This window comes from Primulina tabacum, unplaced genomic scaffold (genome assembly GCF_025594145.1).
Source record: "Primulina tabacum isolate GXHZ01 unplaced genomic scaffold, ASM2559414v2 Contig332, whole genome shotgun sequence".
In the NCBI taxonomy this organism is placed as follows: Eukaryota; Viridiplantae; Streptophyta; class Magnoliopsida; order Lamiales; family Gesneriaceae; genus Primulina; species Primulina tabacum.
In genome coordinates this window covers 135018-191262 of record NW_027459730.1, presented here as the reverse complement: position 1 = coordinate 191262, position 56245 = coordinate 135018, and the positions used below count along the sequence as shown (strand labels likewise).

At 34.9% G+C, this 56245-nt stretch overlaps 4 protein-coding genes and 2 pseudogenes across 22 annotated transcripts; 3 read left to right on the top strand and 3 right to left on the bottom strand.

Moving 5' to 3' along the window:
* Positions 1-6: 6 nt before the first annotated feature.
* LOC142534103 (photosynthetic NDH subunit of subcomplex B 5, chloroplastic-like) lies at positions 7-1980 on the bottom strand (annotated as a pseudogene).
* Positions 1981-13420: 11440 nt separating this feature from the next.
* LOC142534094 (pentatricopeptide repeat-containing protein At3g23020-like) lies at positions 13421-16402 on the top strand (annotated as a pseudogene).
* Positions 16403-17022: 620 nt separating this feature from the next.
* On the bottom strand, positions 17023-37437 carry LOC142534099 (uncharacterized protein At5g64816-like). Of its 4 annotated transcripts, XM_075641014.1 has the most exons (3): positions 18810-18954; positions 18140-18293; positions 17023-17749 (listed from the first exon to the last, which is right to left on the bottom strand). In XM_075641014.1, exons 2-3 carry the CDS (start codon positions 18143-18145, stop codon positions 17291-17293), a joined length of 465 nt encoding a protein of 154 aa, XP_075497129.1. In that variant the 5' UTR covers positions 18146-18293; positions 18810-18954; the 3' UTR covers positions 17023-17290. The 4 variants fall into 4 exon arrangements, with proteins under 4 accessions (XP_075497129.1, XP_075497130.1, XP_075497131.1 ...); XM_075641015.1 differs by lacking the exons at positions 18140-18293; positions 18810-18954 and adding an exon at positions 37378-37437; XM_075641016.1 differs by lacking the exon at positions 18140-18293 and having other exon boundaries at positions 18810-18898.
* Positions 20655-47274, top strand: LOC142534098 (uncharacterized protein At5g64816-like). Of its 11 annotated transcripts, XM_075641008.1 has the most exons (4): positions 20659-20869; positions 33474-33527; positions 44742-44764; positions 46670-47274. In XM_075641008.1, the coding sequence occupies exon 4, from the start codon at positions 46722-46724 to the stop codon at positions 47100-47102; it is 381 nt and encodes a 126-aa protein (XP_075497123.1). In that variant the 5' UTR covers positions 20659-20869; positions 33474-33527; positions 44742-44764; positions 46670-46721; the 3' UTR covers positions 47103-47274. The 11 variants fall into 11 exon arrangements, with proteins under 11 accessions (XP_075497117.1, XP_075497123.1, XP_075497121.1 ...); XM_075641002.1 differs by lacking the exons at positions 33474-33527; positions 44742-44764 and adding an exon at positions 21023-21099 and having other exon boundaries at positions 20655-20869; XM_075641006.1 differs by lacking the exon at positions 44742-44764 and having other exon boundaries at positions 33474-33560.
* LOC142534105 (uncharacterized) lies at positions 26511-29439 on the top strand. Its single transcript, XM_075641024.1, has 2 exons — positions 26511-26747; positions 29084-29439. Exons 1-2 carry the CDS (start codon positions 26619-26621, stop codon positions 29183-29185), a joined length of 231 nt encoding a protein of 76 aa, XP_075497139.1. The 5' UTR covers positions 26511-26618; the 3' UTR covers positions 29186-29439.
* On the bottom strand, positions 31035-37400 carry LOC142534100 (uncharacterized protein At5g64816). Of its 6 annotated transcripts, none has more exons than XM_075641018.1 (2): positions 37378-37400; positions 31035-31681 (listed from the first exon to the last, which is right to left on the bottom strand). In XM_075641018.1, the coding sequence occupies exon 2, from the start codon at positions 31585-31587 to the stop codon at positions 31207-31209; it is 381 nt and encodes a 126-aa protein (XP_075497133.1). In that variant the 5' UTR covers positions 31588-31681; positions 37378-37400; the 3' UTR covers positions 31035-31206. The 6 variants fall into 6 exon arrangements, with proteins under 6 accessions (XP_075497133.1, XP_075497134.1, XP_075497135.1 ...); XM_075641019.1 differs by lacking the exon at positions 37378-37400 and adding an exon at positions 35861-35962; XM_075641020.1 differs by lacking the exon at positions 37378-37400 and adding an exon at positions 35919-35939.
* Positions 47275-56245: the final 8971 nt, after the last annotated feature.

Below are 56245 nucleotides of genomic sequence, written 5' to 3'. Positions count from 1 at the left end.
GAAAAATAAAGACTTGAAATTCCTGAAACGTGTCGATGCGACTGGGAATGTTGCATAAAATATGATGAAAGGTAAATACATGAGGTAGGAATGGTAGAGATAAGAGGTGTTGTGATGTACCTTTGCTGTCTAAATGGATGGATTTTAACTTCAGTTATTTATCAATCCCCATCATCCTGATCTCTTTGTGATATCATTTTTCTTCAAAGTGAAATCCAACACTTCCCAATATTCTCATTGAAATCCCACATGTTCATCGTGTTGTAATCAGATATCAACTTGTCACGGGCTCCTCTTTCCATGTTATATATTTGAGGCTCAAAATTGTGCGGCTCGCTCGGCCTTGTTCATTTCAATGACGCAAATACTACCGTAAAAATGGCTGCTCCGATGAACAAGTACTCTCCCTACAAGTTTTGCAGACACGATGTACTTAGATAGGTCCAACTAAAAAGAGTATTTAAGATGGAAATATATATATATATAGCGGATACCGGAACATCGAAGTACATTCCAGCTGCAACCGATGGAAGGAATAGCCATGAAATGAGACCTAATGTAAATACAATACAATGAATGATCAGTTGATTCCACGTCCACGGAGTAATGAGGATAACAGTGAAAATCGTTAGACGGCATTTATTTTTGCACCTTGGAATCCAGTCGGAGGTCCGATTGATGCATATTCTGCTGAAAGGGTTTCCCAAAATGGTCCTGTACTTGCAAGTTTGAAAATGTAAGAAATTGGACATAATTATTTTTCGAGCCACTCTAGCTTATTCGATGAATCGAGCTTGAGCTTGAACATTGCCAATTATTAATCAAAACGTCGTTCTTTTTATAACAAGAACTACATGAGAAACCCCAAAGATTTTGAATATTTTTACCAGGATACCTGACAATCAATCCCTACATGGGTATCTTACACATCTCTCTGTATTTTTTGACTCCTTCACTCATCCAAAATGACATGAATACACCCCTATATCCTATTAAAATCAAAGGTTTCTTTCTTCTTCCATGTAATAATCAACATATTGGAAAAGAAAAGAGGTTTGGAAAGTAGCCACTGCGAGATATAAGATCATCTGTATAATTTATGACAAGAAACTTGACTTCTACTCGAATTATAGAGAGGAGCATTTGAGTGGCCAGTGAATAAAAGAGCTAAAAAAATCTTAAATATGTACACGCATCATCATTATTTCAAATGCAACAGTGCAAGATTTCCAAAACAATTCACGAGAAATTGTAAAATTGATCTCTAAGTTGATCTTTGTCATACGTGATTTTTGTTCTATCAGCAGTCAAATTTCAGTCTTCCTCTCCTTTCTTTCTTTTCTTCTTTTTCGAATTTTTGTTTGTAATTTCAATCATTTTTTCTTGCGAGCAACCAAAAATCCATTTTCCAATACAATTTATCCAAATTTAAATTCTCAAACAAAAAGCTTAGGCATGCATAAGTAAAATAAAACAGAAAAAGGAAGAAAATTACCGTTTACTCCACCTTCGAAGTAGGTGTGGTGTTGATCATACTCCCCATAAACAAAATCTTCCTGCAATCGCCAACCATGAAAACAAGACCAAAAATCTGTAAACTGCCCAATTAAACACAAGCCCAGAAAAATTCACCAACTTTTTATTTAAATCCACAACTAAAATACCGAGTCAATCCCATTAGTCTCCCAAGGGTCCTTCGGATCTTCATTAAGATCTGGCTCAACTTCAGACAGCCCCGCAAACAATCTTGTCGAGCTATTTTTGCCATCATTAACTCCGATTCCGTGAGATTTTGAAGATGGGGTACTCGGAATGAAGTCCAATTTTTTAATTTCATTTGATTCTGATCTCTTTTGGGACAAAATCTTGGGGATTGAACTACTCGAAAGAGCTGAGAGTGTCACTGAAACCGCCATTTTCAGCTGTTCTATGAATTCGTCTCAATTTTCTATTGTTTTTAAATTTGTGTGTATTTCCGGATGACGAGGTTACTTGATATCATCTACATGAATGTCTAATCAGAACCGACACGTGTGATAACACTTTTTTATTGGGTTGTTACTGTGGAATATCTGTTCAGCCGGTGAGTTTAGATGTGGGAGGGATTGTGATTTGTGAATGAGAGATGGAGAACTTTCATTTGTTATCCAATAAATTGTATTTATATAGTTGCTTTTTTATTTTGCTTGAATATTTTAAGTGTTTTATGATTTTTATTTTATGATATTATTGATTATCGCCGTCACATAACTTCTCGTATTGTAGTTATCTGCTCCGTACTTGGCTACCTAACGTTTACCGTGGACACAATATTGACTTAAATTTTATAATCCAAGTTAAAAATAGATATGTTATTATTATCTCAGTTTATTATAATATTATTCATGATCCCATTTACGTAAATATTTGTTTTAATTATCATCTTATTTTTAAGCAATTTGAGCAGAAAATGGAAAAAAAAAAAAAAAAAAAAACTTTAGCTAACTGCACATGTATCAATAGTGTACAGAGTAGGTCTCTTGTGAGACGGTCTTATGAATCTTTATCTATGAGATGAGTCAATACTACCGATATTCACAAAAAAAGTAATATTGTTAGCATAAAAAGTAATTTTTTTATAAATTACCCAAATAAGATATTTGTCTCATAAAATACGACCCGTGAATCCGTATCACAATAGTCAATAAAACACTTTCTATCATTTTACTTCTTAAAATTTTTTGTTAAGTGTTATTCCTAGTATAACACGGAAAAAACTTTAGTGCAGTGTATTGGATACATCTTATAAAAATGTGAAGGTTAATTTTTCAATTTAAAATTTGTTAGAGTATATTTTAAAACAATAAATTATAATTTGTAAATCAACTTGATTTCTTTGTAAAATTTAAATAATAGTTTATAAACAATGTTTTTTTTAGAATCTCATAAATCTATATGTGGGAGATTAGATATGGCAAATTGCGTAAGACGGTGCACGAATTTGTTCACATTTCTACCGACATGACAAAAACTATCAAACATCATGTGCTAAGAGAGCTAAAATATTCAAAACAGAATTGCTTTCAAAGCTTAGATTTTGCAAAACTGAGATAATGCTTGTGTTGGTCCCACGTGCGGAATTTGAGATAATAAATCCGAAAATAAAGAATAAATTGGACACCGAGATTTACGTGGAAAACCCCTAAAAATTATTAGGGTAAAAACCACGTGCAAGATGAAAAGAATTCCACTATAATATTTTGTGGTGTACAACTCACTCACTGTGTTTCCAAAGAGAACAAACGCTCTCTTAATATAGGGAAACAAACACCTCACAAATATTTTAGAACTAATAGGATGAGAGAAAACTCGAAGAAGAGATAATTTCAGAATGAAGGGGGGAGCTCTATTTATAGAGCTCATTGACCGTGTGAATACGCGTTAAAAACGCGTATTCATATTTCCATCTGAAAATTGATGCCAACCCACGTTTTTTTGAACAGCCCCCTTTCTTTGACTTCTTTGCCCACTTGGCCGACATTTCTCCCACTTGGAGATTTGATTGAGAATCAAACACGTCTCCACACATCCTTTCAATCTTGTCATTCTCTGCTGCTTACGTTTCTGCTAGGCCACTTGAGAATCTACACAACTCAACATATCAGTGTTCACTGGCTTGGTCAGAAAATCAGCTATGTTGTCCTTCGTATGGATCTTCTGCATATCCACGCTTCTTTCTTCTACTACTTCCCGCACAAAGTGAAATTGTACTCCAATGTGTTTAGTCCTGGAATGATTGGCTGGATTCCTTGCGATGTGCAAGGCACTCTGACTGTCACAAAACAAAGGAACATTAACTTGTTTGTGTCTGATCTCCTCCAATAACCTTTTAATCTATATTGCCTCCTTGCAAACTTGAGTAGCTATCATGTATTCTGCCTCTGTTGTAGATAACGCCACAACTGTATGCAGTTATGAAACCCAGCTTACTGCTCCTCTCGCAAGTGTAAACACATAACCAGTAGTAGATTTCCTCTTATCAGGATCACCTGTATAATCTGAATCGACATAGCCCCTGAGTGTAAAATCCGATCCTCCATAACATAATGCAGCATTCGAGGTACCCTTAATGTATCGAAGGATCCTTTTAACAGTGCTCCAATGCTCTCGTCCAGGATTCGCCATATACCGACTAACTGCTCCCACTGCTTGAGCAATATCCGGTCTTGTACAGATCATAGCGAACATCAAACTTCCTACTGCTGATGCGTACGGTACTCGAGACATCTCCATCCTCTCTGCTTCACTGCTAGGACACATCTCGAAGGATAACTTGAAGTTAACAGGAAGAGGGGTCGAAATTGGCTTACTATCTTGCATGTTGAAGCGTTGCAAGACTTTCTTCAAATAATTTTTTTGGGAAAGCCAAATCTTTCTGTTACTTCTGTCTCGATGAACTTGCATCCCTAGAATCTTGTTTGCTGGTCTCAAGTCCTTCATATCAAATTCCCTAGCCAACTGTGCATTCAATCCTTGGACCTGATCTTTGTTGGGGCCTGCTACAACATGTCGTCCACATACAACAGCAAAATGATATAATCATCATCAGAACTCTTGAAATACGTACAAGGGTATGCACTCAATCTGTTGTATCCAAGGCTCATGATATAGGAATCAAATCTCTTGTAACAACACCTCGACGCCTGTTTGAGATCGAACAGAGATTTGTTCAACCTGCAAACCAAGTTCTCTTTGCCTTTTTCCGCAAAACCTTCTGGCTGGAGCATATAGATTTCTTCTTCAAGATCTCCATGAAGAAATGTCGTTTTCACATCTAGCTGTTCTAGATGTAGGTCAAACACCGCACATAATGCCAACACTACTCTGACTGTTGTAAGCCGAACCACAGGAGAAAATATCTCATTGAAGTCGATGCCTTCTTTCTGAGCATATACTTTTACCACCACTCTAGCACGATACCGCTCTACTTGGTTATTGCCATCACGCTTGATCTTATAGACCCATCTGTTTCCAATGGCTTTCCTCCTCGTGGTAGTGTAACAAGATCCCAAGTTTTATTCATGTCCAATGCCTCCAATTCTTCTTGCATTGCTATCATCCACAAGGATACATCTGAGCTTTGAGTAGCCTCGTGGAAACTCGATGGCTCACCATCATCTGATAATCAATATGCAATGTTGCTTTCAGTGACATAATCTGAAAGCCAACCTGGTGGTCTTCTGTCTCGAGTTGACTGCCTCACATTGGAAACCTCAGACTCAACATGTTCTTGTTCTTCGTGTTCTGATACTGCTTCACAAGAAACTTGACTTTCATCCGTCTTATTTTCCACCTGAAAAATAGTAGTTTCTGAATTCGGTGTGCCTTTGTCTCCCTTTACTTTATCTTCCTCGAAGATAACATCTCTACTGATGACAAGCTTGTGAACAGTAAGATCCCACAAGCGAAACCCCTTTACTCCATCATCATAACCCAAGAAGATACATTTTCTGGATTTCGAATCCAACTTTGATCTTTCTTGCTCATTGTACAGAACGTACACCGAACTTCCAAATGTATGCAAATGAGAATAATCTGTCGGCTTCCCAGTCCACATCTCTATCGGAGTCTTCAAATCAATCGCCACTGAAGGAGAACGATTGATAATATAACAAGCGGTTTAGACTGCTTCTGCCCAAAATGACTTGTCTAGACCCGGAGTCCTCAACATAGCTCTTGTTCTGTCCAACAAGGTCCTATTCATCCGCTATGCCACTCCATTCTATTGAGGTGTGTAAGCCGTCGTAAAATGTCTTTTGATGCCTTCGTGTTGACAATATGCATTAAACTCGTCACTGGTATATTCTCCTCCATTGTCAGTCCTCAGACACTTGATTTTCTTTTCTGAACCAAGTTCAAACCGCACTTTGAAATCTTTGAAGACTTGGAAAACATCTGATTTCTTCTTGATTGGATACACCCAACATCTCCTAGAGAAATCATCAATGAACGACACAAAGTATCTCGCTCCTCCTAGGGATACAACCGGTGCTTGCCAAACATCCGAATGAATCAGCTCCAATATGATTTTGCTCCTGGCAGTAGAAGTGTCAAACTTTAATCTGTGCTGTTTACTGGTAACACAATGTTCACAAAAGGGTAGTGACACTTTTGTAAGTCCCGACAGCAGCTTCCGTTCTGAGAGAATTTTCAACCCTCGTTCTGACATATGCTCGAGCTTTCTATGCCATAACAGTGTTAATTCTTCTCCTGAACCAATTGATGCAACAGCTAGTTCTGCCTCTTTGTGTGTTTCTCCCAAAAGTACATACAGATTTGCAGCAACCTTTTCCGCCTTCATAACCACAAGCGCACCCTTCACAATTTTCATGATCCCTTTCTCGATACGTGTTTTGCACCCGATGTCATCCAATTGCCCCAAGGACAAAAGATTTTTCGTTAGTCATTTCACATGTCGTACCTCCTGTATGGTGCGAATGATGCCATCAAAAATTTTAATTTCGATAGTACCGACCCCGGCGATTTTCAAGGCATGATCATTTCCCATGAATACAGATCCTCCTGAGACTGGTTCATACTAATCAAACCATTCTTCCGAGACGTCATGTGCCACGTCGCTCCTGAATCCATGTATCACAAAATTTGTGTCTGCCTTCTGCAACTGTTGCCGCTTTGCTGAATATATTTCACCGCTGCCTGAAGTACTGACCACATTTCCTTGAGAATTCTTCTCGATACTTGTATACTCTTTCTTGAAGCCCTTTACCACCACATTTAAAGCAGTAAATATTTTTCTTCTTACTTCTCGACTTTGATCAACCTCGTCTTTGGCTCCCACTGGAGTCACGGTCCACAAATCTTCCTCTTATCATTGGTAAAGCCTCTGCCTGCTTCGAAGTTACCAACCTGTCTTCCTATTCTTGCGCTGGCTTTCTTCTCCGAGAACCGCAGTTAAGACATCGTCGAATTTTAGAAAGCCCATAAGAATATTGTTGGTAATGTTGATGATAAGTTGATCGTATGAACCTGGTAGATTTTGAAGTAGAAGCTCCGCACGTTTATTTTCCCATATTTATGCTCCATGGAAGTGAGTTGGGCAAATAGAGTATTTAGTGTGTTGATATGGTCGGTCATCGATGAGGATTCCGCCATCTGAAGAGTATAAAGCCTTTCTTTAGGAAAATCATGTTGTGTAGCGACTTGACCTCGTACATCTTTGTCAGATTATCCCAGATAACTTTGGCTGTTTTTATCTCAGAGAACTTGACAAAACTTCGTCTGCTATAGCCAAATGTAAATTGGCAACAACATTATCATTCATCTCATTCCACTTTCCATCATCCGCAATCTCCACCGGTCTATCTCCAATAGCTGCCAAGCAATTCTCTTTTCTTAAAACTGCTTGTATCTTTATTTTTCACAACAAAAATTGCTTCCGTTGAACTTTGCTATCTCATACCTTCCCGTCATTATGTCTACAACAATTTAGTAGACTGAACAAAATAATCCAGCCTTGATAAAAAAATCTCAAAAAATCTTTTCTGATGTGGAAGATTAGTCTAGGCTGCAACGACAGAGCATACTCAGAATTTTAAGAAATTTTAAACCAAGGCTCTGATACCACTTGTTGGTCCCACGTGCGGAATTTGAGATAATAAATCCGAAAATAAAGAATAAATTGGACACCGAGATTTACGTGGAAAACCCCTAAAAATTATTAGGGTAAAAACCACGGGCAAGATGAAAAGAATTCAACTATAATATTTTGTGGTGTACAACTCACTCACTATGTTTCCAAAGAGAACACACACTCTCTTAATACAGGAGAACAAACACCTCACAAATGTTATAGAACTAATAGGATGAGAGAAAACTCGAAGAAGAGATAATTTCATAATGAAGGGGGGAGCTCTATTTATAGAGCCTATTGGTGTGAATACGCGTTAAAAACGCGTATTCATATTTCCGTCTGAAAATTTGATGCCAACCCACGTTTTTATTGAACAGAGCCCCCTTTCTTTTGACTTCTTTGCCCACTTGGCCGACATCTTGGACAGCTAAGGAAAATTAAAACAAACTCGAACTAGATTAAACTCACATGAAGAACAACAACATACCATGATATATATCACTCAATTCTGCAGCAAAAACGATCATGAATGACTAATCACCTCTAGCCGAAGCAACAAAACCGGCCAAGATGATCTCGAATCACACACTCACACTAAGCATTGACTTAGTTCATTATACCACGCATCCACATCAAGTCTAAAACATCTCACTGGAGGTTTATCTACTTTTCTCTATGAGTGATGATTATCCAGATCCACAATCACACTTAGATTTGCGGCTTTCCGGAATTCATCCAAGTAAGACCGCACCCAATCCCTTGATCGAAAATTGTTGCTTATGATCTCATGTTTGAATCGGCATAGCTCTTTCCATACAGCCCAAGCATATATCACATAAACTCAAACTCAAAACTTAAACCGTCTTTGACATGAATCCTCAACGATATAGCACAATCAATAAAGACGGTTCTACACTATTTAAACATGACTAGATATCAGTATTATTCCGTATCTTATGCACCAATGGGCAAAATTAAACAATGACTCGTACATGTTTCTTGGGCTCCACAATGTTGGGAAAACACCGAGCGATGTCGATCACGATGATAATAACACCCAAACAATGCGGAATAAAATAATCACAGAAACAAAGATTTACGTGTTCACCAATATAGGCTACGCCCACGGAGCACTGCAACTTTATACTGGAAGAAATATTACAAAAGTGTATACACCAATACACTAATATCTCACACTCCCAAACCCAGTATACGAGAAATAATTTCTCTAACTTACACAAGAGAATTCCCGCACTCAAGAAAAAAATACACTCTTTTTTTTCTATGCACTCTCTCTTTATCAAAGCTGAAAGCTTTTGATTTGGATACATAACTGAAGGAATTGAGCTCATTTATAACTAATTCTTTCATTCAGTTTTATGAGTTTTCCGATGTGGGATATGATTTTCTGAATTTTTAATTCAGCGTGGACCCCCACCTCATTAAAAATCTCACCTAACAATTCTTCTTTCCACTTGAAGACTTGATTTAATCACGTCTTCATACCTTCACACCATCATTGCAGCATCTCATATCTCCATTTATACTTGCAGTCCGACTGAAGTTGAACACAACTTCAGTTTGTCAATGGTTACTGTCTTTGTGAGCATATCGGCTGGATTCTACTTCCAGGAATCTTCTCCAGCATCAAGATTCCATCTTCCAGCACTGATCTGATGAAATGGTACCTAACTGTATCTGTCCTAGCATGATAAACATGATTTTTTTTGCTAAATGAATAGCACTCTGACTGTCACAGTGTAACTTGCTATCTTCAAGCTTCTGACCCAATTCTTCTAGAAAGGATCTCAACCATATCATCTCCTTGCTAGCTTCTGTAACTGCTACGTATTCATTCATAGTAGAAAGCGCAACTATCTTTTGCAATTTAGATATCCAGCTTACAACTGTACCACCTAATGTGAACACATATCCAGTAGTACTTTTCCTGCCATCCAGGTCACCACCCATATCGGCATCGACAAACCCTGTAAGCCCAATTTTGACCTCCTGAAGTATAAAGTGTTAACTAGCGGTACCTTTCAAATACCTGAGAATCCACTTAATTGCTTCCCAGTGTTGCTTTCCTGGATTAGTCATAAACCTGCTCACAACTCCCACTGCATGTGCTATGTCTGGTCTTGTACACACCATTGCATACATGAGGCTTCTGACAGCAGAAGCATAAGGAACCTTATTCATATAAGCCTGCTCCTGCTCCGTCGATGGTGATTGTGCTTTGGTTAGTTTGAAATGACTAGCCAAAGGAATTTCATCCATATTAAATCTACTAACCACCTTTTTCACGTACTCTTCTTGAGATAACTTCAAGAATCCATTCACCCGGTCTCTTAAGATCCTCATTCCAAGGATTTGCTTTGCAGCACCCAAATCCTTCATGGCAAATTCCTTTGATAAATCTTTCTTCAGTTTATCAATTTCTTCAAGACAAGCTCAAGCTATCAGCATATCATCTACATATAGCAGTAGTATGATATAAGAACCGTCAAACTTTTTCACATAACAACAGTGATCAGCTTGACACTTTAGGAAACCATTATTACTCATGAATCCATCAAACTTCTTGTACCACTGTCTTGGAGCTTGTTCGAGACCATACAAGCTCTTCTGAAGTTTGCACATCATTTTTTCTTTTCCCCGTACTTCAAAGCCCTGTGGCTGCTTCATATAAATTTCTTCATCTAGATCACCATGAAGAAACGCAGTCTTTACATTCAACTGCTCCAACTGTAAGTCTTCCTTCGCCACTAGTCCAAGTACAGTCCTGATAGTGCTTAATTTAACCACCGGAGAGAAAATCTCGGTGTAATCAATTCCTTCCCGCTGTTGGGAGCCTTTTACAACAAGTCTTGCCTTGTACCACTTGCTACCATCATGCTCTTTCTTTTAACCGTACACACCCACTTGTTATGTAACGCTTTTTTGCCTTGCGGAAGTTCTGTCAACTCCCACGTCTGATTGGATGACAGTGAATCCATCTCATCTTCCATGGCCAACTCCCACTTGGTTGAATCATCATTTTGCATTGCCTCTTCATAGGTCTCCGGTTCACATTTGTCTGTCAGCAAAATAGAGTTGAAGTGCGGGGCAGTATCTTTCAGGTGGTCTAATGTTCTCAAAGATCTCCTTAGTTCAATCACCGGAGTTTGTGGGTCAACTTTGGTACATTTCTTACTTGTTTGATTTTCCAACAAATCACTTGACATCTTCATCTGTAAATCACCCATATCAACAATTTCCAAGGGGTTTTCCATCAGCCAGGAAAACTTTTCCGTAATCGCCAGCGATGTAATATCAAGACATCGCGATCACCAGTGGTATGAAATGATGCTCCCGAATCCATAACCCAAGAATCAACATGGCTTTCCATGGATAATAGCAGAGCATCATGTACTTCCTCAGTGACAGCATTGGCATTATTCTTCGTTGATCTGCAGTTCTTTTTCAGGTGACCAGTCTCACCACAGCTCCAGCACTTCATATTCTTTTCAAGGATGTTTTTGTCTCTTCTATTTCTTGATTTGGATTTACCGCCATCGGTTGGAACTCCTTTCACCACTCCTGCCTCTTCCTCTGTATCAAGATTTAGAGCAGATCTCGATGATGTTGCTTCACCCGAGTCTTTCCTGCGAACTTCTTCAGCAAGGATTTGATCTCTAACATCATTGAGTTGTAGTTTCCCTTTTCCAACAGGGTTGCTAACCGCTGCCCGCATCGGTTCCCAATTGTCTGGTAAAGATGCCAGAAGAATAAGTGCCTGAATCTCATCATCAAATTTGATGTCCACCGATGTCAGCTGAGAGACAATCGTGTTGAATTCATTTATGTGTTTTGCCACGAAGCACCTTCTCCCATCTTCAAGTTGAATAACTTCTTCATGAGATGTACTTTGTTGTTTGCTGATGGCTTCTCGTACATGTCTGACAGATTGGTCATCATCTCTTCTGTGGTTTTTGTCTCTGCCACGTTATGTGCCACATTCTTCGTTAGGGTAAGTCGTATAACACCTAACACCTGTCGGTCAAGGAGCTCCCAGTCATCATCCTCCATCTTTTCCGGTTTCTTTCCTGATAGAGGTTGATGCAAGCTTCTTACTGTACATAAAATCTCTTATCTATAACCGCCAGAACGAAAAATATGTTCCGTCGAACTTGTTGATTCCCGGTCCCGATCCATCATCTCGCGCCATCACTTCTCTGGCCTTAGCAAAAATCTAAAAAATCTTTTCTGATGTGGAAGATCAGAAAGAGCTGCAACCACAGAGCATACTCATAATTTTTAAGAATTTTCACAACAAGGCTCTGATATCATGTTGGGAAATTACACCGAAGTGATGCCGATCACGATGATAATAGCACCCAAAAATTGCGGAATAACATAATCAACAAGAATACAAAGATTTACGTGGTTCACCCAATATAGGCAACGTCCACGGAGCACTTCAACTTTTATAAACCGGAAAGAAATATTACAACAAGTGATACACCAATACCCTAAATAAGCTCACACTCCCAAACCCGAGTATACCGAGAAATAATTTCTCTAACTCACACAAGAGAATTCCCGCACATCAAGAAAAAACTACACTCTTTTTTTTTCTATACACTCTCTTTTTATCAAAGCTGAAAAGCTTTTGATTTGAGATACAATAACTGAAGGAATTGAGCTCTATTTATATACTAATTCTTTCATTCAGTTTTATAAGTTTTCCGATGTGGGATATGATTTTCTGAATTTTTAATTCAGCGTGAGCCTCACCTTATTAAAAATCTCACCTAACACACAAAGCATACAACATCCGCTCACATGAGATGATGTTTCTACAAATTCAATTCATTAGGAATAAAATCATTGAAATGCACGCTAAAATAATATTCGAACCTTTTGGGAATTGCGAAGTTCCAATATACTTCCACCACAATTCCAATGAGTAAGAAGTTTGTGAATCCAAGTATTGTAACAATCGGTTTCAAGAAGATATCCAGATGTAACCGAATAAGACATTTAGCTCCAATTTCCAATATCTTATATCATCTTAACGAGATATCAAGAACGAACTAAGCTTCAATTTAGGAAATGAGAAACGCACGGCTTCCTCATTCCAGTCTCAACATATTGAGTGGTTTCGATATGCGAAAGATGGTATAATTAAATGACAGTCAATAGATTATTTACAAATTTATTTATTTGAAAATTTTAGAACAGATTAATTGTTGAATAGGTTGGTTTCTTGTGAGACGATCTCACAAATCTTTATCTGTGAGACGCGTCAACCCTACCGATATTTACAATAAAAGTAATACTTTTAGCATAAAAAATAACATTTTTTCATTGATGACCTAAATAAGATATCCGTCTCACAAAATACAACCCGTGAAACTGTTTCACACAAATTTTTGCATTAATTGTTACTCATAAAAAAATTTAACGACTCCTTAAAATATAAAGTTGGCATATTTTTTGGGAATAAAAATATCTTATTTTGTTTTAAAATTTGTAAATGATTTGTATAATAAACAGGGGAAGTTATGAAAAATTCTCAATCAAAACATTTTCTTTGGGTTAACTTCCTACCCACAAAATTGTGGTACTATGTCATACAAAATGTGGTACACTTCATGTGAAAATGTGGTACACTTCATGTGAAAATATGGTACTAAAAAAGTACCCAGGAACTGAACACAAAAAAATCGACGGTCGGATACTGAAGGCCAATATCCGGTAATAAGAAATTATAATTTGATGGGTTGTTTTATATGAATTTTTTTGATGGATTTCAAGGTAAATAAATAAATTCCTTCATTCTCCGTTGAATTCGTTCGGCTTTCAGCTCCGTGAATTTATCTCCGTGTTCCGAAAATCCACCATGTTAGCTAAGTTTCAGCATTCAGACGCTAACTGTGTTACACATATTTAATTCCATAAAGGCCACAACACCAAGCGTGGGAGCTTCAGTCACTCCACCCTTCAAGAAATCCAATGATCAGACCAATAAGGAGCAGCGCAAACAAGTTTTGAAGTGTCCAAGTGTTGGGAAAATTTCCAGAATGGTTCTGCGGGAAACCCACGCGGTAGAGCTGAGAAAAATGGTGGCTTTGGGGCTAGTTTACGAACTCAAGGTGATGTCTTTAATGACAAGAATGGAGGGTAGTTGAAGCGGCGGTGTCGCGGGAAGATTTAGTGGGAAATCTTGATGGTGGGGTTAAGATGAACGGAAATTTTCGGGTGGATTTGAGGTCTGGAGATGGTGTGGAGAAAAGTGTATGAAGATTGTTCGTTGATTAATGGTGGGAGAAATGGTGTGTTTTGTGAAAGGAAAGGTGAGCAAAAATGGTGGGGTGAGAGAATTTAATGGAAAGGTTAGGGGCGTAGGGGGATTAATGGGAGTGGAGGACAAAGTGCGTGCCAAATGGTTCGACGAAATGGAGGAGATATGGGGGGTGTATTCCTGGGATGTTGGAAGCTCTGGAGGTTGTTGAGGACTTGGACGAGGCATTAAAGCCTTGGGCAATGAACTTGACTAACAAAGAAAGGAGCATACTTTGAAGAGCAGTTGCAGTGGGAAAGGGCTATGGATATTTTCGAGTGGTTTAAAGGGAAAGGATGTTATGAAGTGAACGTCATTCATTACAACATAATGCTTAGGATTCTTGGGAAAGCGCGGCAGTGGTGTGAGGTTGAGAGGTTGTGGGGCGAAATGGTGGAGAGGGGGATCCAGCCAATAAATTCAACTTATGGAACTTTGATTGATGTGTATAGCAAAGGTGGGCTCAGGGAGGAAGCAATCAAGTATTTGGAATTGATGAAGGAACGTAGAATGGAGCCAGATGAAGTGACCATGGGGACTGTGGTTCAAATGTATAAAAAGGCAGGGGAGTTTGAGACAGCTGAGGAGTTTTTCAAGAAATGGTCGGTCAGTGAGCGGGTGGTGGATGAGCGTAGAAGTGTTACATCGAGGAGCAAACGAGGTGCTAATGGTGATTCGGGGGCAAATGCTTGTTTGAGCGTGTATACATATAATACCTTGATCGACACTTATGGAAAAGGTGGGAAACTCCAAGAAGCAAGTGAGACTTTTGAAAGAATGCTCAAAGAAGAGATTGTGCCCACCACGGTGACTTTCAATACTGTGATACACATGTATGGTAATAATGGTCAGCTAGGGGAAGTTGCCTCGCTGATAAAGAAAATGGAGGAGGTTAACTGCTCTCCCGATACTCGAACATTCAACATTCTCATCTCCCTTTATGCTAAGCATGATGACATCGATATGGCATCGATCTATTTGAAGAAGATGAAAGATGCTTCTCTTGAACCAGATGCTGTCACTTATCGAACTATCCTTTATGCTTCTCAATAAGGCAATGGTTTCTGAAACTGAGGATCTTGTCTCGGAGATGGATGAAAGAGGATTGGAGATTGACGAATTCACACAATCTTCTTTGACCTCGAATGTACATAGAATCCGGGGATGTTGGAATCATCGTGGGCATGGTTCGAGAGATTCCACGTTGCAGGGAACATGAGTTCTGAATGTTACTTTCGGCCAACATTGATGCTTTTGGCGAAAGGGGGCATGTCTTGGAATCTGAGAAAGTTTTCAACTGTTGCCTAGAGAAGAAAAAATCGAGTGCCTTGAGTTTAATGTGATGATTAAAGCATACGGCATCAGCAAGAAATTCGAACAAGCCTGCTGCTTATTTGATAGCATGGACAGATATGGTGTAATTCCTGATAGATGTAGCTATAATTCCCTCGTACAAATGCTTTCTAGTGCTGACCTGCCACAAAAGGCGACTTTCTATCTTACAAGAATGCAACAGGCTGGATTGGTGCTCGATTGTGTCCCATATTGTGCTGTGATATCGAGTTATTCAAAGTTAGGCCAGGTGGACATGGCTGTAAGTTTGTACGAAGAGATGGTTGGATATGACATAAAACCAGATGCCATTGTTTTCGGTGTCCTGATAAATGCTTTTGCAGACACAGGAAGCGTAAAAGAAGCTAAAAATTATGTAAAAGCCATGAGAGACTTGGACTTGCCTGTAAATGATGTTATATGCAAGTCTTTATCAAGCTATATACGAAAGTGGGATTATTAGGAGAAGCTCGAGAAGCATATAAGGCGCTTCAATCATTTGAGGCAGGTGTAGACGTATACTCCTCGAATTGTATGATTGATCTCTTTAGTGAGAGGTCTATGATATCCGAGGCGGAAAGAATATTCAAGAATCTGAACCAATCCGGGAATGCAAACGAATTTTCCTATGCTATGATGCTGCGTATGTACAAGAAAAATGGGAGGTTTGTGGAAGCATTTGGTATTGCACGAAAAATGAGGGAACAGGACTCATGACCGACTTGTTGAGTTCAATAACGTGCTAGGATTGTATGCATCTGACGGGCGTTTTAAGGAGGCAGCAGCCACTTTCGATGAGATGCTGCAATCTGATATTCAACCGGACAATTCTACGTTCAAAACGCTCAAAATAGTTCTCTTGAAATGTGGAGTTCCAACTAGTGCAGTCGACAATCTTGAACTGATTAGGAAGAAGGATGCTCAGAAGGGTTTGCAAGCATGGACTTCAACTCTTCGTTCTGTCATCGGCTGAAATGATCATGGTGATGTTTGTATTTATAGCATCTAGTTTTGCTCCTTGTTTCAAAGAGAACACGAAGACTTTGCTCTCGAGTTCTGCGTAGTTGTATAATGTATTTAAACACAGAGCTATCACACAGAGCAATTCTCGTCACATGGTTCTTGCTACATCATCTGCTATATTTATCGTTTTGTTGACTATATATTTGACACATTACAAGAAACGAAACAACATCCAATCAATGTTGCGATAACGCAGCGCTCACATTGCAGAAGGTTTGAGATTCCATAGATTTGCAGTTTGCCGAGTAAATGCTGTTATGCTAATGTAAAGAAACTAATATCATTTAGAGCCAAATTTCAAACGCTTCACAGATATTATATATAAACCAATGGTGCTGCCCCCATCACCTCCCTCGTTTGTGGTAAGGTGGGGTATGTCCAGAAAATAGGAAAATGGAAGTTGAATAGAGGTCAAACACAAGCTAAACTTCAAATATCACCAAACTATAATTAAAATTGAATTATATTGTTCAATAATTAATTATATTGTTCAATAATTTGTTAGTCGCTAAAAAATTTTAATTTATTTAAAATTAAATAAAATAACAAACAAAAGCTATATTTCAAAATATCTGTTTGACAAATATGGATAACTGAGTTCGAACTAAACGAATCAAATTTGAATAAGAATATTAATTAAGATGAACCGGACTCCAGCCTAAACTAGTTCGCATTTGTATAATGGACTGACTAAAAATCAGTGTGTATGTGAGAAAAACTCAAAAGAGTAATATATAGATTATTTCACACATTTCGTCCATTGATATAAAGCATGAAACCTAAACTGTGTAGGTCACCATGTTAGCCCAAGAAACGAGAAGCAGAAGCCATTCTGGAAAGAAGGGAAAAATTCAAGATACAAGAATACCAGAATAACAAGATAAAATTATAAAGATTTATGCTAAAACATCATGGGAATTGAACCATTTAGGCATCTCCGATGAAAAGTGAAAAACATTCAACTGCATAAAGATACATCAAGAGGACCGAGATGCGGATATTTTGAGACATTCGCTCTGACACCTTCGGAGGCAAACATCATTCCAATTAGGCACTTGGTGTTGGTTGATGCACACAGTTCGAGCACAAGCATCGGAGCAAGCATCCAGCTCAGAAACACCACATACCGTGACACAAGTATCGGGGATTGGATCCTTGGAGAATGCTCCAACTTTATTCAATATTCTCTTTGAAGTGCAAACTCTCTCACACAAAAAAATGTCATCCGCGGTCTTCTCCCTGCCTCGAGCACTTTTGATTCTTTGCTCCTCAGCATATTTTGCCTTCATTCTAAATGCTTGACCTGCAATCAAGACTGGAACAGCTGCTCCGACCAGGGACCACCATACCTCAACCATTGCTGCTAAGCTCTGTCGGCCCTTTCTTTGCTCCTTAATTCCCAATGAGGTTCGGATTATTTCCAGCTCTACAAGTTCCTGTCGAGGTCAAAGAGCATAGTATTTCGAAAATGAATCATGACAGAAGCATTCCAAAGAGAGAGGGAGGGGGGGGGGGGGGGGTGTGGAGGTGAGACAATATTTACATCCTAGAAGCCGCGCAACACCAGCAAGAAATATAAAATCAAATTAAGCTTGCTGAAATATCATAACATCTCGTATTCTGGTAAATTGCTCAAAGAACAATCCAAAATGTATAGTAATTGCCTAACTGGGTAACGTAAAATATTATCAGAAATGTTATGCAGGTATTCTGGTATTATTATTGAAGAAGAGCTCATTATTTCTGATAATATTTCTGAGTTTAAAATGCGACAAATTGTTCATCATTGTCATGATTCGAATTTTCTCATTTAAATGGAGGTATACCTGCATAACTTTTCAATTTTGCTCTTAAATTACACAGTTTCGGGCATTCCATGGACTCCATACATCAAGAAAAAAAATCTTCCAGTTCACTTTTCGGTTAGGCACCCATTCCGTAGCAGAAAAGAGAACCCAAATATAGTTGTATCCCTATATGCTGCAAAGTCAAGATCACAATTTTCGTATTAAATATTTCAGAATATGATAATATTTCTGAGATTATTTCTGATAATATCTAGACAATAATGAGCTCTTCTTCAATAATATTATCAGAAACTCAGAAAAAATTGAAACAAAAACCCAACTAGATTAAAGTAGAAAATGAACCAAAAAAAAAAAATAGCTTCTGAGCATCTCCGAATACACAAGAAATCGCCAAAAAATTAGCTTCTGAGCATCTCCTAACATTTACCTTGTTTCCCCATCATTAGCTACACAATGAATCAAAATTAAATCTGTCAAAGTTTATTTCTCGAAAACTCATGCTTCATAACACCAGCGTACTGCACACCATATTTTGGTTCATCATCACACCATATCATTCATCAAAATCTATCAAAATATTCACTTTGGAACAAATATATTCACCACTCAAAAGCAAAATTTGCCCAACATCACTGCACAAATGCGAGATTTAAATAGTAGAAAATTTCACCTTCGAGAAACAACTTACCAAAGCCCACCGATTTACCGTTGCTTTTGTAACTAATTGATTGATGGTAGAGTTTGATCGTCTTCGATTTTGCCCCAGATGGTTTTTTTTTTTTTTTTTTTTGAGTTATCAAATGAGTTTTTACGATTATAAGAAATGGGAGAAAGAATGGCATAACTAAGTCGCATGTATAATGGACATTTTAGTGATTTGATATTAAAAAAAAATTGTATCCACTGTAAGAGATTTATTATTTTTAATGATTTTTTTTGTAGATTTTAAAAGTCTAGAAATTCAATTAAGATTTTTGCATACTCTACAGAAGTCTGCTGATATTCAAAATAGACTTTTATAGAGTTTTAAAAAGTTAATTGATATTCAACATTGACTTTTTAAAACTCTATGAAAGTTTAAAGTAATTCAAATTTTCGATAGATTTTTAATAATTTCATGGAATTCATTAACATACAAACATTAAAACATAAGGTACAACTATAAATTGTCAAAAATTGTATTTTGTTCAACCCAAAGATTTGGATGGAATTTTAAAACTTCTAACTCATACACAAACTATTTATTTCTCTATGTCACTTCATATCACTACTCTTTTATCTTCTCTACTCTCATCTATCTCTATCACTCTATCAAATTTTCGAAATATATATTTATATATATTTTCATTTTTCTTTTTCAAATTTTTCGTTTTTTGGTTTATTGTTTATTTAATAATTGTTTATTTTAATATCATAGGAAATTTTGAATTCTAGATTTGATTTTGTGATTTTTAATTTATGATTTATACAAATTAATGTAATATTCAATAATAATAAAAGATGATCCAAAAAATGTCGTTTAATTCTTAATAATTGAATAGCCTTGCAACAACCATGATTTTTAAAATTTTTTTTAGCATTTTCAATTAACATGTAAGTTATGATATTTTTGTACAAAATTATATTCACACAATCATAAAAAAATATTCTTTTCACATGTATATTATCAATTCAAAAACAAGGTTACATATTAATCAATTGATATATTTTAAAAAATTTACAAACATGCATATAAACTCACATATATACACATGTAAGGATTAAATGATTTAAATTTTAAATAAGTAAATTTATTTATTAATATAAATATTGAAAAACTATTTCAAATTGAATATGTTATATATGTCAATTAATTATTGATTCAACGAAATTAGTAAAAAATAATATGTTATAATCAGGTATAAAAGTTATAAAATTCTACAGAAAAAATTCACAAAAGTCTATAAAAATCTTGCAAAAAAATTTACATGAATCCACATAAATATGTGAGATTATGTAAAAGTCGATAAAAATATATCAAATTCATAAAAGTCTATCATTTAAAAAAGTCGTTAAAAATATCAAAAATCTGAATTGAATACACTCCATTAAGATATAATCTATACTATATTATTAAGTGTGATACCTTTAGAATAACTAACTTTTGGCGTTATGGTCTGTTTTAATAATTATATATATTAATAAAGTGTTAAAATTTCACATGTAGCTTAGTGGATTAGTGGAAAGTGTCTTTGCCTCTTAATCTTCAAATTGTAGGTTCAATTCTTACTTTATTCTTTTTATTATCTTTTTTTTTTTGCTTTTAATTCATATATCAAAATTACAGTATAGTCCCTCACTTTTTATATAATTATATTTTGATCCTCATTTAAACGTAAACCAAATAAATTATAAAAAAATATTGTATAAGTAGGCAACGTGTGTGTCCATGCATTAAGTATAAATTAAGATGATTTTAAAACCTAAAATGAATTGTTAATGAAAATAAATTTTAACTCGGGATGAATAGATTCTCATACGCGTGTTCAATTGCGTGTGGAACACCTCGAATCTCGTGAATGGAGTGGAAGTTGGATACGTGGAACCCTTTTGAAACTCGAAACTGTTGCAAACCTAATTCATATCATTTCATTCCTCTCTCGCAATTCTCCTCGATCGTACGCACGGATCCGTATGTGAAAATCGTAAAAAAGTTTCGAGGTTTTCTGGGTTGCGTGCCGTGCGCGTGAATCGGATCTGAATTCGTAGGTACATGTTCAGATTAAATTTGTGTTTGTGAGCGCATGAATTTGCTGGTGGAGTTCTTTCGATTATATGTGAAATTTGTTGTGTTTTTCTATTACAATTATAGCATTGGGTTTGGATGATGAGATTGATTTTTGGGATGATGTCGGTAACCAGGGAGAAGAAATGGAAATAGAAGCAAACAGCGTCCCCCCTCGTCTCCTCCACAGTTGCAGCGGTACGTGGTACGAAAAGTACGCATTTTTTCCTCTCTTTTCCTCCGGCCTTGGTATATGCTTCCGCCATTAACTTCTTTATGCTTTCTTTCTACATTTTTTGGCGATTTCTTGTGCATTCGAAGATGCTCAGAAGCTACTTATATTGTGTTCATTTTCTACTTTAATCTAGTCTGGATTAAAAGTGGGGCACACATGAACACAGTTGAAAATCACACTATCTAACACAATAAATATTACACGGGGAACTTTGAAATCTAACCCTAAACAAATTTTAATTTTAAATATTAGCCTTTTAGAATTCAAAATTTGATAAATAACATCCACTTAAAAAATAAATAATTAATTAAAAAACAAAAGAAGCGTACAATACAAAACGGAAATGGGAGAAAAGAAATGGGTTCTTGTTCCCTCCATTCTTCTCATCCTTCTCAGAACGATTCTTCTTTTCTTCATCCTTCACTCATTGGTCTTCTCTTCAATTTTTTTTCTTCTCTACATTAAGCAAGAGAATATTGTAGTCATTTGTTTTCCTAAAAAAGTTTCAATTTTTCTCAACATTGTCAAAGATTTTAAATCAGGTGTAAGTTCTAATGTCATCTCAATTTTTTTTATCGATTTACAAGTTTTTATTACAATGTATATATTGTAAATATAATTTTTCATATATTTCATTCTTAATTGTTCGGTCGCCCAAACATTATGGGTTCAGTCGCCTAATTCTGTTTTCAGTCGCTCAATTCTGTTTTCAGTCACCCACTTTGATATGTTATGTCATCCGATTATATGTTAAATCATTTAATTTTTATGACATCTTTATTGCTTATTTTGTATAAGAATGAAAATCATCCAGATTTTGATTAATTCTAATGACGATCATCCAGATTCCCGATTATATTTCTAATTTGGAAATGCTACCTCCTAATTTGGAAATGCTACCTCCTAACTTCACGTTTGGGGTCTATTTACTCTATTTTAGTATAGTATAATGAACTGATAGTGTAAAATATAAAAACTAATGTCATAATATAAAGAGCGACTGAGAGATATATGAGTGATCTAATAGAACCACTTGATGTACTAGAAAATATTGTTTTTAGCTTATTTCACACTATTTTTCATTTTATAATCTCTTATCCATAAAAATATATCATAATATATTACGTAGCATATAAAACATGAACTTGCTCACTATTTTTTACTATATAACACAGTCGCCATTCGGTCGCCCTCAGTCATTTTTGTCTTATTTTATATTATGTTTAATTTCGTAATTTCTTATGCATGAAAACATACCATAATATAGTAAATATGATATAAAACACGAATTTTCTCACTTTGTTTTTACCATATCACTCAATCGTCATTCGGTCGCCCTCAATCGCTTTTTAGTTTATTTCACACTATTTTTCATTTTATAATCTCTTATCCATAAAAATATATCATGATATATTAAGTAGCATATAAAACATGAACTTGCTCACTATTTTTTAATATATAACTCAATCGACATTCGGTCGCTCTCAGTAGCTATTCGGTCGCCCTAAATCATTTTTGGTTTATTTCAAACTTTGTTTAATTTCGTAATTTCTTATCCATGGAACAAATAACTAAACCATGGAATGTAAAACAAATAATTAAAGACCCACTATAAAAATGTAAAACAAATAATTAAACCATGGAATCCAAAAAAAAAAAAAAAAACAATTGCATAATATCTAGTCGAAACACTACAAATCATTAGTTTTTGTTTACAGTTGTACAAGATCAAAAAAGCTACAAAACATCCCAACAACCACCATGGTATCGCTACAAAATCCAATCTTTATTCCAAGTACATGCTGTTAAATAGGGTCTATATGAGTCGACTATCTTGTCATTTATTTCATATGGATTGAGACGAGCTAATTACACCTCGATGGTCTTGATCACCCATGCACCACAATCACCTCTGCAAAATTAATATTATTAAAATTAATCATGGAATAAATGTAAAATAAAATAAAATTGAATTTGGTAAAACCTATCCAAAAAAAGCACTGGGATCAATATGTGTGGAGGTGTGTGGTCGATCTTCTTCTTGACGAAGTGGAGGTGATTGTTTGTCATGTGCATCTGCTCTCTGGCTTTGCATATCTTCAAAAGATTTTTGCTCTTCTAAGGGTTGATCAACGTTTTCGGGGCTGTTATCTGCATAGCAGTATACATTTTGTCTATCCGACAACAGTGGCAAAACATGCGATAAATTAGGATCTGAATCAGAAAATTGACCATTTGCGATGTATGAGGCTTGTAGTTCCAACTCTGTAGGTGTCAACACGCCAATAACCATCTGTATATTTCAAATTATAAAATTCCAACACTCAATTACAATTAAATATCTTTGAAATATTAAATAAATTATTGGCAAAATACTCACCCTATTTAAACACTCATGCGATGCTTGAACAACTTCATTGTACTTTGGAGATGATTTCACATGCCAATCATTTGAAATCCATCCACACATACGCGGAATTATCATGTTATATATATCTCTTCGCTTAGCAAACTTCTTTGCAATGTCAGGAATACATTCATATGCAAGAATTTGCATTAAAAGAAATTATAGCCAACTTAATATTAAATAAATTAACTAAATAAATACAAAACAAATAAATATCTTACTTGCAATGGATGAACAAATCCGTTAAAAGTAAACGCTCCATATTCGACAATCTTTTTCGTTCTTCTTCTTTTTCTTCAATTTGATTGAAGTTAAATCTCGCTTTATATTTTTAAGAACTTCGTTATAAGCTATCGTACCCCAAGGATATTTGTTAAACAAATCCAAATCTTCCACTAAACTCAAAAGCATGTTGTCAACTTGAGGAACCGTCTTTTTTCGAATTGGCCAAAGAACAGCAGCACAAAAGTACAAACATTCTAATTTCAATTTTTCCAAATTTATAGTGCGTTCAAGTGTTTTTCTCATTTCCATTAGCTTTGTCGCCACCTTCTCAATGTATACATTTTCATTTCCACAAAAATGTCTATCCCGAAATTGCATCGTCTCTCCAACTTCAGGAAAATCTTCTGAACAATCAAGCCCAGTCATAAGTGCATACTCCATTTTTGAAAATCTCAACGGTCGTTGATTTACAACCATCCACAACTCATCACTAGTAGTCTTACATGACTGGTCTAGCCATCAAGAACCATATAAACTGACTTGATAAATTGTAATCTTTTACAACTTAATTAAATTACCAAATTGAGTTCCATCAATCATTTTCTGCATCTCTGCATCATTGAGGCATTCCTTGATAGTCTCTGATACACTTTTGAAATGAGAGTTTAAACTTAACTTGCATTCAAAATGATTCTTTCTCAATAACCAATGTTTCAATTTTAATTACACTCAAAAAAACAAAAATGATATAAAAAATGTAAATATTTTCAAACATAAACAACAAATACAATGTTGAACACAATTTCTAAAAAAAAAAAAAACACAAATAGTTTATTCATTTATCAGTTATAAATATGTAAGAAAGTTTAGGCAAATACTCAATTCCACAAATCTAACTACAAGTAAAAACTCTATAAAAATCATATATAACGATAAACTTACCCAAACTTCTTCTTCTGCCATTTTAATTATAAAGGTTAAATATATGGTTGTTTAAATGGTCCTCGATTAGTGAATTAGACCATTGATTGATGGAAAATTTCAATGGAGCTAAGAGAAGAACGGTCGGTCACCTAAGGATAAGAATGAATGATATTGTTAATTTAACGTCACTCATAAAATACTTATATCAAAGAGAATATTCAAAACTAAGAATTGAACTCCTGCAAAAACAATTTTATAAATGATTTACTAAAAAGAGATAAATTAACCTCAAACACAAATAATTTATTAATAATAAATCGTTTAGTTGAAAATAATTTTTAACTAAATTATGGATTTTTTATGACAATGAGGGCAGCTGAATGAAGGGTACATATACATAAACAGAAAAGAAAAATAAATCGTATGAAATGGATTTCAAGATTGTATTTATTATTTTACCTGAAAAATTCATTTACTCCACCGAACTTAACCAACTATTTGCTCTTTGTGAAGGATTTTACAGAGAGCAGAGAATAGAGATAGCTATTTTGATCGATTCTGCATAAACATGTGAAATGAAAGAAAATGTGGATGTTTTCGGATGAAGAAGACTAAAAATCATAATAGATTTTAATAGCTATTTTGATCGATTCTTACCTTGTGATTCACATTATCTCGAGCTCCAAAATACTTAGTTAATTCTGGTGACCAGCCCTTCCACCGCAATCCATCAGCTTTCAACTGGGGAAGAACTCCTGAGCCTGTTCCCTCGGTCTCTGCTGGCAAAGCTTAGAGCCAGGGCCGTACCTCTTGTGAGGCGAGAGAGGCCATCGCCTCAGGGCCCGGCTCTCACAGGGGCCCAAAAAAAAATTGTTGGTCTCATGTTGTTGAGGCATGCACCTAAATAGTATGTGCATTGGACATTTTTTAAAAAAAATTGGATATTGATTCATTGAAAACATGATTAAATATGATGATTGTGCTCATTGGGGATTTAATCAAATTATGTAGAGCCCAAACAATAAAGCTACATGGCTCATTAATTAAATTTTCAAAAATTTTGTATGCATAAAATGATAATATTTGTCCAATATATTTATTATTTTATCTTGTGTCAACTCATGTGTTAAAATTTTATACTTTACTTATCGATTATTTGGCCTCTTTTCTTGAATTTATGTAATTGGACTCATTTCAAAAAATAAAACACAAAAAATTGTAATACTTATCTATTTTACATATCTTTATTTTCCGTTTTCTTGAATAAATTCTTATATTCATTATTTAAAACAAATTATATATTTTTACAATATTGGTTCATTATATTTATCATTTTGTTATTTTGATAGTTTATGTTGACAAATTTCAATTTTAGTAACATACAGTACAATGTTTGCCAATTTCAATCTTTTTCTAATATAATTGTTCATATGACACTGCATTACGTTAGAACCATGTTGATGTTGTGGCGCACGAAAAAAAAATCGCAAAGAGATAAATATATAATTCGTAAATTATATTTTCCTTAGTGTTTGATTATTTTTAATTTTCAAACTAAATTTTACGGTTATTTATCACAACAAGATTTTTTTTCGACATATCGCCTTAGGCCCTGTGAACCACAGGTACGGCTCTGCTTAGAGCAGCAACTGTAGGCAAAAGAAGAAGAAGAACAAATGAACAGCCTAAAGGAAGAAAACGTTAGTTTAGGGTTAAAAGAAAAAAAAGATTTGAAAATATTTAAAACAAGGGTAGAATGAATATTTCAAAATTGAGTGTTAGTTTTGTAAATATGATGTTGTTGATCTTTATACGCTTAAATTTTCATATTACACGGGTTATGTGCTCTGGAGTCTGGAAGAACCGTACTCATCCCTAGTCCCCTATACTGAGAAATCTCTCCGATCACTTCAAATTTTGATAAAAAAAGAAGTTCACTACAATGTCGTCTTTAGGGACTTCAAAGGGAATTTTAGAAATAGCGAAATTCGCAGTATATGTCACTGTTCCGATTGGGCTAATGTATTTCTACGCCAACAACGCAAAGAATCTCCAGAAATTCATGGGAAAGGTAAGATTTTTTGTTTTATTGCTTTTTAAAGATCTTTTTTCTGGCTTAATTGGAGAGTTCAATAAATTGTTTGGGGGTAAGTGGGAAGTTTTGTTTCTGAAACGGGTTGTGAGGGTATTCGTTCTGGTTATTCACGTTAATACTTTAAGGTGACCCATGTGTTATGTTATGGTTTTTTAGCTTCAGTTTGTGATTGGTATTTAAATTACTTCAGTTTCTACTCGTAGTGTATGAGATCATGAACAAAGTCATACCTGCTGTGTAGGTTGAAATTTTCATGTAAGTTGATTTGATAAAAATTCCATTTCATGTTCTGAAATAGAACTCCGAGAGAAGGTAAATTTTTTTTTCAGCTGTTATTTGTTGGGACTTGAATCAGCCTTTTGAAAATTGTATCAGGTTCGTGAGGGTTATAAATAAGGGCCTAAAAATGCATAGAAGTTTTAGATTATAAAGTTTTAGGGGTGGGAATGGGGCAAAATTTGTTTCTTTTTTTAAAAATTATTACCATGGAAGTTGAGAGGGTAGGCAACTGCGTTGCCTGCTGCAAGTTAACCTTTTCAGTTTCTAGGTTCTCCGTGTTTCTTTGGGTATTGACTTGCATTGCTTGCAAAAGTGTGTGTATCGAGATAACAATAGTTATTTCTCTTTGGGGGTGGGAGTGTGTTTGGATTCAGGTAAATTTCATGAAGTTTTAACTCGATACCGAATTTCTTATGGTATTAATATGAGGAATATATATATATATATATATATATAGAAATGACAAATGTAACATATGAATATTTGGTTATTATAGTATTGACAATGATAATGCAATTTGATGAAATGAGTATGATTAGTAGTTTGTTAGGAGTCCTTAATAGCGATATATGCATGTAATGTTTGTTATATTTGGAATGAATAGAAATAAGAATTATTAGTTTGTTTCTTTCTCTTGGCTCCTCTCCTGTCTCTTGGTTCTCTGTGTTCTTCCTTCCTTTCCCCCCTTCTCTGCTATTTTTCTTCTTACTTGAATTCTTGGAGTCAAACACTACTTGAAGCAGCATATTCAAATTGTATAAAAAATGAACAAAAATTGTAGCTTATTTAAAGAGCAAAACTGCCAGATAGTTCATGGTGGTTGATTTTCAGATAAAATATGACTGATGTTTTACTTGGCTTCTGAAAAGTTTGCAACAAATGTGGTAGGAAGATTTTTATGGTTTCTAGCATAAATGATTTAGCTTGCTCTGTATAAAGAGTACAAATAGATTGAATACCAGGAACATTTTACATTCGATTGGGAAGAGTACTGGATAGAAATAGATTGGTGCTTTTTAGCAAACCAAAAATAGCTTTCTGTATCTGGAAAACATGATGGTGTTGCCCACTATAACGATCTGAAGCTAATCAAATATAGTTTTCAATTTGAGGAAATAATCTTCGCGCCACTTTTTTTGAGTTATTATTATTCTTTACCATGTAGTTTTGGTGAAGGTTATATTGTTGTATATATATAAGCAAAAGTGGGAGAAAGGTGTTTTGCATTTTTGCTATGAGTGTCAATAGGCCACAGAACCACCTTGGAGAAGTGTTTTTATCAATAAAATGATGTAAGAATGTAAAACACTCCACATTTATGGTGATTTCTGGATTCATATGCAAAATCAAATGAGAAGTTAGTAGGGGAAGGCAAATAATTGTTTGCAGCGAAATTTTTTATTCTACTTTAAATTGGCTACACTCAGCCATATATAGCAGCTAAAGCTATATTGATTTGGTGCGGATTGAGACATTGTTGGCTAATACTTGTATATGTTTGTCGTGCATTGTTATTTTACGTGACACAAAAATTGCTTGAACCTGGTTCTATTTTGGATAAAGCCTTTTTAAGATAGTGATGTAAGGGAGTCAATTAAGTCAATGAAAAGTAATTCAGTCTTCGAGCTCAAGTCCAGTATTTTCAAATAACTCAAGCTTGTTCGAGAATCAATCTAGTTTGAGTTTTGGCAGCATATTGTTGAAATATCCATCGATTTTTATCAACTTAGTTACCAATACCCTGAATCATGTCAATTTTGGGTAAAATGATTATTTTAAAAGAGTATCTTGATTCTTGAGTTCAAGTTCTCGGCAAGTACTCAAGCTTGACTTCAACTGAGCTCAGTTTAGACTGTCTTAGCCAGTGGTTCAATGTGTTTGCAGGCCTAATTTTGTCAAGCATGTAATGCAAGTCACATAATTCTTTAGCATTTGTCTTGCTATGATTTTATTTTCTCATCTAGCTATATAAAGTTCAACACACATTATTCTTTGTTAAGCTTTCTAAATCATGTTGTTGATTTATTGTGAAGCGTCAATATGTCGTGTACCCTCCTGAAGCGCCGCGGCCTCCATCACCGGAGGAAATGAGAGAGATGGCTCGAGAATTAGCAAGAAAAAGAGATCAGAAGTGATTATACACTTGACTGACTTGATGAGTGATCTTCAAGAATAAATCAAAACACATGAAGGGTACTACCATTTCATGTACGAGTATTGAATGTATACAATACCTTTGGTTCTTACTCTTGTTTATTTGTATGATAATGTTTCGGTAAGGATATGAACTCGTTTTATCTTACAAGCCTTTGTAAAGTTACGAAGTTTTAATTAAATGTGTACATATCTTTCTAACCGGAAAAAACTCCAAATAACTCGAGCTCTGAATTACTCGAGCATGGTTAAATTTTATACATTCACTATCTTCATATGAAATTTAACTTTTGTCGGTGGCTTAGAATGTATTTAACACCAAAGTTTCAACAGTTTCAAATTTGGGATGAGGTTAGAAATTCAATTTTAACAATATTTTCTCGATATATAAAGTAAATGAAACGAGACTTCTTGGTTTAGTTATTTTATATATTTCAAATGGAGCAAGTAAAGAGCTCAACACATCTCATGGTGTATGAGTAAAATGTAACTGCTACGATCGATCAATTGTTCATTTGATATATTTGATCAATGAGTCAAAATGCTAGTATACAGAAATATAGATTAATGGAGTAGAGAACCCCCATGGGCATCACAGCATCCGAATGGGAGGACCTATTAATTCGAAGCAACTCAGGACGAAGACACAATTTTAATATTACAAAATTCATGGCGATGTTTCCATAGCAGTGTAAGACAAGATCCTTGTCTATCCATGGTGGTCTTACGAAAACCTTACTACCGAAAAGTACAACTCCATGTTTAGACCAAATGAAATTAAATTAGGTTTCTTTTTTTTTGGTCTCATAAAAATAAATAGAAGTGACAATTTTCTCAAATGCAGTGAGTTGCCCCCATCCATCCACCACTCAATCAAATGGTTATTTCTGGTCCAATTATTCTTACATGGACCAGCAGCCATAGAGTGTGATCCGCGGACCATCATGGCCCAGATTTCGTGTATGAATTTCACTTTCGTTTGAGTTCATTAACTATGTCCAAATCGTTTTTTTTTTTTTTCAAATTATCTAATGTATATCCACTGTTCTTGTCTTATGAAGGTTAGAATATGATCTCTCTCCTTTACTTTAAAATGATTTGTCTTACGAAAGTACAATACTTCCTTATACAGGGACTCATTACCGGCACAAATTATATGAAAATCATAACAATGAGTGTTCGATCTCCGCCAATGTGGATCGGGAGCTAAGTAGCAACATAACCAAAATTTTATACCAAGAATTCGAAGCTCGAAAAAATAAATACAAAAATTTATGATTATATAACAGGCTCTAGTTTGAAGCCTTGTAGACAAGAAGTGTGTGTCTGTCAAGATTAGGATAGAAGTACATTAAAAAAAACATGAGAAATAATGAGTTACATCTGTTTACTGTTTTCAAAATTGCATTGCCGGAAGAAGCTTCCAATTCAAAAATCAAGGGACCCGTGACTTGTGGTCCAAAGTTGACGCAGATAGGAATGTTCGATCTGTCAACCCCTTCATATTTATTTTGATAATGCAGATTTGTAGTAATGTATTGATACCTTATTCACCCGCTTCCACCCTTCTACCACTGAGTAGGTTTTGTGTATTTTCAAGCAGGAGTATTGAATTCAACAATTTTTATAGTTTTAGAAGTTCAAGTTACCGATACTACTCTGATCTTAAATTTAAATACATATGTTTTCTCACATCAAATTATCAATATTAATATTACTCGTGTGTTGAGATATTGACTCTTGGATACAAGAAAGAGTAATATATAGATTCTTTCACACATTCCGTCCATTGATATAAAGCATGAATCCTAAACTGTATAGGTCACCATGTTAGCCCAAGAAACGAGAAGCGAAAGCCATTCTGGAAAGAAGGGAAAAATTCAAGATACAAGAATACCATAATAACAAGATAAAGATTTATGCTAAGATAAACATCAAGGGAATTGAACCATTTAGGCATCTCCGATGAAAAGTAAAAAACATTCAACTGCATAAAGATACATCAAGAGGACCGAGATGCGGATATTTTGAGACATTCGCTCTGACACCTTCGGAGGCAAACATCATTCCAATTAGGCACTTGGTGTTGGTTGATGCACACAGTTCGAGCACAAGCATCGGAGCAAGCATCCAGCTCAGAAACACCACATACCGTGACACAAGTATCGGGGATTGGATCCTTGGAGAATGCTCCAACTTTATTCAACATTCTCTTTGAAGTGCAAACTCTCTCACACACAAAAATGTCATCCGCGGTCTTCTCCCTAACTCGAGCACTTTTGATTCTTTGCTCCTCAGCATGTTTTGCCTTCATTCTAAATGCTTGACCTGCAATCAAGACCGGAACAGCTGCTCCGACCAGGGACCACCATACCTCAACCATTGCTGCTAAGCTCTGTTGGCCCCTTCTTTGCTCCTTAATTCCCAATGAGGTTCTTGAATAAAAAGAAATGGATTATTTCCAGCTCTACAAGTTCCTGTCGAGGTCAAAGAGCATAGTATTTCGAAAATGAATCATGACAGAAGTATTCCAGAGAGAGAGAGAGAGAGAGAGGAAGGAGGGGGGGGGGGGGGGGGGGGGGGGGGGTAGAGGTGAGACAAGATTTACATCCTAGAAGCCGCGCAACACCAGCAAGAAATATAAAATCAAATTAAGCTTGCTGAAATATCATAACATCTGGTATTCTGATAAATTGCTCAAAGAACCATCCAAAATGTATAGTAACTGCCTAACTGGGTAACGTAAAAACAAAACACACTGTAGACACTTTAGAATCATGCTAGAGCTAACTTATGTACTACCACTACCAATCCTAAACATCTACTTCATCCACATGTATTATACATAAAAAAACTCCTGGAATATGTGAATCATTAGAATCTTGTCAGGGTTGGGCATGAGGCATTCATATTTTGAATTTGATCAACGGGAAGGAGTGGTTTAGCATCCTGATACCAAAACCTTACACGACTTCCAAATATTATTGGCACAAAAAAGAACAAAGAACCAATATGAATAAAAGATAGAATCCACAAATAAAATATGGGAACTTTTCTCACGGCGTTCTCACAGAATCATGCATTTGGATTACGGATCCAGGTTTCTTAGATTTCGTCAAACATCTAGAAGCATTGAAAATATCTAAGATTACTCATTATAGAAGGAAAAAAGTGAACACGTTTGTTAAAATGCGAGAAATTGTTCATCATTGTCATGATTCGAATTTTCTCATTTAAATGGAGGTATACCTGCGTAACTTTTCAATTTTGCTCTTAAATTACACAGTTTCGGGCATTCCATGGACTCCATACATCAAGGAAAAAAATCTTCCAGTTCACTGTTCAGTTAGGCAACTGCAGAAACACCCATTCCGTAGCAGAAAAGAGAACCCAAATATAGTTGTATCCCTATATACTGCAAAGTCAAGATCACAATTTTCGCAAAACCCTACCTTGCAAAATCTTCTGAGTTTAACAAAATAATAATTTTCAAATTTCTTAATTCATCGACCTCTTCTTCAACAATATTATCAGAAACTCAGAAAAGATTGAAACAAAAACCCAACTAGATTAAAGTAGAAAATGAACACAAAAAAAATAATTAGCTTCTGAGCATCTCCGAACGCATAAGAAATCGCCAAAAATGTAGAAAGAAAGCTTAAAGAAGTTAATGGCGGAAGCACATACCAAGGCCGGAGGAAAAGAAAGGAAAAAATGCGTACTTTTCGTAGCACGTACAGTTGCAACTGTGGAGGAGACGAGGGGGGACGCTACCCAATGCTATAATCGAAACAGAAAAACACAACAAATTTCACATTTATCGAAAGAACTCCACCAACAAATTCATGCGCTCACAAACACAAATTTAATCCGAACATGTACCTACGAATTCAGATCCGATTCGCGCGTTGCGCGACCCAGAAAACCTCGGAACTTTTTTACGATTTTCACATACGGATCCATGCGTACGATCGAGGAGAATTGCGAGAGAGGAATGAAATGATATGAATTCGGTTTGCGACAGTCGAGTTTCAAAAGGGTTCCACATATCCAACTTCCACTCCATTCACGAGATTCGAGGTGTTCCACACGCGATTGAACACGCGCGTGAGAGTCTATTCATACCCGAGTTAAATTGTGTTTGCGAGCGCATGAATTTGCTGGTGGAGTTCTTTCGATTATATGTGAAATTTGTTGTGTTTTTCTGTTAAAATTATAGCATTGGGTTTGAATGATGAGATTGATTTTTGGGATGATCTCGGTAACCAGGGAGAGGAAACGGAAATAGAAGCAAACAGCGTCCCCCCTCGTCTCCTCCGCAGTCCGCCGCAGTTGCAGCGGTACGTGCTACGGAAAGTACGCATTTTTTCCTCCGGCCTTGGTATATGCTTCCGCCATTAACTTCTTTATGCTTTCTTTCTACATTTTTGGCGATTTCTTGTGCGTTCGGAGATACTCAGAAGCTTTTTTTTTTTGTGTTCATTTTCTACTTTAATCTAGTTGGGTTTTTGTTTCAATCTTTTCTGAGTTTCTGATAATATTGTTGAAGAAGAGGTCGATGAATTAAGAAATCTGAAAATTATTATTTTGTTAAACTCAGCAGATTTTGTAAGGTAGGGTTTTAGCGAAAATTGTGATCTTGACTTTGCAGTATATATGGATACAACTATATTTGGGTTCTCTTTTCTGCTACGGAATGTGTGTTTCTGCAGTTGCCTAACTGAACAGTGAACTGGAAGATTTTTTATCTTGATGTATGGAGTCCATGGAATGCCCAAAACCGTGTAATTTAAGAGCAAAATTGAAAAGTTATGCATTTGATTGCTGAAGGTTTTTTTCCTCTCTAATTGGCCTTTTCATGTATACCTCCATTTAAATGAGAAAATATGAATCATGACAATGATGAACAATTTGTCGCATTTTAATAAACGTGTTCAATTTTTTGCTTATACAATGAGTAATCCTAAATTTTTTCAATGCTTCTAGATGTTTGACGAAATCGAAGGAACCTGGTTCCGTAATCCAAATGCATGATTCTGTGAGAATGCCGTGAAAAAAGTTCCCAAGCTTTTTTACGGTGTGCTATTTTATTTGTGGATTCTGTCTTTTATTCATATTAGTTCTTTGTTCTTTTTTGTGCCAATAATATTTGTAAGTCGTGTAAGATTTTGTTATCAGGATGCTAAACCACTCCTTCCCGTTGATCAAATTCAAAGTATGAATGCCTCATGCCCAACCCTGACAAGATTCTAATGATTCACATATTCCAGGAGATTTTTTATGTATAATACACGTGGATGAAGTAGATGTTTAGGATTGGTAATAGTAGTACATAAGTTAGCTCAAGCATAACAATGGTTATTTCTCTTTGGGAGTGGGAGAGTGTTTGGATCTAGGTAAATTTCATGAAGTTTTATCTTGATACTGAATTTCTTATGGTATTAATATTAGGAATATATAATAATCATACTAATTTCATCAAATTGCATTATCATTGTCATACTATAATAACCAAATATTCATATGTTACATTCGTCTTTTGTATATATAGATTATTAGTTTGTTAGGAGTCCTTACTAGCGATATATGCATGTAATGTTTGTTATATTTGGAATGAATAGAAATAAGAATTATTAGTTTGTTTCTTTCCCTTGGCTCCTCTCCTGTCTCTTGGTTCTCTGTGTTCTTCCTCCCTTTTTGTGATACCTGTACATTTGAAATACACACACACACACATGTGTAATATTAAAAATTAGTTATAATATCTTATTTAACTAATAAGTAAACTTAGCAATGATATAATAGTAAATTTATTAATATTTAGAAACGTAGATGTTGAATCTTGTAGCTTATTTGGTCCATCAATTTATCAATATTTAGAAACTTAGATCCTAATAGTAAATTCATTAATATTTAGAAACTTATTAATAGTAATTTATTAAGACACAGTTTTGTACGAACAGTTTATTCAATCATCAGTTTTGTCTTTTGGTGCAAACTGATTCTGGGGTAAACTAATTTCCTTGAAACTGAACGGGGAAAACTGATTTCCTTGAAACCGAACGGGGAAAAGTGATAGACAGATAAGCGATATTTCAGTTTAGGGTTCGAGTGTAAACCAGTTTAGCTAAAATCAGTTTTGCCTTAATTATTAGTTAGCATCAAAACATAAGAATTTTTGTTCCCACAATGATAAATCACATTCATCAATGATAAATATTTTGAAAATACCTAGTTCATTACCATCAAGAACAAAAATTAACCAAATAAAGGTTCAAATAACATAACAAGATGAACATAAGTGAAAATATCTTTAATGTAACATGACCAAAAACATACACATGCATGAATCCACCACAAGATAACCAACAAACTCAGTTTCTTTTATTTTTATGCAACTCAATCAATTTCACCAGATTTACTCATTTGCATGATGCAAATGCACAAAGTATCACACATTAACTTACAAATCCCCAAGAAAAAGAATCGCTTTCGAATTAATTATTTTTACTAGAGCAAAATTTGTCACCACTAAAAGATATCGTCATGAGACAAATACAAATGTGAAGCTTTCTGATTTTAGAAACTAGTTAAAACAGGAATCACATTTGTGCATCTATGTTTCAAGTATCAAGTTAAGGAATAACGCCACATACCTCCTACAAACACTAATAATTTCCTCCCAGGTGCAAGGAATCAGGATGGACGACTTACCATCTCGCAGAAATTAGAACTTATCTCCAGTCTTCATTCCTCTTCTAGCATATAAAGAATCATAGCAAAAGTAAAACTAACTGTAATTTGCGAGCATGTATAGGTACTACCATAGAAAAAAAAGCGTACAACAGTTGCACAAAAACGAAACAGAATCAGAGTAAATAAAAATCGAAACAAAAAACCCAAAATACACATACAGAAACAACCATAGTTTCAGACAAAAATCAAAACCAAATCCCGACCTTTTTCAGCAATAAAAAAATCCCTAAACGAGACATAAAACAATTAATTTCTGCAAATAATATTACAAAACACTGTGGTTAATCTAAGGTTAACTAAAAGATAGGTTTTTTACCAGTCAATTGAAGCTTGGAGTTGCTGATTGAATTGGGGGTTTCTGGAATAAATACCTAAATTGAATCCAGCTGCATTTATTATTTTCTGTTTTAATTCAAGCGCCTTTGGAGGTCAAAGTTCGGTTGGCCAGACTAGCTACTTGTGAATTACCGAGAATAACCCTACTTATATTACTATTTGACATTTTTATATCGCAATAATTCTCACTTTCAACATTATTAATTATTTTGTATATTATTATTTATTATTAAATTTATAAATAATTTGAGACGGTTTTGTATTTCGATTAATTTATCAAAATATAGTGTTTTTTTAATAAAAATTATATAGAATTATGATTAGGGATAATTTCGTCCACTTAAAAGAGAAGTGCCATTACACCAAGGGTGTGTTTGGTACAAGTAATGAGATAAATAAAATGATTGATTATGTTATAGATAATAAGGTTGATATATTATTAGTCAAATATTATGTGATAATTTTAAGATTGTTTGGCAGCATTTTGAATATGTGATTAGCTTGTAAATATTAATAAATTTATTGTTATACCCTAGCTAAGTTTACTTATTTGTTGTACACCCCTGAAAGCAATACATTATGATTCACGTTAAGAAGAATAATTACGAAACTTCATGAAGTTTACCTAGATCCAAACACTCTCCCACCCCCAAAGAGAAATAACCATTGTTATCTCGATACACACACTTTTGCAAGCAATGCAAGTCAATACTTAAAGAAACACCGAGAACCAAGAAACTGAAAAAGGCAAAATTGCAGCAGCCAACGCAGTTGCCTACCCTCTCAACTTCCATGGTAAAAAATTTTAAAAAAAGAAACAAGTTTTGCCCCATTCCCACCCCTAAAACTTTATAATCTAAAACTTCTATGCATTTTTAGGCCCTTATTTATAACCCTAACGAAGCAGATACAATTCAAAAGGCTGATTCAAGTCCCAACAAAATAGCAGCTAACAAATAAAACGAACCACAGAGAAAATGGACAGCGCACGGTTGTCCAGAATTAAGAGGCGCAATTTAATTTAAACACAAAATAAAACTAATATAGAGTCCAGAAGATATTAAACTTTACAAATCCTTACCGAAATACAAGAAATTCAGAAAGATAGAACCTGTAATTGGAGACCGAACGAGAAGAACCGTATGGAGTTCGGCTGCAGAAGAAGAGGTTTAAAACCTGTACGTCAAGTGTTCGGGCTTTGGGCTCGGATTTAGTAAATTTTTAATTGGGCCAACCCAGTGTAGACTTTACTTTGGGCTGTTAATATATATTCAATTGATGGTGTAAATTGCATGAAAGTTGTATTATTGTTCCATGAATTTTTTTGATTATATATAATTATTTAATTATTTTTTCTAGATATGTCAACGTGACAATATCATCATAAAATTTGAATCATATATTATTTACTTATTATGGAAATTTTTAAAAGAATCTTTCGACATATGTTACATTATAAATTGTTGAGTTTTGTTTATTGATTATGCTATTTTTTTAAATAATATTTTAGTATAATAATTTTTATATGTACTCCACGTGCATGTGTTATTAATGCTTCAAGAAATTGATTTATGTATGTTATTTTATTTATTCTTGTGCAAATAGCATTTTAGCATAATGATATGCAAATTAAAGGAAATTGTGGTAAAGTGGTATAAATTAAATTTTTTCACCAATGTCTTGTGTTCAAATCATTTCAAATACATTTGTACTGATATTTTTATTTGTCAAATCAAAAAATGAGTCGAACTCAAGCCCGAGAGTCAAATAAACGGTTGATATCGAGCTCGCGAACATGCTCGTGAGCTTATGAGCCTAATATCCTTATGCTTGAGCTCGAAACTATATATACTTTAAACGATTTGAGCCCGAGTCTGATACCGTATTGTCTTGCTTGATTCGTTTACATCTCCATTTTGCATCAACCGATGATGTGGCACCCAACTCGGACTTAGCCCCCGAGAAATGCCACCATCCCTAATAGCATCTCGTGCGGAAATGCTCATTTGAATCATATATTATTTACTTATTATGGAATTTTTTAAAAGAATCTTTCGACATATGTTACATTATAAATTGTTGAGTTTTGTTTATTGATTATGCTATTTTTTTAAATAATATTTTAGTAGAATAATTTTTATATGTACTCCATGTGCATATGTTATTAATGCTTCAAGAAATTGATTTATGTTATGTTCTTTTATTTATTCTTGTGCAAATAGCATTTTAGCATAATGATATGCAAATTAAAGGAAATTGTGGTAAAGTGGTATAAATTAAATTTTTTCACCAATGTCTTGTGTTCAAATCATTTCAAATACATTTGTACTGATATTTTTATTTGTCAAATCAAAAAATGAGTCGAACTCAAGCCCGAGAGTCACATAAACGGTTGATATCGAGCTCGCGAACATGCTCGTGAGCTTATGAGCCTAATATCCTTATGCTTGAACTCGAAACTATATATACTTTAAACGATTTGAGCCCGAGCCTGATACCGTATTGTCTTGCTTGATTCGTATACATCTCCATTTTGCATCAACTGATGATGTGGCACCCAACTCGGACTTAGCCCCCGAGAAATGCCATCATCCCTAATAGCATCTCGTGCGGAAATGCTCATTTGAAGTATTGTAGGCAGTAAAAAAAACTACTAAACTTTATTAGGGGGAAGTGAATCAAACTAATTACTAGTAAATTACGATAGAGTTTTTACAAGATCAAACTAAATCATAAGATAAAATAAAAAACAACGATTTATTATAAATATTTTAGACAACCACTACTAGATCATTCACCGACATTTCCTTCTTTATCCAATTCCTGTATACGTGCGTATGAAAATTACAATAGATAAAGAAAATAGAGAGTTTAAGTCTTTAAGGACTTAGTGATAATTAAATAATAATAAATATGATGTTAAATTTAACAGAATAATATAATAGACAATATGATTAGCATCCGGTTATATGAATACGCGAGGAAAAAAAATATGGTTAGCAAAGAATAACGAGCCAAGTGAACTAATATACCCGGACCAAGGTCACATTGTTCAATGGACTCAATCTCCAGATCAAAGTCCGTTTTCCAGGGCTCTGTCTTGGTTAATCATTTTATCATTCAATCATTCGTTCATTCATTTCATGATTAACCAAAACATTATTTGGTGAAAGTTTGATAAGAATCACACTTAGTGTGATGATATTACAAGAACTTTTCACTGAAGCATTCCATTATTATGTAATAACAGTGCTGAGTAAATTAAGTAGAATAAATTTTTAAATAGGATGCGATCAAGACGATAGATTTGATCAGTAAAAAAAATTTCGACGTGATTGAGGATTTATTATGATAGAAGGAGTGGCCATCGAACTGATGCATCAACGAGATTAAGAGATACGATAATTATGCATAGACACAAAAAATCAATAAAACATGACGAATATTATTTAAGGAAATATCACATCATAATTTCCAGGCCAATGCCAATATTATAGGAAAATCGGTAAAAATAAATTCCTCACCTTAGTGACTTACTATATATGAGTGTGAGAATCTAAAGTTCAAGCCAATCATATTGACCAAGGTGATTATGATCAATATAGTATAAACTTCCTAATTCCTTTAATATAGCCTAAACTTCCTAATTCCTTTAATATAGTCTATCCCTAAACGTACAAGTCCAAAAATTATAAAACTTCATAGTTACTTCTAGTGATATATTTTTAAAGTATTGAACACTAGAAACATGCATAAAAAGATTCAGATGATCATACATGTATCATATTATATCCGAAAATAATAGTATTAACATTTAAAAATTTACAGAAAATGAAATAATCATCCAAAATTCACGAAACTTGCACAAAAGCCTATAATAATCTACAACATGTTTCGAAAAATATAATTCCTGTTTTTCGCCTTGCCGGTTCTGTCGGCGCGTGGCCAGTCTTCCAGCCACTACGCGCAGCCCAATTTTTTCCAGCATACTTAAAATACGATTTCCTACAATTCTTGTGTTATAAGTTTTCTTACATTCACAGCCGAAACATGCCAGAAACGAAATAACTAGTAAAACTCACACCCCTACTTCGACTGTCGAATAAAACTATTTCTGGGGCCGATTCCGGGAAACCAAAGACATGGATGAGAGGTATGACATATAATGAACGACTTTCATGCTTGAATTAAGGTGAAATATGGTCAGAAAAAGTACGAAAAATGGGAGTGAAAATAGTACCTGAAAAAATATTTCTGGCACTATTTCCTTCCCTGAGGTTTCTGAATTTTAACAAAAAATTGGCTGCTGATTTTTCGACACCTCCTTCTCTGATAGCTTTTTGGGTAAGAAAAGAGTGTTGTGGAATGTTTCTAGAATTTTCGGAGGGGTTTGAGGTATATAAATGATTTTTTTCCTCGTTTCTCAACTATTATAAAGCCTCATTCTCACACCACTTAAATCCTACTCTAGACCAACACCTAAAACTCGAAAATTATGCTAAGAAACTCTTGAAATTCTTCAAGTGAATGGCTTCCTTTTATAAGAAAGAAGCAAGCCTTTCCTCCAATCCATGTTAGATATTTTCCGATCACCGGTTGGGCAAGAAAAGAAGTGGTGTGTTGGTTAAGCAAGCATGATGATGATAATAACTTACTATATATATATATATATATATGAATGATTAAATATTTGACTTAGTTATTTAAATTTTATTATTATTATATATGTATATTAATTATTAGCACTATATAAATATTGCATAAAAATAATTATGGGTTATTAAAGATGATGTTTCTCGGCCACTTGAAGAATAATGCTTACAAAGCATTTATTCATAATGAATACTGGTTTCAAATTTCATTATACATATATTTTCATAGGTTTACATGAGTTTCCGTCAGCTTTTAGGTTATTTGTCTATTACTCTGTTATACCTAAAACTAGGGAAGCATCCCCATCTATTATAACTTTTCTCTCGTGTTCTTTGATGTTGTTTATCCTCTCATGTCAATCTTCATTCAGAAGTTGTGAAAGACTGCTTTGCGAGCCGTACTTCTTCAAGTGGCCAACAAACATCATCGGTTGGTACAAGTCCACATATTTCAGTGACACCTTATGATTCTCAAGAGTGATACTTTATAAACGTTAAATTTCTTTCTTCTCAATTGTGGCAATGTATTACACAAAATTTGCAAGTTTTAGTTATTTATGAATGAATTTACACTTTTTTGTATTATTTTAGCCTTAGTTTATAGAGATTCATTCTATTATATGTTTGAGCTCAATTCTATCTTTGGCGAGCTCAAATCAAGCTCGAACTCGAGCTTTGTTGTATGCTCAACTAGCTTGAAAACAAATCCGTTTAACGAGTCGAGCTCGAGCCAAACTCGTTAAACATTAATACAAGCTATTAATGAACCGAGCTCGAGCTATTCCCGAACTTAGTTATTTCAAAGCGAGCGGAGCTCAAAGCTAATGTTAAGAGCTCGAATCGAGCTCGAGTCTGTATAAATTTTAAACGAGCCAAGTTCCAGCATCATAGTGTTCAGTTCGGCTTGGTTTTTTTCATCCCTATTTGTCCACAATATACAGTTTTAAAAAAACAATTCATCGAGTTCAATTATTGGTCTACAACCGGATAAAAAACTTATTTCATACGATGTAAGCTGAAATATAATTTCTCAAATGTAGGAGGGTCGGTGCACTCATATCTCCTTACCAACAACTTAATACATGGATTAAACTTTAAAATAGTCCCACAATAATCCCATAGTAATTCATATTGTGCATTGTCAACTCCTATGATGCTTTGAACAACCGTCTTTTTCGCTCGTAACACTTTCCATTTACTGACATCCACACCACAATTTCTCATGATAATAATTCGTAACCGATCAATTTTTATATCAGAATTATCCCTCGTTATGCTTTCAACTCTCGTGGACTAGTACTTGTAATTTGCTATACTGTTTGTGTGCCTTCTCGCATAATAGTGCCCCTTTTATAGTTTTCTATCGCAATGTTGGACCACCTTGTACTAAAGAACCATGAACTCTCAAATTATACCCTTCTTTGCATCTGTCATCCTAATCCTCTCATTTTTTTCATTGTTAATTCATAATCCTTTCGCACACTATAATCTCTCAGGACTCCTCTAAACTCAGAAGCATTCTTGAATTTCATTTCCACAACTAGATTGAAAATTTTCATATCATGTCCATTGTAAACAGCATAAATTGGAGTATCCTCAACTGACCCATTAATGCTTAGAAGATTATAATTATGTAAAATATGATTATGTTCACCTGCATCACCAAACCAGTTAGTTTCCTCTTCAATATGAGTTTTTTTTTTAAAGTTATCAAATGAGTTTTTACGACTATAAGAAATGGGAGAAAGAATGGCATAACTAAGTCGTATGTATAATGGACATTTTAGTGATTTGATATTAAAAAAAGATTGTATCCACCACTTTAAGAGATTTATTATTTTTAATGATTTTTTTTTGTAGATTTTAAAAGTCTAGAAATTCAATTAAGATTTTTGCATACTCTATAGAAGTCTGCTGATATTCAAAATAGACTTTCATAGAGTTTTAAAAAGTCAAGTGATATTCAACATTGACTTTTTAAAACTCTATGAAAGTTTAGAGGTATTCAAATTTTCGATAGATTTTTAATAATTTCATGGAATTCATTAACATACAAACATAAAACATAAGATACAATTATAAATTGTCAAAAATTGTATTTTGTTCAACCCAAAGATTTGGATGGAATTTTAAAACTTTTAACTCATACACAAACTATTTATTTCTCTATGTCGCTTCACATCACCACTCTTCTTATCTTCTCTCCTCTCATCTATCTCTATCACTCTATCAAATTTTTGAAATATATATTTATATATATTTTCATCTTTCTTTTTCAAAATTTTCAATTTTTGGTTTATTGTTCATTTAATAATTGTTTATTTTAATATCATAGGAAATTTTGAATTCTATATTTGATTTTGTGATTTTTAATTTATGATTTATAAAAATTAATGTAATATTCAATAATAATAAAAGATGATCCAAAAAATGTCGTTTAATTCTTAATAATTGAATAGCCTTGCAACAACCATGATTTTTAAAATTCTTTTTAGCATTTTCAATTAATATGTGAGCTATGATATTTTTGTACAAAATTATATCTACACAATGATAAATAATATTCTTTTCACATGTAAAAAACAAGGTTACAGATTAATCAATTGATGTATTTTAAAAAATTTACAAACATGCATACAAACTCACATATATACACATGTAAGGATTAAATTATTTAAGTTTTAAATAAGTAAATTTATTTATTAATATAAGTATTGAAAAACTATTTCAAACTGAATATATTATATATGTCAATTAATTATTGATTCAAAGGAATTAGTAAAAAATAATATGTTATAATTAAGTACAAAACTTATAAAATTCGCGAAAAAAATTTCACAAAAGTCTATAAAAATCTTACAAAAAAGTTTACATGAATCCACATAAATTTGTGAGATTCTGTAAAAGTTGATAAAAATCTATCAAATTCATAAAAGTCTTGTTAGAATCAATAGGTCTTCAAATTGTTCATTTGAAAAAATGGAAACCCTTCTTATTTTGAAAAACTCATTAAAAATATAAAAACTTTGAATTGAATACAGTCCACTAAGATGTAATCTATATTATCTATATTATATTATTAAGTGTGATACCCTTAGAATAACTAACTTTTGGTGGTATGGTCTGTTTTAATAATTATATATATTAATAAAGTGTTAAAATTTTAATGGAAGTTATATGTAGTTTAGTGGACAAAGTCTTTGCGTCTTAAACTTCAAGTTGTTGGTTCAATTCTTACTTTATTCTTTTTATTATATTTCTTTTTGCTTTTAAGCACGCAACGCGTGACATTAAATATAAATTAAGATGACTTTAAAACCTAAAATGAATTGTATTAAAATTTTAACTCGGGGATGAATAGATTCTCACACGCGTGTTCAATCGCATGTGGAACACCTCGAATCTCGTGAATGGAGTGAAAGTATATGTGGAACTCTCGGAACTGTCCCAAACCTAATTCATATGATTTCATTCCTCTCTTGCAATTCTACTAGATCGTACGCACGGATCCGTATGTGAAAATCATAAAAAATTTCCGAGGTTTTCTGGGTTGCGTGCCGTGGACGCGAATTGGATCTTAATTCGTAGGTATATGTTCGGATTAAATTTGTGTTTGTGAGCGCATGAATTTTTTGGTGGAGTTCTTCGATTATATGTGAAATTTGTTGTGTTTTTCTGTTACGATTATAGCATTGGGTTTGAATGATGAGATTGATTTTTGGGATGATCCCGGTAACCAGGGGGAAGAAACGGAAATAGAAGCAAACATCGTCCCCCTCGTCTCCTCCGCAGTTGCAATGGTACGTGCTACGAAAAGTACGCATTTTTTCCTCTCTTTTCCTCCGGCCTTGGTATATGCTCAGGGCCGTGCTTATTAAGAGGCGAATGAGTCCAATGACTCAGGCCCATCTCGTTTTTGGGGCCCAAAAATTTTTTAAAAAATTATTATATATAATACTAGTTACTAGATAGCCCAAAACCAAGTATTTATTAAATGGAACTTACTTAGCCTGTTATCAATTTATTCCTCAAACTTCCCCAATATTCATCTGCAGATAAGCCCTAATCGACTTCAATCGTTGCGTCGTCTCTAGGTTTGATTGAAAGACTCGTGAGGAGCTGTAAGTCTATTTTCTCGTATTTGCTTTGTTCGGGCTTCTAATTTTTTATTGTAGTTTTTTACTTTCTTCGGGGCTTTATGTGGTATCTATAATCTATGCTTTTGACTGAAATTTTGGTGGATGTAATGCTTATACGGCTTTCAATGTGTAGTGTATTTTCTGTTTTATACAGACTTGATTAGTATTTTTAGCTCTAAAACTGTTAGGCGAGTTATTTTTTAGTGATCATTTTGGACATGTTTGATATTTTTATTCATTTAGTTTTTTATATTGTCTTTAACGTATTGATTTAATTTGAAAAATTTCTATGGAACTAAAAAAAATATGAATACACATTATGATTCAGATGCCTGTTTTTAAAAGTTAGACTCAGGCCCAAATATTGTTAGGATCGGCCTTGTATATGCTTCCGCCATTAACTTCTTTATGCTTTCTTTCTACATTTTTGGCGATTTCTTGTGCATTCGGAGATGCTCAGAAGCTTTTTTTTGTGTGTTCATTTTCTACTTTAATCTAGTTGGGTTTTTGTTTCAATTTTTTCTGAGTTTCTGATAATATTATTGAAGAAGAGCTCGATGAACTAAGAAACTTGAAAATTATTATTTTGTTAAACTCAGAAGATTTTGTAAGGTAGGGTTTTGCGAAAATTGTGATATTGACTTTGCAGTATATATGGATACAACTATATTTGGGTTCTCTTTTCTGCTACAGAATGGGTGCCTAACTGAACAGTGAACTGGAAGATTTTTTTTTTGATGTATGGAGTCCATGGAATGCCCGAAACTGTGTATTTTAAGAGCAAATTTGAAAAGTTATGCAGGTATACCTCCATTTAAATGAGAAAATTTGAGTTATGACAATGATGAACAATTTGTCGCATTTTATCAAACGTTTTTTTCTTATACAACGAGTAATCCTTTTCAATGCTTCTAGATGTTTGACGAAATCGAAGGAACCTGGTTCCGTAATCCAAATGCATGATTATGTGAGAATGCCGTGAAAAAAATTCCCAAGCTTTTTTACGGTGTGCTATTTTATTTGTGGATTCTGTCTTTTATTCATATTGGTTCTTTGTTCTTTTTTATGCCAATAATATTTGGAAGTCGTGTAAGGTTTTGGTATCAAGATGCTAAACCACACCTTCCCATTGATCAAATTCAAACTATGAATGCCTCATGCCCAACTCAGATAAGATTCTAATGATTCACATATTCCAGGAGATTTTTTATGTATAATACATGTGGATGAAGTAGATGTTTAGGATTGGTAGTGGTAGTACATAAATTAGCTCGAGCATGATTCTAAAGTGTCTACAATGTGTTTTGTTTTTACATTACCCAGTTAATATACATTTTGGATTGTTCTTTGAGCAATTTACCAGAATACGAGATGTTATGATATTTCAGCAAGCTTAATTTGATTTTATATTTCTTGCTGGTATTTCGTGGCTTCTAGGATGTAAATATTGTCTCACGTCCACACACACCCCCTCCCTCTCTCTTTGGAATGCTTCTGTCATGATTCATTTTCGAAATACTATGCTCTTTGACCTCGACAAGAACTTGTAGAGCTGGAAATAATCCGTTTCTTTTGATTCAAGAACCTCATTTGGAATTAAGGAGCAAAGAAAGGGCCGACAGAGCTTAGCAGCAATGGTTGAGGTATGGTGCTCCCTGGTCGGAGCATGTGTTCCGTTCTTGATTGCAAGTCAAGCATTTAGAATGAAGGCAAAACATGCTGAGGAGCAAAGAATCAAAAGTGCTCGAGGCAGGGAGAAGACCGCGGATGACATTTTTGTGTGTGAGAGAGTTTTCACTTCAAAGAGAATGTTGAATAAAGTTGGAGCATTCTCCAAGGTTCCAATCACCGATACTTGTGTCATGGTATGTGGTGTTTCTGAGCTGGATGCTTGCTCCGATGCTTGTGCTCGAACTGTCTGCATCAACCAACACCAAGTGCCTAATTGGAATGATGTTTGCCTCCGAAGGTGTCAGAGCGAATGTCTCAAAATATCCGCATCTCGGTCCTCTTGATGTATCTTTATGCAGTTGAATGTTTTTTACTTTTCATCGGAGATGCCTAAATGGTTCAATTCCCTTGATGTTTATCTTAGCATAAATCTTTATCTTGTTATTATGGTATTCTTGTATCTTGAATTTTTCCCTTCTTTCCAGAATGGCTTTCGCTTCTCGTTTCTTGGGCTAACATGGTGACCTATACAGTTTAGGATTCATGCTTTATATCAATGGATGAAATGTGTGAAATAATCCATATATTACTCTTTTATGTATCCAAGAGTCGATATCTTAACACACGAGTAATATTAATATTAATAGTGTTGATGTGAGAAAACATACGTATATAAATTTAAGTCAGAGTAGTATCGGTAACTTGAACTTCTAAAACTATAAAAATTGTTGAATTCAATACTCGTGCTTGAAAATACACAAAACCTACTCAGTGGCAGAAGGGGGGAAGGGGTGAATAAGGTATCAATACATTACCACAAAATATGAAAGGGGGGAAAAACTTGTGTGAGATGGTCTCACGGGTCGTATTGTGAGACGGATATCTTATTTGGGTCATTCATGAAAAAGTATTAATTTTTATGCTAAGAGTCTTACTTTTTATTGTGAATATCGGTAGGGTTGATCCGTCTCACAGATAATGATTCGTAAGATCTACTCACTAGAGACCTACTCATGAGGGGGTTGAGAGATCGAACATTCCTATCTGCATCAACTTTGGACCACAAGTCACGGGTCCCTTGATTTTTGAACTGGAAATCTCTTCAGGCAATGCAACTGGTTCTTTTCAAGACAGTAAACAGATGTAACCCATTATTTCTCATGTTTTTTTAATGTACATCTATCCTAATCTTGACAGACACACACTTCTTGTCTACAAGGCTTCAAACTAGAGCCTGTTACATAATCATAAATTTTTGTATTAAATTTTCCGAGCTTCGAATTCTTGGTATAAAATTTTGGTTATGTTGCTAGTTAGCTCCCGATCCGCATTGGCGGAGATCGAACACTCATTGTTACGATTTTCATATAATTTGTGCCGGTAATGAGTCCCTGTATAAGGAAGTATTGTACTTTCGTAAGACAAATCATTTTAAAGTAAAGGAGAGAGATCATATTCTAACCTTCTTAAGACAAGAACAGTGGATATACATTAGATAATTTGAAAAAAAAAAAAACGATTTGGACATAGTTAGTGAACTCAAACGAAAGTGAAATTCATACACGAAATCTGGGCCATGATGGTCCGCGGATCACACTCTATGGCTGCTGGTCCATGTAAGAATAATTGGACCAGAAATAACCATTTGATCGAGTGGTGGATGGATGGGGGCAACTCACTGCATTTGAGAAAATTGTCACTTCTATTTATTTTTATGAGACCAAAAAAAAAGAAACCTAATTTAATTTCATTTGGTCTAAACATGGAGTTGTACTTTTCGGTAGGAAGGTTTTCGTAAGACCACCATGGATAGACAAGGATCTTGTCTTACACTGCTATGGAAACATCGCCATGAATTTTGTAATATTAAAATTGTGTCTTCGTCCTGAGTTGCTTCGAATTAATAGGTCCTCCCATTCGGATGCTGTGATGCCCATGGGGGTTCTCTACTCCATTAATCTATATTTCTGTATACTAGCATTTTGACTCATTGATCAAATATATCAAATGAACCATTGATCGATCGTAGCAGTTACGTTTTACTCGTACACCATGAGATGTGTTGAGCTCTTTACTTGCTCCATTTGAAATATATAAAATAACTAAACCAAGAAGTCTCGTTTCATTTACTTTATATATCTAGAAAATATTGTTAAAATTGAATTTCTAACCTCGTCCCAAATTTGAAACTGTTGAAACTTTGGTGTTAAATACATTCTTATTATGTATTGAGAGGACTATTTTCGTAAATGACTTTTTGATGTAGTCTATTTTCCTAAATTTTCCCCCAAATATTTTGTGCAACCATCTCTGATATTCTTTCTTCTATCAATAACAAGTTTCAAAGAGAAGAGATCTTGATAAAAAAAAATTTTAAAATCAACTTCAAAATTGATGGAGGAAATGAAATATTTGATATAAAAGAAGTTGAAAGGTTAGGAAATTCATCTCCTGCAAGATTCCAATTCATCCCTAAACAAATAAAATAAAAAACGGAATAACCATCTATTACATATCAAGTGTTTCGAAGTTCAAGCTTCTATCTATCACCATTAATGGATGCATTTAACTCCTAACATTTTCTGAAGCATTATGATAGCGAGGTAGGAAAACATATATGTAAATTTAGCATTGTAAATTCTCAACTATCTAAAGAAGTAGGAAAACAAATCCATAAAACTTGAATTTTCAATTCTCAAACAATTCCAACTTTAACTCACTAGCCCAATAGATGTTTAAAATTATTTTACGCAAACATTCATTTCAAAAATGACAAGCAATAGCTCAACTATTTTTATCTTTTTCAAGTGATGATATTTTTTTGGATAAATGAGGAAGATATTAGAATAATAAATTTTGAACAGATTTCTAACACAAAAAGATCACAACTATGCAATAAAAATGAGAGTTTGACCTAGTGTTTACCATTCAAATATATGGTTTATGACTGAGAAATTCACACGCAATAGAGAAATCAATCTGCCCAATCCATCGTCTTCTATGCTTTTGAGAAGAAAGGAGAGTCTAAGAAAAAATTGAGAAAACTGGCACGTCTGTTGGAGGGAACGTGAGCTGTTGAAGGAAGGGGAAGAGATCTTCTGTTTAAGCGTTTAAGTATTTTTTATTACTTAATTAATGGTTTTAAATTAGTTAAGAAAAGGGTAAATTGAGAATTTGACAAACAATGGCTATTTTCTTAAATGGGATTGTGAGGAGGTCTATTTTTCTAAATTTTCCGCCTGAGAATGTGAGACAAACGTGACAAAACACCCATAATTTGCTACGATCAAAATATAAAAAGCAATAAAGACAGTGAAATCCAAATCATGTTATAAGATAATTCAAATAAGCCGAATGCCAAAGCTCTACTTTGTTACGTAGTAAAACTTAACAGTCAATTTGGCGTCGGAGCTCCGGTAGGAGGTCCTCGGCGTGAGGACCCAGTTAGGTTCAAAAATATGACAAACTCCGTCGTATGAGCGGAGGAGATCACGGAGGCGAGTGCGGAATGAGGACGTCGGTGGCTCTAGCCTACAGGTTGAAGGCATAAGGTTCTAAACAAATTAGGGTTTAAACCAAAAATTTGAATGTCACATCAACCACGTGCATGCAAGTTATCAAATTTTTTTATTTATTTTAATGCGTGATTTTAACATGAATATATATGTTTAATTCTTGGTTAATTAAGATTGCATGATATAAGGCTTTTAGCAGTATTTCATGCTCGAACGAAGAACAAAGACCGGGGACAATTAAGGAAAAATGTTTGTATTAAACAATTATTTTTAATTATTTAATATATGGTGTTCATAAGGGTGATTTTCGAAGATGGTTCTTGTTAATGTATTTTTACTCGACGAGTCGTATTTTAAATCGGTATTCAATTTTTAACAAAACGGAGGACTTTTTGAGGGTTCAGACAATATTTTCAAAAATATACCTAAACGAAATATTTTGCGAGGGCGTTTTTGGGCTTATTGGTCCTACTTTAAGTGGTATTGGGCCAAACTCATTCATCTCTTAATTATTTTATTAACGGCCCATCATACAACCTTTTTATATCAAACCCTACCCCAAAACCCTAATCCTCTCACCCCATTACATTCGGCCGCTCCTCACCTCATCCAGCAGCTCCCCACTCCAGCAGCTTTGTCACGCCACCTTCAAGGAAAATTCGTGAGAGTTGTGATCCCGTCCCTCCTGTGTTCGTCCCTCGTGTCGTTTGTGTGAATCTTGGAGCATTTAGACGCAAAGGAACGCTCGATTCCCTTATTCTCTCATCGATCACACTATATTATGTATGTTGAACTGTATTTGCATGATATATTAAGGATATATTGTTATGCATCGGTTTTGCTTAGCTTTTATGCGAAAACGTTGGACATTCTTACATATTTCTCACGCCTTGATCTTGATTTGTAAGGGACTGTCATGGCTTGAGAGATAGGGGCGATCTACAGTAGGTTCACCATGAATTCAGATGGGAACTGTCGAGCTAGAACCCGTCCTGCAGGTGGCCGATCGCATCTCGTCGTTCTAAGGCTTGGGATGGTTAGGTTTTGCGAAGAAGGGGAAGGCAGCGTGCATGGACTCAGTTCGGGCCGTGGTTCAAACCCCGGTGGCTTGGGTGGGATCGTGTGTTATGTAGCAAGCTAGATTATGGTTTGGAGGTGTTCGAGCGATCCATCGTGCAAAGACTGTAGACATGCGTTTGGTCAGTCCAGGAGTGGGATCTTGGCTCGGTCTTGGTCTTAGAATAGTCGGCTAGGGGCTGGTCCAAGCAAGTTTGGTCTAGGGTCAAGAAATCAGGAGCTAGCTGCACTAGGGTTTGATTGTTATTGCGTGGAGAAAATTCCAGCAGCTGGTCGAGGGCTTTCGTGGGTCTTAGGTTGTCTGAAATAAGTGGTTTAAGGGCTTGTCATGTGGGTTCAAGTCATGGTTTAAATTTGGGAAAGTTTGGTTAACTTTCGGGTTGATTCGGGTTAAAATCGAGATTGGTTTAAGGTCTTGTCATGTGGGTTCAAGTAATGGTTTAAATCAGGGAAATTTTGGTTAACTTTCGGGCTGATTCGGGTTAAAACTGGGACCGGTCCTGGTTTTAACACAAATCGCAAAAGTTACAGGACAAGCTCGAGGTTATGTCTAGGAAATGATTATAAATATGTTTTGAGGTGTTTTAAGGAGTTTGATTGGCTTCGGGTCGAGATTTTGACGTCCAGGGATAAAATGGTCAATTAGGGTTTCTAGGGGCAAAATGGTCATTTTGCACTTGGGTCGAGTTAGCAGTCATGGCAGCACCGTGATCACATATTGACATGTTTTAAATGTATATGTTATCACGAACATGACTTTTTATGGAAACACGAAAAATATGTTGTATGCTTGATTTTAAGAAAATGTACGTATATGCATGATTTTGATAAGTGATGAATACGGTGACATATGTTTGAAAGAAGGGAGTTGGTTGTGACGGAACGAACACGAACATGTAAAGCCAAGACTCAGTGGATAGATAATATTGTCGATGATGTCCCCGCCGCCGGGTACCGTTGTTATACGTAGATGGATCTATCGATTATAGCTGATATGAAAGTACAACTAATGAACGGAATTCAAATAAAGAAAATTTAACACGTATATGTTGATATGATGCGATATGGACACGTTTATGCTTTGTCATGTCATGTTTATGCTTTCTCTTTTGAGATCATGAAATGTATTTTAATTACAGTATTTTTCACGGTTGTATGTTATGTATATGTACTTGCTATTGCGGTTCAGGTGTGTTGAGTCTTTAGACTCATTACGTGTGATTGATTCAGGTGAGCATGATGATGTGAAGATTGGAGGCACTGAAGACTGAATAGGAGGAGCTGGGTGTGAGCACGTTAACCCGAGGCCCTTGCATTTTCCGCATATTATGATCATGAGTCGTGGGTGTAAACAATATTTCAAATGTTTTTGCAACTCTTTTTACGTTGATGATTTTGACAAAAGTTGAGTTATTTTAAAACAGTAGACTAGAAGATTGATTTCATTTTAAGATTTAATTAACTGCATTTATTTTTATTCAGTGGTTGTGAGACTTTTTAAAATGCCTTATTGACTGCTTTTATTGCATGTATGTGTTTGAGTATTTCCGAAAAAGAGCTTTTTAAAAATATTAAAATTTAAGCATTTATTTTAAGCAGTAGATGTTACACTAGCATTATAGTGACAACTGACATACACATCTCTTAATAAGATATCAGCGTAAATTTGATACTAAGTTAAATCGAAACAAATCACAACATTGTAATTATAATAAAAATCGAATTATCATATTATAATATGATAGATAATGTGTAATTTCATGTTACATTACACTTTGAAGCTATTATTTGCAGTTGTTTTGAGATCGAATTAAGCACATTCACTTATATTTGTATATTGTCACACTTCAAGTATTGTATTATATTTAACTCGAGCATGTTGTTTATATACAAAGAACGATTTTTTCTAACATAAAACTAAATTGTCTTGAAATATATTTTTACCGTGTACATCACATTTGTATTTTTTTCTCTTTAACATACAATTTGTATTGATGGGATTCAAAATTTCTATGTAAATTATTCAAAATGTTTAGATATATATAAAAATATGCACCAGGTTATGTCTGATGAACCCGGTACTTCAAACTGGTTCAGCACCAGTCGGACAACGGTCAGCTTCAGATTTGCACAAACTAACATAAACTAGAGGGCATCATAAGTATTTTTGTTACAACTTATCTGATATTTAAATCAGTACTATGTATTCACCACCATAATTATTTAGGACTTTACTCTATAAAATTTATCATGTTGCTCGAGTGGTCTGCCCTGATCATCTCGATAAGCCTTACGACCAAGTAGATGACAGTTTGGAGTTCATGCAAAATTCTGGCCCGAGCCCAGGCCCTAATTGTATCAATAATACGCCCATTATTTATATCATTTAAGAAAATGATATGGGATATAAGTGCTCGGGTCAGATTATGATCGGGTCGGCTACGTGGGGTATCAGGTTTGATTGATCATTTAAATATAATATTAATAATTGTATAAATATTTTTAACTGCTATATTATTTTTTTAATTTAATCTTGTATTACATAAACATTGTTTTTTAGAACATAATATTTTACGAGTGTGTTAATGGGTTTAATAGGCCTATTTTAAAATATTTTGAGCATAAACTTCTACTCCTCCTAATTATTTTAATTACAGGCTCATTAGCAACTAATATTTTAATTAAACCTACCCCAAAAACCCTATCCCACCCTCACCTCTCTCGACCACCCCTCCCCATTTTCCCAGCATCCTCCACGAGTTTCAGCAGTAGGAGTGATCGGATTCCTCAAGAATTTTCTTAAGAAACGTTGCCACGTCTCTCCGGTGTCCGTCTCTCACCTCGCTTTCATTGTTTTTCGAGCGTTTAATCGCAAAGGCACGCCCGATACCTCCATTTTCTCGTCTTTCACACCATAACACGAGTTTTTGATTGATTGTGCATGTTTTATTATCCTTCTATTGTTTTATGTGAGTTTTGAATGCATGTTTGTAGAGGAAACTGATTTGTATGAATTGATTCTCACGTTTTTGTCTCTTGGTTGAAGGGGCTGCCTGGATGGGGAGGTAGGAGACTCAAACACATCTGAATTATGGTGTTTATATGTTAGGATCAGACCGTGAGTCGGTTTGGTGATGGTGCGATCGGGTTTCCTCGATTTAGGCCTTGGGACGCCTTGGTTGTGCGAAGGGTTGAGGGCAACGTGCAAGGGGTCTAGGGACCACATCTAGGTCGATCCAGGAGGGTCTTAAGGTGGGCTAGGAAGGGTTGGTTCGAGCCTGGTTTGGGCTAGTTGAACATGGGGTAGAGGTTGGCTTCAAATGTTGTTTAGGATTTTTTATCCGCAGGGCTAGCACCGCAACACCTGATCTTCGGGGCTGGGAGCGCTGCAGCGCTGATGCCGGGCGCCTAGGCGCTAATCAGGCGCTGCAGCGCCACAGTGTCAGTGTGGAGCCCTTAGCTCCTAATCGTTATTACAACACAATCTGATTAGGGTTAATTAATTACAGCGGAAAACGAGTTTAAATTTTCTTTACAATGAGCCCAAAATATTTCTTCTATAATTTGAATACTAAAAATAGTATTTCATCTCACATCATAAAACTAGCCCACACATAATCAAATCTAATCATATACAAACAACTCATATCCTCGGGACATGCCCCGGTATATAGATACATATATATATACTGGGAACAAAACATAAAACCTCAGCCCAAACTGTGACTCCCTCCAGAAGTACCCTCTCCGGCCTCCTGGTATCCTCGAGTACCTGCCATTGTCCACACACAAAGACAACAACAGCCCCCCTTGGGGGTGAGCAAAGCTCCGTATGGAACAACCATCACATATACCACAAGTATCTAAACAATGATATATGATATGCAATGCATGTATGTCGTGGAGGTATCAAGTCAAATGCCCATCCACTGAGCACATGTCAGAATCAATCGAATCGCTATCAAATAAATGCTCGAGCTGGCACACCGGCCTCAATCAGGGATACTCGTATGATAGCGTCGACAAAGCGCCATCAAATCCCAAATCTCAATCAATCATCGGGGCCACAAATGACTATGCTTTAAGGGTCATATAATACCAAACATAGCATTGTGTTCACAAACCCCAGAATCAAATCAAATCATATCAGGGTATCCAAGGATCATAGCTCAACGTGCATGTCATGTATCGATGTAGCATCAAACGATGTGTGTTAACAAAATATTTATTTTATACATCGATATTCCAATCACAATGTCATGTATGCCACATCAAGTCATCAAATAAGGCATATAGACACATATTCTCAATCAAATCAATCAAACATATATCATATTATACAGATACATGTCGTATGTTACTTGGTCGCAACATACCTCAATTCTTCGTTCCAGTCGATGTAGCTTGAAGATATCAGTATAATAATTTATCTACATCAATAATATACTCATTTCAGTCAATAACATCATTCAAAATCGACAATATAAGTCTCAAATATATTTTGAAACTTTAAAAATTCATATCAAATCCAATTCATAACATAATTCAATTCCGACTTCGAATATGAGTTTATTGTCGGTTATTCTACTACATATAAGAATCTCGACTTCAAATACATGCTATTCCAGCACTTTGATATTTAGAACTGCTGAAACTAGAAGAAATTTACCTCAAAAGAAAGCTCTCGACGCGAAGATTCCGAATATATAATTTGTTTCGCGTTTGGGTAACGTTTCGAAGTCGATTCGGACGAAAGAAATCGAATTCTCTAACTTTCCTCTCGAAGCTACGGATGAAAAGGAAGAAGGAAATGAACAGAAATCTTAATCTTATCCTCACCGCTCTCGCGCTCGGGCGGTAGAATTCTCGCGCCCGAGCGCGAGACATTCTGTCCC

Excerpts from the sequence above, each read along its gene's own strand:
- LOC142534098 (XM_075641002.1), top strand. The coding sequence starts at position 21,032 with ATGGAAATAGAAGCAAACAGCGTCCCCCCTCGTCTCCTCCACAGTTGC. Across the intron at positions 21,100-46,669 it reads AGCGGTACGTGGTACGAAAA|AACCTCATTTGGAATTAAGG; the intron begins GTACGCATTTTT and ends TTTTGATTCAAG.
- LOC142534105 (XM_075641024.1), top strand. The coding sequence starts at position 26,619 with ATGTCGTCTTTAGGGACTTCAAAGGGAATTTTAGAAATAGCGAAATTC. Across the intron at positions 26,748-29,083 it reads TCCAGAAATTCATGGGAAAG|CGTCAATATGTCGTGTACCC; the intron begins GTAAGATTTTTT and ends TTTATTGTGAAG.
- LOC142534100 (XM_075641018.1), bottom strand. The coding sequence starts at position 31,587 with ATGGTTGAGGTATGGTGGTCCCTGGTCGGAGCAGCTGTTCCGGTCTTG.